Raw genomic sequence first — 68,651 nt, 5'->3', positions numbered from 1 at the left:
TTATTTCTTCCAATCCCTCTTTGAGGGCAAAGCAGTTACTCCTTTTTATTTTTTAAGTTTTTTTTTTTTTTAGGTGTTTAATAGTTTTTACAGAAGTATCTGTATATTCTCTAAATTAAAACGATGGTTTTACAGGTAACTGTTTAGATTGAATTAATTCCCAACCTATTATAACAACAGAAACACGAGTGGAAGGACATTATTAACACCTTACGTTGTGATGAAATTGCTTGTATCTGGGACTCTAGTCCAGACACACTGCCTCCTAAGATAGTTTTAAGAAAGAAAAAGCCTAATTCCTTTTGAAATGGGGGACTCTGTTCGAGCCCAAGCTGGGGTTCACAGGCCCAGCCACCACACGGGGATTTGACCAGCTGTGACTATATTTGCATGAGCACTGCAGGAAAGACCCAGTTCAACAAGACCAGCTGGACCCAGTCATGAAGCCTCCACATTGGGGGAGGGAGGGTTATCCTCAGTAATCCCTGTTGCTTAGATTGTCTTCTGCTCCAGACCTCCCTGCGTGTGATGGAGGTGGGGAGCAGTGAGTCAAAATCCTCCTAAAAGGCTCTTTTGCTAAAACCCTAGAAAGCCCTGAGTATGCACAGAAGGGGGGGGGAGAGTTTCTTGATTTCACAACACCCCAGCACGCAGGATCCCACTGCCCTGGGCCTGCCAGAGGCCAGTGGATGCTCGGCGGCACCAGCTCTGTTCAAGAGAACCTGAGAGAGATTCCTGGTGCTTCCAGAACAGGCGTGCAGCCCTTCCGGGGGCTGAAATCTGACCAGAGCAGGTGGGGCATGGAACGGAATGGGGATTCTTCCTCACGGAAGCTCATGGGCCTGTCCAAGCTGGAGGGGTCTGGGCCATCTCCAGTTTCTCTGAACATATTAAACTTCCATCTCTAAGAGGGGACGAGAGAGCTAGAGACTAGAGGCTAGCTCTCTCTGATGTTCCACAGACTGCAGCCTCTAATTTATCCCCTTGGCATCTGGAATTATTCTATTTGGCAGGAGAGCCGTTTCACTTAGTCTCCCTGCCATGGTCGGTTTACGAAACACCGGAATCCGTATTTTGTTGCCCTTTCTCCGTTGCTCTGTAACCAAGGCCGCCTCCTGACACATACTGAGGAGCTGTTTTTGAACAAATTCTTTGGCTCCTGCACACAAAATGGTATTTACCCATTTGCAAATTCCACCGTTGGTGTTTAAACAGTAATGCTTGACCTCGGCCGCTGGCCGTTTTCACTCTGGTGGGTCTGTAAGGACATCAGATAGTCTCACATGCTGCAACGTCTCCGCTGTGGCCCAGGAGCACGTCTTGAAGATTAGGCTGCTTGGCAAATAGGATGCCTCCGGAAAGCTCTCCAGGAGCTTAACTACATAAACCTGCCGGCCCAGGTGTGTCCGAGCCAGATATTTGAGGGTGGCCTGGGAGCTCTCTGACTGGAATGCGATGCCTGGTGGGACCAAGATGGAGGGGACTTCGAGTGGTGGACTTTATTAACAGCCCATGTGACCAGCACAGCATGAGAAGCTGCCTGACCCAAGGTCCTCGTGTAGGACCCACAAAGACCTCACGTTGGTCCCCCTTAAGTCATTTTGTCAGGACATGGAGAACAAAACACAGGAGCCCTGAGGTAGGGATTTTGACCCTTGGGCTTTGATGAGGGTCCTCGGAGATAGCCGAGAAGTCTCATGGAGGAGGAGATACAGCAGAGGAATCTCAACCAGGGATGGACAGCGTGTGTGTGGAGACAGAAAACCAGAAGCAGCAGGAATCCCAAGACTGCAGCCTCGCTCCATGGGTCAACAGAGGTGGTAAAATGGTCATAAAAGTGCTTTCTTTGTGAGATGTGTGTGAGCAAAGGGACGCATCTAGACAATGTGGCTCTTTTCAGCCTTGGCTGAGTCATTCATTCCTAGAAGCTTTTTAGTAGCCCCAGCCTTCACAACTGACCACACATTTTTAGAGCCCGCACTTTATCGGTGCCAGATAAGAGAGGGCAGAGAGAGGCATGGGGGAGATGGTGGGAGTAAACAGGCACCTGAGATCTGCTGTGATCCTGCATCCTCAGAACAGGGACGGAAGCTCAGGCCTGGGTTTATGTTTGTCAAGTAATCCAGAAATCCTTCCTCTTCCTCCCTCACCAGCCCCTCCCCCATCCCAATCTTTTACTTGGGACCTAGAGCCTCAGCCAGCTCCTTACTGTGTCCCCAAACTGTCAGGCATTGCTGGGCTGGGCATGTTCCCGGAGTGAGCAGGCATGTGTAATTTCTCTGGGGCTTTGGGGGTGGGGTGCCGTCAAAGCCAGCAGGAATGCAGGAACACCTCAGTTTTAAGTGGAATCCATATGGCATGACCCAACCAAGACTCGATTTCCATATGGGACGGGGTAGAATAAACAGTGCCATGAAAAAGATACTGGACTTCAGGTCGAGACCCCCATCTCTTCTCCTAGGCTTTCTGTTCCAGGGCCAATAAAAATTCCCACCCCACCAGAAGCCCTTCTAGGAAGTGTATCTGGGGGCCTTCAAGACTCCAGGAATCAACTTGCTTCCTGTCTAGATTCAGTTGTTCAGCCACCCAGAATGTTGCATTATTTGGGGTAGACAAGAGTTGTGAGAAGATACAACATTTCAGGCAACCCACCTCGGTGGAATAATTTCTGTGTGCCTGTCGGCTGGGAGGACTCTTGTGGAGGGTGAACATAGTACCAGATAGACAGCTGGAAAGAAGTTGGCCCCGAGTGTGCCCTGAGTGTGCTCACACTTTTGGGTGCTACAGCTTGTCCTTGTCCATTTTATTCTCCATAGGATTACATCCTTGCTTGCCTAGCTAGCTAGCGTACCCTCGGGTAAGTGAAATCCTTTGGGATGGGAACCTGGGCTCCCAACTCCAAGTCGGGGTTGCTCCCCTGTCCTCACATCCTCCCCTCTACCCGGATTTCCTTGAGGCTCTCCTGCTGCTGTACCCTCAAGCTGGGCAGATGTGTTTGGCTGTTGGTTGCTGACCCACGGATTCAGCTATGTCACCCTCTCCTGTGAAGCGGTCTTTACTGGAGTCGCCTCCACATGGGGCATACTTCTTCAGAGCCCATTCACTGTGTGCTGCTGGAGCAGCAGAGCCTGGGTGGAGAGTCTGAGAGTGCCATGAGATCTGGACAAGGTCAGTCCCACTGCCATACTCCTGGAGCCTGGCACGTAGTAGGTGCTCAACTATTTCTTGAGCAGATGATTTACAACAAATCCAAACACCCGGAACAAAAAGGCCCTGAGAAGAAGTGGTTTGTTTCATAATGTCCAGAGGCTGGAAAAACCACTTGACCTGGTTTTGTACAAAGCTTGCATTGAGTAGGCAGCTTTGCTCTAAAGTTCCTTCTAGTCTTGGTTCTACGATTCAGGAAAAGAATGCAGCACGTACCTCTCATGTGCCCTTCCTGATAGGATACTGGAGGGTCAAGAGGCAATTTCTTAAAACTGAATGTCTGGTGGTTCTGTTTAATGACTAGCCCATGTCTATAAGATGGAATTCCAAGTTGGCCATATTTTTTCTCTAACCTTTGTTACAAGGGACGCAATTTCACAGATCTACTCCCCCCTTCCCATTCTCAGGCTTGCAGCCACGCCGATGGGCACCAAGGGCTTGCTTGTGCCAGGTGCCGTGCCGGGGGCCCAGCTGTGAACATGGCACACTCAGGCTTACATCTGGCCGTGGAGACAGAGGACAATCACGATAGAACCCTGGGCTTCAGTGACAGTATATTTGCTTTAGACTCCTGACTGGTTCCCTCCAGTCTCATGAAAAAGAGATTAAGGAAAGAGGCAGGATTAGTATCAGGACAGCTGCTCATTTAAAAAAAAAAAAAAAAAGTCATGGCAAATTTTTGGCCAAGTTGATTGTTTTTTAGTGGCCTGGTGAGTTTTTCAAACTATGCAAAGCTGCCTCCAGCTGATTGCTTGGCCCCTAACTTTCATGTTTGTTTCTGTTGCACTGTGGAACTCTTTTTTCCAGCTCACGTGTGTTTCGGGGTCAGGTGTCTCCCTTTGGAGCCCTTGCAGCAACCCAGAGGCGGTGCACACTGCAAATACACATTTGCACACTGCTTGTCCCAACACACTCACTTCCTGCCTGCCTTTCTGTCCTAGAGGACTGGGCTGGGCAGCTTCGAAGGAGACCTCAGGGCTCCCTTACTGTCCCCATAAGACCCCGGGCCAGGGGCCAAGCCCAGGCCTCCAGCATTGACCCTTAGCCTACTGGGTTTGAATGCAACTTCCCCAGGTCTCCACAGCTAAAGGATCAAGTCGACCTTTCCTCTTCTCTATGACAGACAGCCCTGCTTCCTACCAGCTTTTCCAGGTTTTTGTAGGCCCCTCTGTGGACTCGGGACAAGGGGTGTGTTTTGACCCAGGGAGAAAGCAATGTGCTGTTTCATGGCTCCCCCTGCTTGTCTTTGCTCTTGCTCCAACTCCTTCCTCTCTCTGGTTGTACCAATGGAGCTCCTGTCCTGCTCCCATCTCTTCCTCAACCCCCTTTCTTCCCTTCCATGTCATCTTCATATTTATTTATTTAGTCCTAAAAAATTAAAAATTTTTTTTTTATTTTTTTAAAGATTTTTATTTATTTAACACACACACACAGAGATCACCAGTAGGCAGAGAGGCAGTCAGAGAGAGAGAGGGAAGCAGGCTCCCTGCTGAGCAGAGAGCCTGATGCAGGGCTCAGTCCCAGGACCTGAGCTGAAGGCAGAGGCTTAGTCCTCTGAGCCACCCAGGCGCCCCTATTTAGTCATTTTGAAGTTAAATGATACTTGTTTTAAGTGACTCAGTCTCCACAAAGCATAAGTGACTAAGATGACCTTGAATTCACAAACTTTGGGAGAAGCATGACCCCTAATGTTCAGATACTGGAAGTCTGAGCCTCCAACCTGAGGACAATAGGAAGTCCCCAGGTACTTTGTGGGGGGCTCTGATGAGTGCTTGGATATTCCATGCACCATGGCCACCTGTCAGTCTGGCCACCCATCTCACCCTGAAGCATTGCCTCAAGGTTCTAGGTCAGTACCATCTGGCTTCTTCCCAACCTAGCCTTGGGGTGGGGGGGGGGTCCCTGAAGCCGGCTGAAGCACAGCTCTGCCCAGATGGTAACAGTCAACAAATCTTCTCTGAAGACTCGGGATCATAGAAGCATGACAGAGTAAATAGCAATTGCTACCAGAAGCATCTATTTTGGAAGGCCTACCAGTCTCAGTCTGATTTCTGTTCCCTGGTGAGGGCCAGTTTGGCCTCCAATATGGATTTCAGTGTATCTTCATTAACTCACAATCCAGGTCCAATTCCACCTTATCCCTGGAGATATAAGAGCCACCTCTACCCTACATCCCTCCTGTCGATAACATCCCTCTGTTTTTGATAGCAAACAAAATTGTCATGGGGAATACCAACTGTCTCATTCATAAGATTCAGTTTAGTTTCCCTGGCCTGGAAAAGACAATCACAATATTCAACAGAACATAGTGCATTTGGGGCTTCAGAACTCTTCAGCAGAACAGAAGGCTTTTATCTCACCCTCTTTATGTTCCTGCTTCCAGAGTGTGGGGAAGTTATACATTTTGATGTCTATGAGTGAGTAGCTCTTGGACAGAACACATACAATAGCAGCCTCTCCACTCCCATGACCATCACCTTCACCACCATTACTACCACTACCAGCATCACCACCGCAACCATCACCATCACTACCACTACCACTACCACCACCACCGTGACCATTACCATCACAATCATCACCACCATGACCATCACCTTCACCACCACCACCATCCCATCATCACCACCACCATCATGACCATCACCTTTGCCATCACCGCAACCATCACCATCATGACCATTATCATTATTACCATCACCATCATGACCATTACCATCACCACCATCACCACAATGACCATCACCTTCACCACTACCACTATTGTCATCAACAGCACCACTATCACCACTATGACCATTACCATCACTAATACTATCACCACTATGACCATCACCACCATGACCATCACCTTTACCACCATCACCACAGTTACCACCTTCACCATCATCCCCACCACCATCACTAACCAGGGAAGGCACAGTCTCAAAGACCTATTTTATAAATCAGAGAGAGACAAATAGTGTAGGATATCACTTATATGTGGAATCTAAAAAAGCTGAACTCTGAGAAATAGAAGTAGGGTGGTCACCAGGGGTCCAGGGGTGGGAAGTGGAGAGATGTTGATCAAAGGGTACAAATTGCCAGTTATAAGGTAATGAGTTCTAGGGATCTAATGTACAGCATGGTGATTATAACTAATGGTATTGTATTATTACTTAAAGTTACTAAGAGAGAAGATTTAAAATTTTCTCAGTACAATAAAAAAGTAAGTACGTGACAGAGGGAGGTGTTAACTAATGCTATGGTAGTAATAATTTTGCAATACATAAATGTATCAAATCAATACACTGTGTACCTTAAATATCAATTATATCTCAAGAAAGTGGGGGGGAGGGGAAGACCATGAGAAGTATCTGAATTTGAGTTATTTCACTGACACTGGACACCTCAAGAACATCCCCTATATCTACATGGATCAAATTCTCCAAGGTGGTCCCTTGAGAAGAGAAGGAAGAATTGACCAAGATAGAAGTGCTGAGGGGCGCCTGGGTGGCTCAGTGAGTTAAAGCCTCTGCTTTCGGCTCAGGTCATGATCCCAGGGTCCTGGGATCGAGCCCCGCATCAGGCTCTCTGCTCCGGGAGAAGCCTGCTTCCTCCTCTCTCTGCCTGCCTCTCTGCTTACCTGTGATTTCTCTCTGTCAAATAAATAAATAAAATCTTAAAAAAAAAAAAAGATAGAAGTGCTGATGTTCTAGATGGCAGAAACAATCAGAGTTCTTCAGTTGAGGTTCGCAAATAGAATTCAGGAGTCCATGAACTTGAACAGCAAAATTATATTTTTATTTTCACTGACCTCTCAGTGAGTTTTGGCACATTGGGGTTCATAGTACCTGTGACTTTGTCACCAGTAGGAAGCACAGACATTTTCATGCCACATGATGGTCATAGACATCTTGAGGTATTATGTATGGTCCTTGCCTTTTTGAAATGGTAGTAGGCATTAGACTTGCTGCTACATCTTGCTGCTACATCTATTAATGCATTACATTACATTATGTAGTGCATTAATAAAATCCACAGTCTAATTAAAAAAGATGTTTTTTAAAGATTTTATTTATTTGACAGATCACAAGTAGAGAGACAGGCAGAGAGAAAGAGGGAGGGGGAAGAATGCTCTCTGCTGAACAGAGAGCCTGATGCAAGCCTCGATCCCAGGACCCTGAGATCATGACCTGAGCCGAAGGCAGAGGCTTAACCCACTGAGCCACCCAGGAGGCCCCAAAAGATCTGTTTTTTAAAAATACTTTATTTAGTTTTAAAATAATTATTTTCCTTTTTTCATCCTATACATTTTATTTAAAAGATGTTAAGAACCCCTGACATAAGTTCAGAGTTTGCTTTTATTGAGCATCTAATGTAAATAGTAGAAATCTGTCTCCCTCCTTGTCTACTCCAGCAAGTAACCATTATTTACAGCTGGCATATAACCATGAAGACTCTTTTTCAAAGCAGATACAATTAATATATGCATATACATAATATATGCATATCATAATTCATAAGCTATTTTTAATGCAATCACTATACATATTCTGCTTTTTTCACTTGACATCTCTCCTTGTTGTGGTGCATAAATTTCCCCCATCCTTTTGGATCACTTTGAGGTGCCAGCGTTCTTTATCCATTCCTGATGGATACGAAGGTTGATTCCAGGTTTTCCACTATTCCGGAAACCTAGTATTGGTGCAGTTGGTCTTGATGTCTTTCCTGAGGGAACCCCCTCCCCTCATCTTCTCATGTCTATGTCCTTGAGTGTCTCAGTCACTTTTGAGGACCTGTTCCTGAGGAAATTGGGGTGAGTGGGCTATCATGTATGGAAGCCCCATATTTGAACTTCTTTTCCAGTAGGCTTTCAAGATACTTACTTGCCTATGGGCGGAAGAGTTCTGGCCTCTGAAATGCTCGAACAGGATGATCAGAGATCCTGGTGTTCAAGTGATCTCAAAGCAGGATAACTGTGAAGCAGAGCAGGGGTAGTGACCACTTTATCCTTCTTTTAATGTCCTCTAGGTCCCTGCATAGTGTCTCATTCAGGATTCCTTGCACAGTTGCATAGGCTGAGAATGGCACAAATGATGTGAGTAGGGACACAGTTTCACATAGACTCTCATGAGAATGAAACTCCCTGAGTAGCATAACATGACAATGCTGGCCTTATTGGTAGAAATGGCTAAATTAATGTTTCTTTAAAAAAAAATTGCTGTTTTTACAAAGATGGGATTTTACAAAATACATTTCTTTTTTCCCCCAAGATTTTATTTTTAAGTAATCTCTACACCCAAGGTGGGGTTTGAATTTATAACCCTGAGATCGAGTCCATGCTCTACCAACCAAGCCAGCCATGTGTCCTGCGAAAGCATTTCTTCAGCTTTTCTCACTTAACAATACCTCATGGATGTCCTTGAAGTCAACAGGTAGAGATTTAACTCACTGTTCTCAATAGCTGAATGACACTTCGTTGTAATCAGTGCCTCCTGATTTGATTTGCTTGTTTGATTTCCACAAAATCTTAGAGCTCTAGGGTTCCTTTCTCCCCAGTCTGCCCTCAGATTTGGCTTGGTGGAGTAATGCCTTATGTGTGTATGAAACAGACAGATTTTCAGGGTGTTCTTGCACCTTACTTAATGCTTCAACCACCCTAAGATGAAGAAGACCCAGGTTAAGAGAAGGTCCTAGGCTCACACAAGCAGAGAAATTATATCTGACTCCCAGAACTGTTTTCCTCACCAGACAGCATGGCCACTCCACATAGGCATCTATCAGCCCTTCCTGATCACTTTGAGGTGTTCCAGTTGGGAAGGGTGGTGGCTGAGTGACCCACATTGAGGCTGGGGCATAGGTAGAGGGTGAAGGTGGGTCACCTTGAAAAATGAGAACCAGAAGACAAACCTGTTCCCTAAGAGCAATGGACAGCCATAGCAGGGTTTGAGGCAAAGCAACAGCTCAATCTATAAGCAGAGGCCAAAACCAGTTTGGCTTTCCTCTCTCACTGACCTGGCTCATCAATAACTCAATGCTGAACCTTGAAGATGGAGCAGATGAGGGAAAGTAGGATATGAGGCTTGCCTTTGAGGAACTCATAAATAATTTTAAAAAGTACATATGAGAACTTTCATACCAAATCAGAACTGTCACCTTCAAAGTCATTGATGTGAAAGGCTGTGTCCTTATTAACAAGAAAGCTGGGCTTGCTCAGAGACTTTGAGCTCCATTTTCAGCAACTCATTCTCTGAATTGGGTCATGGGCTATCCCAACAAACAGTTGCTTTAGAACCATAGAATGAATGATTGAGTAGATTTGTTCGAGATCATTTTATAGAGATCCTTTAATCTCATGCAATTATTCTGAAATGAGACAGAGGGTCAGAGAGGCCCATTGATTTGGTCAAGTATCTGACTTCAGTACATTCAAGTTTTCCAGGTCTGCTGCTGACATTTGCCATGGACCAGGTAAGTGGGGGCCCGGTGGCTTGAGTGCTGAAGAGTTCATGGTAGACTGGATGAGGTAGGTGGAATTCCTTGGAGAGAGCTTTCTGGAAGAGGTAAAGATTTTAGAGCCAGGCTTAAAGAGAGAGAATGATATGAATGGGTGTGGAGGACAAGGTGGGGGCATCCCAGGTATATTCAAAAGTGGATTGCTGTTTACAACTCCTTTCCTTTTTTCCTTCCTTCTCTCTCTCTCTTTCTTTCTTTTCTTTGATTTGTTTACTTATTTTAGAGTGAGCATAAGCAGGGGGAGAGGGAGAGAGAGAATCTCAAGCAGACTCTCTGCTGAGCAGGGACACACCCCCGCCCCCAACTCAGGGCTTGATCTCACAATCCCAAGATCATGACCTGAGCCAAAATCAAGAGTTGGATGCTTAATGTATGAACCACTCAGGTGCCCCTTTACAATTTCTTTCCTAAACAAAAAACAAGAAACAAATTGGTGAGCCATAGTTTTTCCTAAAATTTTTTTTTTTTTAAATTAAAAATAAAATTTTTCCCTCCTCCCCACAGAACACACTAGGCAGATGGTGTTTGCATCTATGTCCTCCTCAGGATGTTCTTGGTTTTGTGTGGACACCAAGAGAGGTCAGACTTGGGTTTTGTGCAACTTCCTGAGCTCATCTCTTAGCCCAACCTGTTCCCATCTATTTATTCTATTTTTGTGCACAGGGCTTTGAAGGACAACTCATATCTCCTCCAATTCCTGGCATCCCACCCCAGGCACCTGCAACTCTGGAAGCTTTTTCCCCATGTGAGGGAGTGGAACCTAACCTGAGCTATCACCCAGGCAACCTCTAGGTTATTGAGCCATCCAGGAATAAAGGGGCCCCTTTCTGAGGGATGTTCTTCTATTTTGCATTTTATACAGGGCAAAGGAGCTCTTACTGGAAAAAGCAGTTTGTGTGTAGTAAAACTAAGAAACGAAACAGGTCGCAGAATATAAGGCAAAGTAATTCTCTCCCACACTTCCCTGCCTGCCCCATACTCTTCTTCCCCTTCCTGGAAGCCACCACCATTACGGGTTGGTGTGCATCTGTTTGGAAATTTTCTCTGTATTTTCTTAAAGCCCGGGGTCAGATCATGTCACATCTCTGGGTGTTAAGCCAGAGTCCCTCAAATATCCGATGCTCTTCAATGCCCTCTCTCTTCTGGAATGCCTCCCTCCTGCTCTCTTTGGCACCCACTGCTTCAGCCTCCCTGGCTCCTGGCTCTTCCTCTATCCTACCACCAGGCTTGCTTCTGGGGCCTTTGCACTCGCTGTCTCTTCTGGGAGGACAGCTCTTCCTCATCCAGGTGTGAAGCCTCTCTCCCTCACCATCCCCAAACCTTGGCTTTTCTCAGCTTTCCTCTGAGAACCTGACTTACGGTGACATCTCTGTCCCTGGACCCCTCATCTCTTCATTGTCTACATGACTTTCCACCCTGTCCACCTTTTCTTCTCCCCGTTGATTTAAAAAGCTAAAATATAATATAGTAAGGCTGTGAATTCCACAAACGTTATATATGTGAAAAGAGGATTTCCTCTATTTTGTTCACTGTGTAGAAAAGCTTCTTGCATGTGGAGGAGGCTCAGTAAAGCTTTGTTGCGCAAATGCGCCACTGCGTACCCAAACGCGCATGCGCAGGCACACATGTTCCGCCCCCTGGTTTTCACGTGGCAACCTTGGAACTTGTTTCTCTTCTAACACACAGAGCCACCACCTTCATTTACACGGCTGCAGAGTTTACTGTTGTGTGAATGTTCATAGTGCATGCAACCAACATTTAACCAATTTAATATCTCGGTGAATGTCTAGGTGGGCTCAGTTCTCTGGCTCTGACAAAGGTGAGGAGTGTGGGCAAAGACCTCCAGGATGAGTTCCTGCAAGTGCGGTTGCTGGGTGTGTGCATTTTTACTTGGACAGATATTCGGAAAAGGTCGCACCTGTCTATGCTTCCCTCCACAGTCCAGGAGAATGCTGGTTTCCGCACATCTTAGGCAACACTGCGCATTATCAAAGTTCTGATCTTTGTCACCCTAATTAGTAACAACAAAAAAAAAGTTTTTGACAGTGTAGTAACAAATTTTATAGATTATAATCTGCCTTTTTAAATATGCGATTTCTCTTTCCATCTGTATGTGAAGTTCTTGTTTATATATTTTGCTTATTAAAAAACGAGTTGTTGGGGCACCTGGATGGCTCAGTGGGTTAAGCCGCTGTCTTCGGCTCAGGTCATGATCTCAGGGTCCTGGGATTGAGTCCCGCATCGGGCTCTCTGCTCGGCAGGGAGCCTGCTTCCCTCTCTCTCTCTGCCTGCCTCTCCATCTACTTGTGATTTCTCTCTGTCAAATAAATACATTAAAAAAAAAAAAACTTGAGTTGTTGGCCTTTGGCTTGGTTCAGGAGTCCTGTTTTCATATTAAGCTCTTGATATATCTGTCCTTTAACCATAAGCTATTTTCCAAATATTTCTTCCATCTTTTCATTTGTATTCTGACGTCATTTTAGTGTTTTTGGTATGAACGAAACTTTAAATATTTATACAATCTATCTCATCGATATTTGTACTTACGGCTTCTGAGTTTGTCTTAAGAGAAAGACTATCTCCTCTTCCAAGATGACATAAAAAATGATCTTGTGTTCTTTTCTGGTATTTTCGTGACTTTTCTCTTTTTTAAGCACACAGTATGAGGACATTTTTTATAAGGACATGAAAGAAGACCATTTGTGGAATAATCCATTTTCCCCTCAATGATTGGACGTTTGCCCTTTTTTTACACATTAAATTAACCTGTTTTCCAGTGTCTTTTGGGATTGTTCATTTTGGCTCATTGATCTGTCTGCCTGTCTATGCGCCAGAATCAAATTATTTTCACTAATGCAGCTTTCAAATCCGTCTTTCCTTCTAATAAGAGTAAGCTCTGAGGACCTTTCTGTAATTTTTTCCCGATGGTCACTGAGCCTTTGGGTAAGTCTGAAAGTGATTTTTAGATTGTGAAACTGCCCTCTTTTCTCTTGGGTGACCAGAATGGTGCGTGGAATGTGGGCTTCTTGATCCTGTCAGCTGACAGCCTATCTTCCTTCTCAAAGGTTAAATCTCATAACAAGGTGATTGTAAGATAAAAGCTGTATTCCTTCACCTCCCTTGAAGCCATAACCCTGCTTGCAACCAAACTTGTTGAAGTCAGGCCATGGCTTAGGTGATCCTTAACAGGTGTGATAGGGAGGGTCAAAATGTAAATTTACCAGTTCATGGAGCCAGCTGAAGTTATGCCCTTTTCACCTAGGAAAAAAAAAATAATATCAAAAATAGGAGAAGAATGCAAATCAGAAAAAAAAAATAATTCCACCCTCGTTACTCTTGGAATATAGCGGTGGCAAATAATTTCATCAAAAACTAAGACAAAAAAACAAAAAACAAAACAGAGAAAGGAACCTCCCCCACAAGCCCCCCAATGCCCTCCCCCCCCAAAAAAACCCTGAAGCATGAAGCATGGGCTGCTGTGGGGCTGACATTCACCAGAACTAGTATAGAAATGGCTGACTTTCCTCGGCTCCTTCCTGACCTGCCCGAGGGCTGCCTGAAGTCCCTGGACACCGATTCAGTGGGAGCTTGGTATGAAGTTAATGTTTGGAGTGGGTGAGGTGTAGGACGCACAAACAGATATTTAGACATTTTTTTCCTTTTGCTTTCTTCTCATAGAATATTCCTGGCTTCCACAGGAACAGGCCTCCATTGTGCACCCCTGCCCTGGGCAACTTGGCAAGGGTGCTGTCTGCAGCCTTCAGGAGAGACCGTCTTTGAGAGTGTGTGAGGACCTTGGGAGAGAGCAGAACTCAGCTCCTCGGAGAAGCAGCCACAAGACATCCTCAGACTCACCCTCACCCAGCCCCACTCTGAGCAGTCACGAGTCAGCAGCTGGCTGCCTTCTGCCCCCCTCCCCCAAGCATCTAGTGCCACAGAACCATCCAAACCTCATGATCAGGGAATAAAGGTGCCCAGAGCTGACACTAATAAGTCAAGATGAGCCCACCTCATTTACACACACATTCAGCGCCGGGCACTCTTACCTCTCTTTTTCAAAGACCACGTTGAGATGTGTTTGAAATGGACAAAGGCAGGTGAGGAGTGACTGGGCTGTGAATACTGCTGCGGGGCGGGGGCAGGATAAGGAAGTTGCCTGTGTTCAGCCCGGGGAAACCTCAGAGCCCTCCCCAGCAACTCAGTGTCAAGCTCAACCAATAGGTGTTGGGTTGGGGGAGTGGCAAGAGGGGTCCGATGCACCTGGAAGTGGCCAGGCCTGTGGGACCTCCTCCTGGGTGCTGATGCTGAAATGCCCCAGGGCTCCAACTGACCACCTACTTGATTCTCGGGGGTCTCCCCATTCTCGAACCTTCACTCTCAGGCTGAATTATACCTGATTTTTCAGCTTGCAGGGGGATGATGATGGGATTTCTCAGGCTTCATAAGCACGTAAGCCAATCCCTATAATAAATGTCCTATTGTACATCTCTCTATATATCCTACTGGTTCTGCTCCTCTCAAGAACACTGATTATTTCTCTTGGGGAGATCGATCATGTAAGTCCTGGTCTGAGTCTGAAAGCCAGAGAACCAAGGGCGCCAATCGGTCTCAGCTCAAGCAGAGGGTGAGAACTCCCCCTCCCTTCACTGTTGTGTTCAATTCAGGCCCCCAGTACATTGAGGAGGTCCACCTGCATTGGTGATGATGGACCTTCCCTCCGTCCACCCATTCAAATAGTAATCTCTTCTGGAGACACACTCAGAAATCACATGTTGTAAGCTCTTCAGGCTTCCTTTTGCCTAGTGAAATTGACACAAGAAAGGAACCATCACACCCATCCTCAGGAGGTCTGGGAAGTTGGGTTGCTGGTGTCAAGAGAGGACTGGGTCGCCTTGCTTTCCCCAGTGGAGCAGTAGACACTACCCAATATTCTTAGCTCTACCTACACACCTGCTCACCAAGGAGAGGCTCCTGCCAGCTGTCTGATGGGCATCTGCTTCCTGTGCTGTTGAAGAGATTACAGGAGATCACGTGTGCTGCAGTGGTGGTCATTATGGTTGTGTTTGTCTCTCGAGTGCTTCCTGTGGGCCAGGTACTGCTGTGAGTCAACTTTGTGTGTATTCATTCAGTCCTCCCAAAACCCGTCAGGAAGGTCTTTTCCTTACTCGAGTGTTTTTTAGAGATAGATTACAGTGAGGTGAGCTTAAAAAGGCACTGGCTCATAGAAAAAAAAAAATCTCAGGAAACGTGGTGGCTAGAGCAAGCAGAGCTAATAAGAGAAAACTGTGTACATCTCTTTCCAGCTCCTCTCAAATGGATGTTAGCAGCTGAAAATTAACCATGGTGGGAGTATCCACACCCCAGAAATAAGCAAACACTATAAATCAGGGTGGTTTTTTTTCCTTCCTTTTTTTTCATTAAGAAACCCACTTTACGGGACGCCTGGGTGGCTCAGTGGGTTAAGCCGCTGCCTTTGGCTCAGGTCAGGATCTCAGGGTCCTGGGATTGAGCCCTGCATCAAGTCTCCTTGCTTGGTGGGGATCCTGCCTCTCTGCCTGCTTGTGTGCTTTCTCTCTCTCTCTTTCTGACTAATAAATAAATAAAAACTTAAAAAAAAAAAAAAGAAACCCACTTTACCTCCATGGCCACTAATACTATATTTCTATTTGTATAGAAATCATGTTAGAATTGGTTCTTACTAAAGTTAATATGCTCCAAGAAGGCACCCTCCCACCTTTCTTTCTTTCTTTTTTTAAAGATTTTATTTATTTATTTGACAGACAGAGATCTACAAGTAGGCAAAGAGGCAGGGAGAGAGAGAGAGAGGATGAAGCAGGCTCCCCGCTGAGCAGAGAGCCCGATTCAGGGCTTGATCCCAGGACCCTGAGATCATGATCCAAGCTGAAGGCAGAGGCTTTAACCCACTGAGCCACCCAGGTACCCCGACCCTCCCAAATTTCTTAAATGGAGGCTAGATCTTCATCAGACAATCCCACCAGGGAAGAGCTCCACTTCTGCGGGCTTCCACCGTGGGAGCAGGAGAAAGCTGTACCAGGCGCCTATGATCAGGAGCAAATGGTTTGGAGAAACTCCAGGTACAGGTTGGAAAGCCACAGATGGTTTGTCATCGTCATGTATCTTTTCTGAATAAGCCCCGGAAAGAAAAGATGTTGTCTAGAAGATCCCTGGAGGGGAGCTGTAGAAAGAGGGAGTCTTTCCTGGAGAGGCTGGAGGAGAGGCAGCTGGCTGGGCAGAGCAGGTTGAACATGGGATAATGGGGTAACCTGCAGCTCCAGCCCTGTGTCCACCTCTCTGCAGGAACTTGGGGAAGTCACTTGGAATCTCTGCTCTTTTCCATAAAACAAGGGGATTGATCTAGAAAAAGCTCCAGAAGCCATCTAGTCTATCACTGGCACACACAATGGCCTTGTTCACAGAATTCCCTGAAGATTATACATCGCTGCACAAATGCAATGGTCACGGTTTTCATTTCTACTGATTTAAGCCCAGACAAACCAAGACGTGTATTTTTTTTTTTTAAGATTTATTTATTTATTTATTTATTTGACAGGCAGAGATTACAAGTAGGCTGAGAGGCAGACAGAGAGAGAGGGGGAAGTGGGCTCCCCGCTGAGCAGAGAGCCCGACTCTGGGCTCGATCCCAGGACCCTGGGATCATGACCTGAGCTGAAGGCAGAGGCTTTAACCCACTGAGCCAACCAGGCGCCCCCAAGACGTGTTCTAAGAAAGGCAGCTGACTCCATGTTTAATGGCAGGGCTAAGGAACAGAGGAAGAAGAAACGCATCTTGTGTTTACATCTTGTTTATCAAGCAATCAAATGTTTCGGGAGGACTCATGGTTATGGGCTCTGAGCCTCCAACCCTTGCAAATACTTTGCAACGATGCGTTGTCATTTCCCGGTCCCTGGGTAATTGTGAGATTTAGTGGGGAGGGCCGGGTTCACATTGTATTCACGTCTTCATTTGACAAACGCGTGCTGAAACCTACTATGTGCTTCATAGGTTATCGGAGACGATGGAACAAAATTCTTCTCTGCTGGGGGTCCGTGCGGGGAGGACGGCAGGGAGGGATGCCAAGAGAGGAAGGGGTCGGAAGAGAGGGCAGGGCACTGAAAGACACAGAGGGTCTGACTGGGGACCGGAGGTGGGACTAATGAGGATAATTTGGCTTTACCGGGAGCAGCTCAGTAGGGACCCAACCGCTGTGCTCTCATGACCTGGAGTATTCGATGCACTCGGAAGAGTGACCGGGGATTCTGGGGCCACGGCAGACATAAAACGATGTGAGATGAGAATGCTGCAAGCAGGGTGAACAGCGGGTCTAATTGGGGTGAGCCGAGCTACCAGGCGAAGCCCCTCCACGGCTGCGGTTACCATGGGCCCCAGGGCAGAGGAGGGGCACAGCCTGGGGAGGGCCCCCGGGTGCCGGGCTGTGCTGCTTGTCCTGAAGGGCACATGCCATGCCCTGAGTTGCTGCGTGCATTCAGAGTGACCGCGGGCAGCTGGCTGCTCCATTCCAACACCCGAGATGCAACCTGAGAGCCTGGAATCCCTGAGCTTGGGGCCCCGGGCAGGCAGAACAAGCCAGACACACGGGGGACATTCTTCAGCCTTCATACTCCGTGAAGCTGGAAGCAGGCTCTGCAAACTGGGGCCTCTGCATGAGTGCCCTAGGGTGGTTCAAACCCCTCCGCAGGTGGTAGTAAGCATCCTGTCTTGAGAGTAAACACACACACACACACACACACACACACACACACAAAAGAACAACCCACGATTCCGTGCATGTATCCTAGAAGGGCTTCGAGCATCAGACCAGCCGTGGGGTTAATGAACATGAAGGTTTCTTCTAATGCTGAAATTCTATCCTTTTGTGGAAGTGCATTTGTGTTGGGCGGAGATATTTATAAACCAAGGCTCAATAAAGCAAGTCCTGCAAGGCAATGCACACGAACTTGCTCCAGAAAGCCTCCCAGGGCTTCTAGACTGGGCCCTGCCTCCACTTGGTGCTCCCTGGGCTAGAAGAGTGCACCTTCCAGCTAGTACCTTGTGCATAAAGCTCCATCCCTCCAACGACACCGGAAGCCCCCTAAGGGCAAGGACCGCCCCTTTCTCCCCTTTCAACCTCAATACTTTGCACGTTGCTGAGTACAGGAGGCACCCCGCGAAAGGCTGGGGAACCGAATTAACGTGGGCTGTAGAGCAGGCCAGGTCCTGGTGTCTCTCCTTCGAGCCACTCTGCTTAGAGCACCCTATCCCCAGATGTAAGAACTTAGTGACCCAGGACCAGGGTGTCAGGAAAATGCCCCCCACCCCCGCCACCGCCATGCTCTTCCTTCCTTAGGAGGCACAGCCTTTGAAGCAGGAGCTTGCAACTTCGCAGAAGGTGAGCAGCCCTGCCACGTCAGAGTCAGATCTTCTTTTCCCGGAAGGGGGTGTCCCTTGGCGGCAGCCAGATCAGTGCGCTTAGTTTTGAAAAGCTGATTTGGTGCAGTAGGAACCACAAGAAGCATCCGAGGCCAAGGTTGATCTGCCTTCGAATATTTCTTGTTTTTGACGGCTGGAGTATCTCCCCTGGAGACAGCGGTCCTTTCAAATTAGTCCGCTCCCTGTGATGTGGAAGAGGATCTTTCTCATCAGGAATGAATTACAGCCCTCCACGCTGACGTCATGTAGCAGATGCGATCCTGAGATGAAATCACAAGTAAGCCGAATAGTTATATATTGAATGATTTTATATGCATGGAGATCTCATTAGGTAAATAACTGATGCATATATATATGTATATTTATATATATATGTAGAATAATGTATAGTTTATATATAAAGGCATAACATATAATTAATATATATTATCTAAAATATAATAATATCTATTTATATTGCATATAATATATGGTTTTTACTTTTTTTTTTTTTGCTATGATATGCTGTGGGGGAGCAGGGTGTATCAGGCAGGTGAGGGTGGGGCATCTGCTAGGAGCCAGGGGGGAGGCTGGGGTGCAGCATGGGAGGGGCACTGGAACCCCTTTGTCTATCTCTCTCCCTGGTCCCTGGAGAAGGCCACAGGACTGCACAGGAAGCCTTAGCACACCCTGGGACCTCCATGGGAAAAACACTTGTCTTAAGAAGCCCTACGATTAGGAATCCCCTAAGACACAATTGAAGACATTTTCAAATGTAAATTCTTACTCTTGTGAGCTGTGTTCTCCCCGGTACTGCATGCAGGAAATTTGGGTTTTGATGCAAACCTTTTGCTACACCTGGTGACCAGCTGGCCCCTCCTCCAACTTCCATCAGTTGTCGGGTTGTCCATCCCCATCCTGGCCTTTACTCCAGGGACTCTGCCCCTCCTGGATGTACACTCCGCTCACCCGTCTCTCCAGTTGCAGATCCTCCCAGGCATCTAGGGTGAAGATGCCGGGCTGTGGGGAGTGAACTCATCCCCACAAGGACCCTGAGTTCCCTGAGAGATGAGGCCAAGGCCCAGGTCTACCCCAGAGCAGCGAAGGGGATAGGAGTAGGGAGCTTCCTGTCCATTCCACTGGAGCCCTCCCAACCCCCCAGGGATGAAGCTGGAGTCAGGGGCATCAAAACAAAGAATAGCTTCAGCTTTAACGGGATCTGAGCCCACCTGGGAGAGTCTCCTCTCTTCTCAATCCCTACAGAATTTCCCAGAGAAATGGAAGCATCTGATAAAACCCCATGTCCTGGCTGAAAATGGGGAAGGGCTAAGTCACCAAGCCAGAATTCAGAGGAATCTGTGCAATACCTCATGAGGACAGGGAGGCCTGGACTTGGGGATGAGCACCTGTGAAGGAAAAGGGGAGGGACTCCCCTGTGTGACCTCCAAGGTAGAAGCTGCAGCAAGAGGTCAAGGGTTTGCCAGTGGGTGTTGGAGGTTGAATTGTGTCTCTCCCACCCCTAAATTTATGCATTGAAGTCCTAAGCCCTGGTACCTCAGAATGTGACCTTATTTGGAAATAGAGTCATTGAAGAGGTAAGCAAGTTAAAATCAGGTCCCTAGGGTGGGGCCTAATCCAGTGTGACTTATGTCTTTATAAAAAGGGGGAAATTTGGACACAGAGACACTCACTGAGGAAGAAACCATGGGGAGGCCATGGCCTCCCCATGGTTTCTTCCTTGGGGCCATCTCCAGGCTAAGGAGAGGGGCATGAGCCGCTCCTAGCCTCATAGCTCTCTGCAGAAACCAACTGCCGTGACACTTTGACCTTGGACTTCTAGCCTCCCAAACTGTGAGACAGAAGATCTCTGTTGTTGGAGCCCCCCAGTCTGTGGGACTTGGTTCCAGCTGGCCTCCATGCAGCCACTTGGAAAGGGTGATGCCATGGCTCATGCCGGGGGTGGTGGCACCATGGGGGCAGGGCCACTCAGCAAAGGCAGAACCTGGCTGTTCCTGATGCTTCCCAGGGGATCTCCCCCGACCTTCTTTCCCCATCTAGCAAAACAAAATGATTCCTGATCTGACAACTAATAGATGCCAAAGAGACACAAACTTTGAGGAGTAATGCAAATGTGCTGAAGGTTTTCTTGGGTGGGAGGAGGGAAGCCAAATGTGTGTCACATTTTTGGCGTTCTTATAACTCACGCTGTCTACCCTCTTGGCCTCTCCTCTCCCTCCTCCCACTTTTTTTTTTTTTTTTAGAAGAATTCCAGCTGCACTGGATCTTCCCTGCTTTCCCCTCCCTCCCCTCTTCAAACTCTTCCACTTCCTTCCTCATTCTGGGCCTTTCCACCCTTTCCTTCCTGTTGTGCTCTTTCTTATGTAGATCAATTTCAATTCCTAAGTCTCTTCTGGGCTCCCGCCCAAGCAGAACAACAAAGGCAGGGCCAGAAAGACTCTATCCTCATTTTCCAAGGAAGTTGCAAAGATACCATATAATTGCAAGGATATCATTTGCTATGTGGATTATTAAAAGGATTGATAATAGACTAATTGCTGAAAAGACTCATTTTGCGTTGGAAGCCCATCCTGATCAGGGAATAGAAACACCTAAGCTTCACGTGGTGAATAGAAATAACACACAGAAATTTGTTGATTAGTGGGTCTGGTGTGGGTAATAGAGTTCCTATTGTCAAGATCAGTTAGTGTAGTGGGTAAGATTGGTCTAGGCATTGATGATGCTAATGGTTGTCAAGGCTCTTTGATAACTAAATATAGTGATATAATGTACAGGTACACATATATAATTTTAATCCCAGTCACACAGGAAAAACAACAAAATTTACTTTTCCCTAAAATGTGCGGATTGTCTATGATCTCAGCCAGAACTCAGAACACCCCTCCAAACTATACACACACATAAACCTCTTTCAGTGGTTATCACACCGACTTACCATCTCCTCTCATGCTAGTGTTTCCTTGAAAACCCACTTGTATTTTTTCATTTCACATGCAATATGTGTTTACTGTAGAAAAAATACCAGAAGAAGCTACAAGAAAAGAAAATAAATGCTGTCAGGTAATGCGGTGGCCAGTTTTGTATACCTGCTTTCAGATTTATTGTGTTGAAATATATACATGAATATCTGTCTATCTACCTATTTATCCATCTCTAAATATATACTTACAAAGGTGGGGTTAAACACACACTGTTTGTGTGTTTACAGAAACCGATTAAGACCAATTTTGCTGAGTACAGCTCTCCCTCTTTCCATCTCAGTACTTGGGAGCTTTTATTTGAATGCTCTTCAACGGTCACTTGGTCATGGAAGAAGACCAGGGGAGAAACTCCCTGAGGAGGGGGAGGAGGGTTGGAAGAAGGGACGAGAAGTCAGGGGCCTTGTCACACTTCGATACACAGGTGCTCATGAAATACTTGTTGATGGATTGAATAAGACACCAAGGACAGACTGAACAAAAAACCCAAAGACGGATTTCTCAAAGAGAACAGTTAACTCATTGTGGGACTTACTACAATGACTTTATTAGAGGGATTTTGGATCATGGGAGGGTCGTCCTTAACGGAATCAAAACATCATATTCTCCAGCCATTCTGCTGACTTGGGCTTTGTAGGCTCACTTTGAAAGTACTCCATGTAACAGTCAGCTGTCCAAACTCCGTAATGGGGGAGCCCATGATTCCAAAGGGCCTCTTGGGGGTGGATGTTCGGGTGAAGCCTTCAGGCCTGTTTTATGGACACAGGATATTCAGTAAATCTGGACAAACTTGAGGAACCACCCACACTTTAGAGGACTTTTTAAACCAAACTTTCTGGGATTTATGCATCACCGCACAAAAATTTCCCATGACTTAGATGACCAAGAGGGAATACAATACTGTTTTTCATAAACAGTTGAATCTCTTGGCTCATGGTAAAGTGGCCAAGGAGACATCGTAAACGGAGCAGAATCTTATAGATGTCCACATGTTTTTGTCCCGGTCAGATGCAGAACCACTGATACTGCTTTTTGGCACAGGTTCTGGGTGACGGCCATGGTGGAGGTCAAGACCAGAGGGGATGAAGAACTTTGGGTCTAAATACATGCGCTTGTGGCTGAAATTTATGGCCGAGCTGTCTGGCATTCTTAATACACAGTCTGGGCAGTCTAGGGGCTCTGGCCAGCCTAATGTGAATTTAAGGGGAAAGAAGTCATTATTTTCTGGATTGACCCCATTACCAAAATTGGACCCTTGTTATCTTGTGCTCTCTTATGATGGGATAAGAGAGACACTCCCAGCCTGGCAGCTCCCTCCTCCCTGCTGACTGGTGTCTCCTGGTGACTCAGCAGCAGATCTCTGGGTGGTCTATTTCTTGGGGTACAGATAGACTCCCTGCCCTTCTCTTTTCGTTGTTGTTGTTGTTAAAGATTTTATTTAATTATTTATTTGAGAGAGAGAGAGAGAGAGAGAACGTGAGGTGGGGAAGGGACAGAGGGAGAAGCAGTCTCTCTGCTGTGCAAGGTGCCCACTTGGGGCTCAATTCTAGGACCCCGGGATCATGACCTGAGCCGAAGGCAGACTCTTACCTGACTGAGCCCCCCAGGTGCCCCTCAGTGGGCTCTTTTACATATTTCCTGTGAACGAGGAAACTCGGGGCTGCTTTGACTATAACTGTTGGGTGGGCCCCATGAAGTCAAGCCTCCTGAGTTTATTTAAGAAAAACCTTGCAACTTGAGTGAGGTGATATTGAGAAATACCTCCCCAAATGCCAATCCCTTCTCACATGGTAAAGTAGATTCAATTTACTCTACCAGGAATAATCTTTGACTTCCCAGTGCCTTTGGAGCTCTAGGCACTGATACTTCCACCTAGACGTTTGGCTCTCTGACACCCACAATGATGAGCATTTTTGATCAAGGCTACCTCCGTACTAATAGGTTGGGGGTCCACCTGTGGGTGGCATAAAGGACTCATCTGGGTATGGAGCATGTGTGAGGGGAGACCTGGGCACTGGAACAACAGGGTGGTCCATGCCTTCTCCCAACAGGTGTGCCAGGGACACACCCTTCTTCTGCTTCTCTTAAGGTCAATCACCCGGAAGCTGGGACCCCGGGTCTTGCTAACAAGCTCTATGGCTTATTGGTTCTACCTTCTTGAACAGAGTAAATCAGGAAGGAAAGTCATTGATCTTTAGATCTTTAGGCCAAAGTCCCTGACTTTGAAAAAATTGTGGGAAAATACACTTAACTAAATTTACCATCTTCACCACTTTTAAGTATACCATGCAGCAACATTTAGTACACTCCCATGGTTGTGCTGTCCTCATCACCACACGTCCACGGAACTCTTTCCATCCTTGCATAGCTTTGTGCATTTACCACCAAAAGCAAGATACAGATCAGTTGCATCATTATAAGGATGCTTTGTGTCAACAAGGTTCAGCTCTAGAGTTCATGTTCCAATTCCAAAGGGTGAGAAGCAATCACGTAACTCAGGTCTCATCTGGAGATGTCCTGCTGCAGGTTTCCAACAGAGAGACCTGCCTCCAGGTGATGGTGCCTCACTTGAATTTAAGCCATGGCCTCCAGGGCCATGAATTAGGGGAGGGTGTGCAGAGGGGGGCCCCAGTTGCTCTAGTGCTTTCAACCAGCCCTTCCATTTCACATCCTTGTCCTGGTCACCAGCCACCAAGCTTACGCCATCAATCCCCATACCGCTAGTCAAATCCCATACAGTGTCACTGGAATTAAATCCCAGGAAGTGGCTTTTCAGAGCAAATGCTTCTACTAGAACATTGCTGTCCAGTAGGAATACAATGTGAGCCACATGTCTCATTTAAAAAAATTATTTTTAATAATACATATCTAATATATGCAAGATGGAATAATTGCAACATGGAATCAATATAAACATTTTTGATGAGATATTTGATATCTTTTTTTTTTTTTTTCATCTGAAGCCCTTGCTATCTGGTATGTATTTTGCACTTAGAGGGCTTCTCAGTTTGGACCAGCCACATTTCAAGGACTCACTGGCCATGTGTGTGTATTAACTCTAGAAGCAAATTCTGCAACTACCCTCTGAGACAAGTAATAACTCTAGAAGCAAACTCTGCAACCACACTCTGAGACCACCAATTGTCAGAGGAGCTTGTGAATTCCATTGACCTGAGCATTGGCCTTGATGGCTGTCAGGTAAGCCATGCCTTGGGCCAGCTGGTCGTGGAGAGTATACCAGGCTTGCTCTGAGAGTTCTGTTCCTTTGGGAATCTGTTATTTATCATCAGCCCTGGTTGGTCTATCTGTTCAGTGGCCCTAACAAGAGAACTCATCTAGAGGGGCAGAGAAGCTCTTAGTCCTGAGATGCACATTGACGCCTTTGGACAAGGTGAAGGCCAAGCCAGTTGGCCACTGCTTTTTAAAGGAATTGAAATGGAATTCCAGACTGTTGGAAATGAGTGGAGCTCTGACATTGGCTACAGTTTCAGATAGAACTCTGGAAGCTTTGCGAGTTGGTATAGTTCCCTGCACCCAAAAAGTGAGGGAATGCCACGTTAGTCATCTGGGCTGACCTAACATGGGCTCTAGTATGAGAGGCAGTCCCTTTCTCTCCCCAGGCCCTTCTGTTCCAACATTCTTCCCAGAAGTTGGCATTGCCACCCACTTCCAGCCACCTCAGGAGATAACTGGAATGCCAGCAGCCCACAGGAGTCCTTTGTCAGCTAAAAGCACACTGGAAATGGGTGCCTGGATGAAAAGTCCTCTGTGTGTTGTAGGCTGGGACAATGTCGACCACGGCCTACACATTCATTATGAGGATATTTCTCTATATGTTTAATGCTCCCGAGAGAAGTGCAGACTTTCTGCAAAATGTATGGCGTAGTGGGCTTGCACATTGATTGCTTTTCTTGGAAAGGCTGCTATTCAGAGTCTGACCCCCCGCCCCTTCCCTGCCCTCCTCCCTGCCAAGCCCAAGCAGACGCACAGCGTGCTTCGAGATTGTGGCATGAGAGGTGTGGACTGAGGGAGTTTGTGCATTTTGCACACATCGGCTGTTACACGACGGAGGTGAATTTCATCTGTTTCTTTTCACTTTTTAAATGTGGCAACTTGAAAGGCTGAAACAACGTCTCTGGCTTGCGTTATGTTTCTGTGGGTCAACGCTTCTCAGGTGGGCGCCAGACAGGACAACCCCCTGGGCTGGGAGTCATGGTGTGTCTGATTTCCAGTGTCATCTGCGGGCAATGATGGACTGAAAGACTGAGCAGATCCCTTCTCTGGGCCTCGGTTTCTTCATCTGCAAAATGGGAGCGTTGAACTAGATCATACTCTAGCCACCTACAACTTTCAACCTCTCTGCTACCCAAATAACACAAGGTAGACAGGAAAGGAGGGATGGTGGGCACAGGCAGGCTCCATTCATGCCAAGAGGTGGCAGGGCTCATGCTTGAATCATTCTGATATAGGGTTAAAGGGCAGAGTATTGGTGAATGGACGGGACCCTGGGAGCACCCATTTCTTTATTCATCAGGCACCTCCCCGCCGAATTCTCTAGGGACTGTTCTCTCTCTGGAAACCCGAGCTCCCAAAGTTTCATCACATCCCCACCCAGAAGGTGTGAGGGGCTCAAGGAACCCCACTTACAGCCAGCTCGCAAGTGCAGGGCCCCGCTGCTCAGAAATCAATTTCAGGGCAAAGGAGCAAAGGCATTAACTGTCTCTTCCAGGAACACTTTTGCAGAAATCTTTTAAGAGCTGGAGGGAGTGACTGCATCTGGGCTCTTTGCATTGTTTATGCATGCAAACATTAAAATAAATATTTAAGGCCAATGAATAGAAGGGCCTCAGTTACTCACTGGGCTCCTCTTTGCATCAGAGAAACCTGCATCTGATCTGCCTGGGTTTTTGCCTTTCTCTCAGATTCCTCTTCCACTAGCTGGTCAGCATTCCCTGCCCTGCTTCCGACTTGCTTTAGGAAACCTGAACAGTTCTTTTTTCTCTACTGGAGAAAAAGTCCAGCAGGGAAATCCAGCATTCCCTGGCTTTCCTGCCTGCCCTGCATTCCACCGTCCTATCTTCCTTCTCCTGGCTCTCGCAGGCGACTCACCTTTCCCCTGCTCAAGCCCTGGCTTCCTGGGTGCTCTCTTCTTGTGTTCTCTGCTTATGTGAGGAACGATTCCTCTACAATAATTAATAAAGCAATACCTACTCTTTCCTGTGGGCTTACTCCACAGACCCGTTCATCTCAGTTGATCCTCTCTGTGACCACACCTGGTGGGGACAGTCGCTGAGGCGACTGGCAGGTCAGGGGTGCCTGAGTCCAGCCAGTCTATCCTGGAACCCCCACAAATAACTCCTCCCCTGACTTCCTTCTTTGTAAGCCTCGATTTCTGTCTCCTTTGCATGCTGGTAGCACTTTTGGTTTTCCTCTATTATGGCACTTCTGGGGGTTTGCTCAGGTGACCTTAAGAAAGTACCACCGAGTTGGGGGCTAGAAGAACAGAGATTTATTGTCTCCCATTTCTGGAGGCTGCATGTCCCAGAAGGGGTTGGTTTCTCCCAAGGCCTCTCTCCTTGAATTGTAGATGGTGGTCTTCACCCTGTGTCCTCCTGGGGTCTTCCTTCTGTGCCCTCTGTGTGTGTCAGTAACCTAATCTCTTCTTAGAAGGATCCCAGTCATACTCGTGGCCTGCCCTCGGGATCTTATTGACTTAATTACTTTAAAAAACCTTATCCTGAAATGGACTCACCTTTTTAGGTGCTGGGGGGTTAAGACTTCAATATGTGAATTCCGTGAGACACAATTCAGCCCATAGCAGCACCGATCACGGTCAGCTTGATACTGTAGTGACGTAGGTGAGTGCCCGTTGTCCCTCCTGGCTAACGGAGACGGTGTCCTTGTCAGCCCTGTGTCCTTCTCCATGCTAAACCCAGCTCAGCACTTTTAGAGGAACGTTCCCATTTCTGGGCAAGTCCAGACCTTAAAGTGGTCATCCTTGTGCCGGAGAACACGTGCCATCTTTTTGCTCACCCTGATATTTCCTTTTTGTGTCATGAAATGTAAGAGCACAGTCTCTGGCTCTGCCTCAGACAAAGAAAGATCTCAGGAGGCCTGAGGAGTTGGGGGCTTTGAGTGAGGTCTGGCATCAGGGAGAGGGCTGGGGGCTGAGCTCCAGGTGGCGGGTGACATCATGTACCAGGTCTCAGAAGCCAAGGGGTCATGATGCCTGGGATATGCTCATGCACACATACAGGGCAGTATGTGGGGCTGAGGAGCGACATCTGAAGTCATCATATCTAGCTTTGGGATGCCACGACATCAGCCTGAGGAGCTGGGTTTTCTTGGTGCTTTATTGCACATGAAGTCCAATTACAGGGTTAAGATGAAGAGCTGGGCAGCAAAATGTCTATGCTTGACCCCTTCCTCAGGTTCATGGTATTTCCAGGAAGGGGCATCTTCTGTTCTTATTGTTTTTTTTTTTTTTTAAGAGTTTATTTATTTGACAGAGAGAGAGAGAGATCACAAGTAGGTGGAGAGGCAGGCAGAAAGAGAGAGAGGAGGAAGCAGGCTCCCCACTGAGCAGAGAGCCCGATACTGGGCTTGATCCCAGGACCCTGGGATCATGACCTGAGCTGAAGGCAGAGGCTTTAACCCACTGAGCCACCCAGGTGCGCCTTATTGTTGCTTTTTTAAGTAAGAAAGATACAGCCAATTCTGTTGAACTGCCCCCAGGTGTCCCTATCTTGGTAAATGTTACCATGCAGATGCCCAGTCTGGAAACATGACCATGACCCAGACGTCTCCATCAGCCTCATCCCCTGAGTCTCCATCAGCCTTACCCCCATCTCTAAATCCCAGTGATTCCACTTCCTGAGGACCTCAGGAGTCTTGTTCCTCTGCACTACCTCGTGGAGGACACCACTCTGTTGCCAAGACCCTACTGGGCTCTGGGCTTCTTGCCATACTGTGTAGACCCCCGCCCTCACCCCACCATGGACCCCAATTTGTTTTGCCCTTGGCCATCAGAGACATCTTTCCAAAATGTGAGTCACTGCCCCAGCTTGGAACTTGCTCGTGGCTCTTGGTTGTGCTTTGGGTTAAGTGTCGCCCCGTGTAAGGTCCTGATCCCTCTGACCTGTACCCAAACCCGCCAGCTGTTGGCCACATGGGATGTAGTGAGAGCTCTGAGCTCAGCTCGACCCCTTCCTGCTTCCTGCACCTAACTTGTTATTTGGCTCAGATGCCGCCTTGCATGGAAACCATCCTTAATGCCTAGTCTGGGATCCTGCATGACTCTCTTCCCACTCCTGGTGGAACACTCGCCACGAGGAAGGCACCACACATGCCTGTTGTGTCTTCCATGGGTTCTAAGCTCTCTCAGCACAGGGCAATATCTACTTGCCAACCTTGTACCCCCAGGTCCCAACACAGGGTTTGCATAGAGAAGGGACTCAATCCATAATGTATTATTTGGGTGAACAGGTAGTACATTCCTTGCTGTAACCACAGTTACCTTTTTTTCTGCTTAAATAAGTCCAAGCTTCTAGGACCTCATTAAAGTTAGAGTGTTCAGTTCTGGTTATTTGAATTAAGGCCTAAACTCTCCACCCATATATGTAACTCCACCAACACAGGTAGGAAGGAAGAAATAACCTGCCAACTTGGGTTGGCTCTTCCTTCTCTCTCTCTGGGGCCCCTGACCGGTTAGAAACCTGTGTAGGACATGAGCGTGTGGGATGGAGGGAGCCCAGAGCAAGGGTGGAGCTTGGCAGCTCCTCTGTTGTTCAGAAATAACTCCTGTACTGGGGTGTCATCTGTCAGGGTGATCCAGAGGTGTGGGGGATTCTTTTTTTATTGTGCCTGGGGCATCTTCTATTTTTCCCTCTGGGAAATGAGAAGAAGCAGACTGAGGGCTCTAAGCAGAGTTCTTCAGACCCCCTTGGGACACCTATGACACATGACAGAGGACGTAGCTCAAACGAACCTGTAGCTTGCCCAACAGGCCAATGATGAAGGAGCCTTGTGTCCTCCCCAGGGCTTCAGCTGGCATGACCAGCCAGAATAAGATGCTCTAGGAAGCTCAGTGATTCACAGGGCACAGGGTCAGCTCACGTGTAATCAGTCCCACCCTCCAAAGTCAACAAAGCCTGCTCAGGTCATCAGCTAAACACCATTTCTGTGTCTTCCCGGAGAATCACGTTGCTAGGTAGGCAACGACAGTGACCAGAGGTCTGTCATGTACCAGGAGAGAACACTCAGCCAGAAAGAAGTTAGCAACAAAATGTAAATAGTCACACAAGACATCTGGTTAAAGAAGGCTGTTTGCACCCATGTTCATGAAACTCCATCAGCGTTACAGGAGAGGGCTTGGGAAAGAAAAGCAGAAGACCATAAGGGTAGAGAAAAGGAGGAAGGAGTCAGTCGTAGCTGTACGTTGGAAGATGGCACATGGACAAGTAGGAACTGACTGAGCAGCTATGGGAAGCTCACTGCTAACCCTGTGCCAGGAAAGATGAGAAGCAGCCCAGAAGCTTCCAAAGGCTCAGGAATGGCAGCACCGTGTGCCTTTAAAAGTGGAGGTCAGAGAGGTCATCGTTGGAAGAGCTGTCAAAGAAGTTAGGTCTCCCCCTCCTCCCCGGCCCCTCCCTTCTCCCTGGCCTGTCCCCACCCCCATAATTTCCTGCTTTCACCTTGCACCACATGCTGATAGAAAACCAGGGAGATGGTTAAACGGAAGGTCTCTGGACCGGGGGACACAGGGCATAGTGAACCAATACTCAAATGGCTGTTTTGGAACGTGTCCTAAAGGCAGTGAGCTGGGCACGGCAGGAGGTGGTGGCCCTGAATTAATGAGGCGGGAGGCAGTTTTACGATGGGAGGGATGACTAATGACAAAGCACAGAGGCCAGAAAGGGTTGGTTGTTAAGGAGATGGGTTTGGCGGAAGCCCTCGGGGGCTGGTACAGGGTGGACAGGGCTGGGAAGGGAGGTGCGGTGAGCTCTGAGGGACGCGATGATGCCAACCTGGGGGCTCACATTCGGGAAGAAAGGGTCGTCAACTAGAATGTGAAATGTTGGAAAAGGGATTTCAGGAGGACTTTGCTGCAAATGAATGTCTAGCTTGAAGTCTGGAGAACCCGGTCCAGGGAGTCCAGGAAAAAGCTTTTGACGATAACCAAGGGGTAGGCAGGTATGGGGATAGGACAGAGTGTGACAGGGGTGGGAGGAAAACGCAGACTCTTCCCCCAGTCAAGACAAATGCTGTCTGTTCCTGCAATTGTTCCTTTGCCTCTCTGGGTCCCTGCCCCTCTTCCTAAATACAGTTTTTGGCAGGTAAGAACACTAGATTTATGAGAACAAAGTCCCAGTTCTTGGACTCGTCTGAAGGAATCCAAGCCAGAAAAATGAACTTGACTTTAGATAGAAAAAAAAAAAAAAAAATGTTCTCTGAAGAGATTTCTTGGTATATGATCGACCATTCATCACCCACAGGGCCCTGGATGTGTTCCCTTAGACACCATGCAGGAAAGGGGGTGAAATCATGCCCACTAGCTGTCACTCCTGAAGCCTCCCCTTTCCTCCCTAGGGTCTCTCTACTACCTTCCGTTTCCCACCCTACGTGCAGGGTCCAAATCACCTGAACTCTTGCAGCCCATGCAAGGTAAGGATGAAACACCTTAAAGATAGGAACCTGTTGATTTTAATAATTACGACTAAACCTCAGTGGGTCGATGGGCCAATCTTGACCTACAGAGGAAGAGGGACTCCGAGTGGCCTACCATCGCAGGGCTGGTACCATCACCACAGTGTGTGAGCAAATAATGCTATTGACTCCTTTTGGGTCCTTCTCTAGTCAGATCCCAAGGCATGTACAGTCATGTAGCAAATATGCTTCTTTTTTTTTGGCCTGGAGTCTAAGGAGTGAAACCAAACATCCTTCAGTCTGATAACATTGGATGTTTCCTGTGTTTGGGTGTGTTGTTTGATTAACCATAGATCTATCTTTTTATTTTCTTCTTCTTCTACTGACTGTGTGTGTGTGTGTGTGCAAAATATACACAAGAAAAAATTTACCATTTTAGCCATTTTTAAGTGTACAATTCATTGCCATTAACTGCATTCACATTGTTGTGCAACCTGCTTCTCTTGGAACACTAAGCATGATCTGCCACCTGCATTCTTCAGGAAAAGACTGCCGTCTCCTCCCCCTCTCGTCCTGATTGCAGTCTTGGAATCAGTAGGGCCTTAGAGATGGTGTTGTTCTAACCTCCAACTGGATGCAATCCTCTCTGTAAGCTCCTGACTTCTGCTCAGGCCTGTCCCCAAGCACCACTCAGTGAGCTAGATCATTTCCCTCATGGGACACACTATGCCACCAAGCCCACTGGCTTCTATACTCTTGCCCACTGGATCTTGCTCAGCCTGCTGGAGCACATTCCAGAAGGCTCTTACCTGTGCTGCAGGAAAGTTCGTCAAATATCCAAAAGGTCATGCTGTAGCAGAAACCCAACTGGCTCTGTAATTAAACAGATCTGAGTTCAAATCCAAAAATCTATCGATGTGCCCCAGGGCAGATCTGTTCTTTGAGCCTCTGTTTCCTCTTCTGTAAAGTGGGGATCCTATGCTCAAGTTGCAATGAAGCTGAGAAATAATGCATAACAAACACCCCACATCATCTGTGAAACTCAAGAGACTCTGGAAATCATTTTTGTTTAAAGACAGAAAAGACTTCTCTGTCTGCACATCACTGGCACCCCTCACTTTTCTTCATGTGACAAGGTTTCTATCCATCTATAACGGATCCCCTTCATTGTCAATAGATGTATATTCAATCGAAGAGTCAATAGTATCTATTCACATCTGTGCAAACCACAAGTTTGCACTTATGCCTGATGAAAATGATCCAGAGAGTTGGCAAATTGAAGGCAATAATCATTCACCCATCCAATGTTTATAACACTGTGTATTTGCACAGAAGAGCTAGAGGCTTTGGGCATTGTTTATATAACAGTCTGTGATTATTTATCTAACAGCTTATGATTATGTAATGGCTTATGAGCCTGAGATGGAATCCAGACATGTCTGTGGAAGAGGAAAGGGTTGGACTCTGGCGGGTGTATTTCCACAAGAGGCTGAGGGCATCGTGGGAGGTGCCCACCCTAAGCTGCGAAGAGCCAGGTATGATAAACCTCTTTCCAATCATGGCAGGGGAAGAGTGATTCTGTGTGGGTGTCGCTCAAATCCATCCACAATTCAGCATATAGACATACATCTGGATCCAAGAAAAGAGGATTTGAAAGTAAAAATTGGAACTGTGTTACTCCGAATGCTCATAGGCAGCTCATGGGTCAGAATGAGGAGGTTGGCCAAGAGCCAGGGACTGCATGCAGGTTATTGTGGTAAATGTTGCCCCATCTGTACCCACTGGTAGTGAGGATAGGAGACATTCAAGAGAATTCAACACAGAATAGTGCCTAATGAATGACCAAAATTCAGCAGGGGATTTAAGAAAGAAACCTCACAACATAAGTGGTCATAAGAGGGTAGGAAGCGTCATGTGCTCGGAGGAAGGACCAGAAAAAGTACTCTAGCCATTCAGGAAATGGAAAGATGACTGATAGAGGAGGTGTGGGTGGGAGCAAAAGTTGGGTAGAGAAGTAGCCCTGAACAATGGGGTAGCTGACAGTTGTATCTGTCCTCTAGTAGTTCTCATCTTCCACAGTAACACAACTCCCAATTTTTAATTGGGACTATGGCCACTCACAAATAAAGACATTTCCCAGATGACCTTGCAGCTAGATGTGAACCACATGACTGAGTTCAAAGAAGGTCAGTGAACTGTTATGTGGCAGTTTCCAGGAATAGTTCCTAAAAGATAGCTGATATACATCCTTTACCCTCTTTTTCTTTGCTCCTTCCTGTGCCCTGATTCATAGAATATGGATATGATGAAGAAACTCTGGGTCCTACATCGGACCATGTGGATGACAGAGCAATGAACAGGAAAGAGCCTGGGTCTCTAAACTTCTATATGAAGGAGGGAAAAAATCAGATCTTGTTTAAGCCTCTTATTTTTGGTCTCTGTTGTTCTTAACAACAATCCTGACAGATACAGATGGGCAAAATTTAGGCACATGGAAGTGGGATTCAGGGAATGAATATTCCAGGCAGAGTGATGGCAAAAAGACAATATGAGGGGCATGTGAGGAAGAATGGGAAGAACCGCGAGGATCTCCTGGGCAGTTAAGGGCAGTGAAGGGGAGGAAAAGGAAGTAAGGTTAAAAAAACATCACTGGGTCTGGGTAATACAAGACTTTGAACGATGAATGAAGGAGTCTGGACTTTATTCTGAGCCACTGAATATTTTTGGGTGAAGAAGTGTCCTGATAGGAATAGAACTTTGGGAAAATGAATCAGAGAGCAGTGAAGGCAGTGACACCAACTGTAGGACTATTGTAGTATCTGGGAGAAAGAATGGGTCTTAATAATGGCAAGGACAGAGGGAATAGAAAGGAGAGGTAGGATCCTTGGATGTTGTTCCCCAAATGTTCTCCAGGAGATTCTTTCTGAGAGGGGTTTTATTTGGGGAGACTAAGAAAACATATGGAACCTTGAGCACAGGAAGAAGTGAAGGGGATGTCACTTGGGAGAGGCTAGGGCACAGAATGGGGCATTGGGGACATCTGAAGATTAACTACTGTATTCACCTACTGTATAAACAACAGGATGTGATTATGAGATAACTTATGTATGATCAGCCTTTGCATTTAAGGTCCATGAGACATAAATACATACTCCCTACTTCAAAAAATTGGAGATAGCGCTAACCATAATCACCTAACCTTCACTAGGGGAGGGAAGTTATCTGCTGCTTGTTGTCAAGAAGTAGCAGAGTGAGAAGATAAAATTGGTAGAGCCAATCTTCTCCTGGTAGATCCTTCCTACGGAAGGATGAAAACAGGGGTCATCCCACCTTGGGAAAAGTGATGTTTATCCAACTGACAAGTGTCTGATGTGCCAACAAATATGAGGTTATAATGGGAGACCTTCCTCTGGGTATTCATATTTTCTTCCAAGGAACTTCTGTTCTAATCTCAAGGAAGCTTGGGATCTATTGGAAAAGAGTGTTTTGGGAACATGAACTCAGAGCAATGAGAATTAGTTTTAGAGAGTGCCCAGCATAGACTGCAGGCTATGCTATTCCGCAGTCTACATTGGTATAGGGCTTGGATGCTTGGACTTTAGGACATTTTCCGTGTGCATTTCCTCCCTGCCTCCTGCCACAGTACAGGGATGGAGAAACACAGACACACTTTCTAGACTGTTCAGACCTCCCATTTTTGATGGCAACGTTACTTGGCCAAGGCATAGTTCTTAGTTCATAGGATGAGTCACATCACTTCTCTGGGCTATAGATTCCTCCTCCATAAAATAGAAGGACTGATCACATCATGATGAAGTCAGTTCCAGCCCCAACACTCCAGAATGCTGTGAACACATCTTACTACCCTGGGAGCATCAGGGTAAAGAGTATGATGCCCAGTCCTAAATCCAAGGGAGGGCCCAAGGGAAATCAAAGACTGAGTCAGGAACTGGAGTCACAGAGTTAAGTCACTCCTTCTTGTTGGAGCTCCAGGACACTGCAGCCAAAGGATACCCTTGGCAACTGTTGCTATGACAGTTTTCTTGGAATCATGACAGTGTTTTACCCATAACTCAGTGCTTCTCTCTGGGTAATCAGACCAGTCTGCTGAATTTGGAGAGTCCCATTGGTTCCTGATCAGGCTTCTTTACGGTTATTATGCTTGAACTGGAACTTTCCAGAGATGGATGGATAGAAGAGGCTGAAAGATGCCTAAAATGTTGTATGCCTGGACCCCCTATCATGTCATCATGTAATGTCCAAGTTGTATTAGTATGAAAATGTGTCCTTTCTGTTTTTGATGCCCAAGAGAGACTCATCATGTCCCCACATTCTCTTTTCTTCCCCAGGGAGTACAACAATGTCCTCTCAGTAGGAGGACCTGTGAGAGAAGACTGTGAAGAGACTGGTCTAACTGAAGCATGGGTCTGGCTCAGGTAACTCTTTTGTGGCCCATTCCCCAATCCATAATTCCTAAGGCCCATGGTTGCCCATATGGCACATATTCCCCCACCCCCAGTTTGTCTCTGGCCAACCCTGCTGGCCTTCCTCCAGCTCCTCAGTGTGATACATATCTCACATCTTTTTCTCTTGTGCAGGTTTTCAAGCCAGCTATGGCCTTCTCTGGTATTCAAAGAGTGCTGGCCACCATGTGTCAGGCCATCTGCCAGTAAAGAAGTGAAGAGCCAGTCCTCCTGCTTCCCAGGTGCTTAGGTGATGGAGCCAGGGCATCATCTACTATGTGTTCTCTGAAAATGAGAGCTACTAGAAATGAAGGATTAGGAGGGCCTGGGCAATAAGACCAAAGTCAAAGCAGGTGGAGATCCATGTGGGTTAGGGCAAAATTGGGAGGGTCTGTGTAGATAAAACACCTGCATCTGCCCTGTGTTCAACCTCTGCTCAGTGGTGCCTGTGCCTGGGGAGCACCCTACCTCTACCCATCACCTCTTCTCTTAGATGAAGAAATATCAAAGAGAAGGGGAAATAATGGGGTGTTTCCCATCTCCAATTTATCAGCCATGCATGCTGTCACAAAGTCAGAACTTTCACACCCCACACTTAGTGGGCGCCAAGTCCCATTGTCTCCAAGACCTTAACATTTATCAAATCTACCTTTCTCCCAAAGCCCACCCACTCCCCTCTCTCATTTGAAGTATCGCAGTGGCAGCCTACTCTGGCCATATCCCTGTTCCTCCTCTGCACCCCTTCCAGACTGACCTGTCTAAAGTAAGGCTGATTATGGGCATGACTTTACTGCACAAATCCCTTCCATTTATTTCCACTGTCTACAGGTGATGGTACAAACTGGGAGACAGTGCTTTCAGGGTCCTGCTTAGCCTGCCCTTACCCATCAGTGCAGGCTTTTGTCTAATCACCTGCCATGGTATGATCTACCTCATTTATCACGGGCTCCAGTCTTCCTAGGATATTTCTCACTTGACTCATATTTGCACAAAAATATTTGCCCTCTCTCCTCTTCTTGTGCATGAGTACTGTTTGTCCTTCAAGGGTCTGCCCAGTCACTACTGTCTCCTGACGCCTCTCCCAATTGTCTTAGAGAAACTTAGGTGGTCCTTGATCAAGGCCACCACTGTCTTCGGCATATATCTCCACCAGAACAGCTGCCAAACTACATTTCATTTGTTTACACCTAATGGAGAAACCCAACCTGTAATCACATTTTTATCTTCACCGTCCCAGCACCTTACATAGTGCTCAGCATTTATTGGGTGTCCATAAAATCTTATATAAAATTAATCGATGTACAGAAAAAAAGGTGAGTAGTAAATAAAGAGGTGGCGAGGTTGGCCGTGCCTCTGGTCAAAGGGTAGATGGAAGGTTCAATGAGTTGGGTAGAAATCTGAGAGAGAGAGAGAAAAACATACTAAAACAGTAATGTTTGGATGTTTTAAATAAAGGTTCGCTTGGATATGCAAGGAGTAATGGTAAAATAAGGACTTTTTCTTTTTTTTGCCTCCATTCCTGGAGTTTTGGGGTCTGCGAGGTCAGAAATGTAACACTGCACTTTTCCTAAACAAAGCCTCAGTTTGTCGTCTGTGAGTGAGGGGGAAGATCCCGGGTGCGGGGGAGGTGGGCCAACAATGGCTTTTTTACACCATATTTCTGGCCCCTGGCTGGTTTGGTTAGCCAGCAAGGGAAGCCCTGGGGCCGGACATCATGAGTCATCTATAGAGGAGGAAGAGTTACCCCGAGGGGTGAATAGGATAGGGCATTCCAACAGCAGACAGTTTTTTGAAATTTACCTTGGAAATTTGTGCTTTCAAATATTGAAAAATATTCAACAGGTACCTGCCGTGTGCTAGACAGGAAGGTACTAGGCATCTAAAGACTATGAAAATTCAGTCTAGTGGAGAAATGTGAACCTAGAGAGACAACTCCCAAAGCATTAGGGAAACAAAGAGCAAGAAGTAATTGCATTAGTTAAGACGACAGAAACCTCAAAATATTAGTGGTTCACATAAAATAGTTTATTTCTCTTACACATAAAAAATGTCCAGAAGTGGGCAATCCTGGGCTTGTAGGATGGCTCACCCGCACTAGGAGCCCAGACTTTTGTCTTCTGCTCCACCATCCTTGGCTGTGGCTTCCTTGTTATCTTGTCCTTGATGACTAAGAGTTTCAGCCAAGACCCCTGCATTCCAGGTGACGGAAGGGAGGAAAGATAAGCCCCTCTCATCTCAGGCAGCTCTTTGAGCAGCCTTCTTGCCAGGAGAGCATTCCTGCTCAAGTATTAGTCTCTTGGCCACACCTACCACCTTTACAGGTCGCTAGAAATAGTCTTTTTTTAGGGGGACAGTCAGCAATGTTCCCAACTAAAAGTTGGCATTCTTTTACGAAGGAGGGAATGGAAAATGGATGTTTATGTGGTCAACCAGCAATATTTGACAAACTAACCCCACTTGAGGTACTCTGGAGTCTATTTTTGTCATAAAATTAATGTTACTTATGATTCTACACACCTCTCCTGTAAGGGAAGGAGTACATCAGCTGTAAGGTATCAAGACTTGGGGACAAGGGCTATGGTAGGGGATGGAGATGTACAGTTAGGAATTTGCAGACTGGCTTTGGTGCTTGAATTCTGATGCATATCCTTGTCCCCTCTGAGATGGAGAGAAACACGCAAGAACATTCCAGATACCCCCACTCCCAAGGCAGAACTCCCTAGGAAAACTGGATGGGTGAGTGTATTCTTGGCCAGGAGTGCTCATTGACTCTTGCCCTCTGGATTCTAGGGTGGTGAGTGCAGAGCCGATAAGACTGCACTGACTCATCCAGCCTGGGATGCAGAGGATTAGGAAAGGTGAGAGTCTGGCAATGAATTCCCCCCACCCTTTATGAAGTGATCCTATTCCCTCGTCAAACCTGACCCGGTGACTCTCTCAGACTCTGACCGATCAGAATGTCAATCCCTCCTCTCATGGGGATAATCTAATTCTAGGCTGGAGGTTTCAATAGTTCATTGATCTTGGGCTAATGTGAAGTGTGGGGACAAAGGGAAAATAGTTTCCCCTGTTCCTAGCATCTGAGTAAGAGGGTAGATGGCATGAGGTATGGTAGAAATAGCCACATCTTGTGCAGATGATTAGACTGCCCTGAACTTGAGTTCCCTACTACTTGATGGATGGTCGTAGCTTCTGCTCTCCCTACCTTGAGTTTGTTAGGATGATCTCACTATTATTTCTTATTTTTTTAATTGTTGTTGTTCAAATTTCCAAGAAAGAGAATCCAACAGGAAGATATAGGAATATGAAGAAAATTCACATGGTGACTATTGAACAAATAAACACAAACAGCTGCAAAATGTGGACTCCCCAAGAATTAGGGCAGGAGATTCTAGAAAGAATAAGGTAAGGTGAGGTGGATTGCAGTGTTACCAGCTTTAGGGAGGCATAATGGACACGGAATGAACAATTTGACTTTTTACATATATAAACAAATACACACATGTATCCATGAGATAAGCACTACAATCGAGCTAATGAATGTACTCATTACTTACCAAAGTTTCCTTGTTCCTTTTTTGTCATCCTTCCTTTTCGCTTCCACGTGCCCCTACCCTCGCTCCTGTTTTTTTGTTATTATACGTTTATTTGTGTATGCTGGAATTTTAAAAAAAGATTTTATTTCTTTATTTGACAGACAGAGATCACAAGGAGGCAGAGAGGCAGGCAGAGAGAGAGGAAGGGAAGCAGGCTCCCTGCTGAGCAGAGAGCCTGATGCGGGGCTTGATCCCAGGACCCTGAGATCATGACCTGAGCCGAAGGCAGAGGCTTAACCCACTGAGCCACCCAGGCACCACTGGATTTTTTTTTTTTTTTTTTTTTTTAAAGCCGAGGGAACTATACAGTATAGTCTATAGTCTTGTTTCTGTCTGGCATAATTACTTTCAGATTCATCCGTGTTGTTTCATGTGGCAATGGTTTGTTCCTTTTTATTGCTGAATAGTATCCCATTGCATTGATATACTATGATTTTTTTATCCATTCACTTGTTGATGAACATCTGGGTCGTTTTCCATTTGGGGTTTTTAGAAATAAAGCTGTTATAAAAATTTAAGTACAGGTTTTTATGTAGACATATGCTTCCATCGCTCCAGGATAAATACCTAGAAATAGAATGGTTGGATCATATGGTTAAGTATATATTTAAATTTGTTAAGCAAGTTAACCTTTTAATTTTGAGAAAACTGTAGATTCAAATGCAGTTGTAAGAAGTAATGTCTTGGGGCGCCTGGGTGGCTCAGTGGGTTAAGCCTCTGTCTTCGGCTCAGGTCATGATCTCAGAGGCCTGGGATCGAGCCCCGCATCCGGCTCTCTGCTCAGAGGGGAGCCTGCGTCCCTTCCTCTCTCTCTGCCTGCCTCTCTGCCTCCTTGTGATCTCTCTCTGTGTCAAATAAATAAATAAAATCTTAAAAAAAAAGAAGTAATATCTTTACTCAATTTCCTTCAATGGTGACATTTTGCAAAACTGTAGCACAAAAAAAGTGAAACAAAACAAAACAAAACCAAACGACCACCACCACCACCACCATAACAAAATTCTAGCACATATCACAACTAGGATATTCACCTGCTGTAATTCACTGATCTTGTTCAGTTGTGCTTGTGTTCATTTGCGTATGTGTGCATATAGTTCTGTGCAACCTTACCCCATGTGTGTGTTCATGCATCCACCAGTCAGGATACAAACTAGTTCCACCCCAACAAAGATCCCTGTGGTCCCATTTATTTCTACCTACCTCCTTTCTTCTCCATCCCATCCCTGTCCTCATTTCCTGGCAACCACTAATCTGTTCTCTATCTCTGTAATTTTGTTACTCCAAGGATGTTGTATAACTGGAATTATACATGTAGATTTTAAGATTGACTTTTTTCAATCAGTACAATTTCCTTGAGATTCACCCAAGATGTGCATTACTTTTTATTGCTGCATAGTATTCCGTGGTATGGTTATATGCTGTTTATTAAACTGTTCATATTTTGAGGGACATTTTTGTTGTTTCCAGTTTTAGCCTGATATGAATTAAGCTATTACAAACATTTTGATAAAGACTTTTGTATATACCCAAGAGGGCAATGATTGGGTTGTCCTGCAGTTGTATGTCTAGTTTTATAAGAAAGTGCCACATTGTTTCCAAGAAGAGCTGTACCATTTTCTATCCTCCTAGCAATGTGTAAGTAACCCATTTTCTCCACATTATTACCAGCTTTGGGGGAATTATTTTTTATTTTTGCTCTTCTGATCTATGTGTGGTAGTATTTCATTGTTTTAATTTGCATTTTTCTGATGGTTGCTGCTTTTGAGCATCTTTCTTTTGCTATTTGCTATTTGTGTGTCCCCTTCAGTGAAAAAAAGTCTGTTCATGTCTTTTTCCCATTTTCTAAATGGATTGTCTTCTTAATTTTGAATTTTGAAAGATTTTTAAAAATCATATATTCTTGATAGCAGTCCTTTGTCAGATGCTTGGTTTGTGAAATTTTTCCCAGTCTCTAGCTTGTCTTTTTAAAGATTTATTTATTTATTTATCTATCTGATACAGAGAGAGAGATCACAAGTAGGCAGAGAGGAAGGCAGAGGGAGAGGGGGAAGCAGGTTCCCTGCTGAGCAGAGAGCCTGATGCAGGGCTCGATCTCAGGACCCCGAGACCATGACCCTGGATGAAGATAGATCCACCCAGGTGCCCCTAGCTTGTCTTTTTTTTTTTTCTTTAAAAATTTTATTTATTTATTTGACGGAGAGAGAGAGAGAGAGAGAAAGAGAGAGAGAGCAAGCGGCAGAGGGAGAGGGAGCAGGGAGCCTGATATGGGAATTGATCCCAGGACTCTGGGATCATGACTTGAGCAGAAGGCAGACACTTAACTGACTGAGCCACCCAGGCATCCCTCTAGCTTGTCTTTTTATCCTCTTAATAAGTATTTAATTTTGTAAGAAACAGCCAAACTGGGTGTGGTGCATAAATAATGAATCTTAGAATCTTGGAACACTGAAAAAAAAAAAAAAAGAAAAAAGAAATAGCCAAACTATTTTCCAAAGTAGTGGGACAATTTAGCATTCCTACTGACAATGTATGAGAGGTCCAGTTCCTCTATATCCTCACCAACACTTGGTATAGTCAGTCTTTTGAATTGCAGATATTGTATTGAACAGGTAGTGACATCGCAGCATAGTTTTTCCTCATGGCTAATGATGTCCAACGTCTTCTCATTAATTTATTCACCATGCATCTTCTTTGGTTAAGTGTTTGCCTGGGTATTTTGCCCATTTTTATTGGGTTGTTTGTTGTGAGAGTCCTTTATATATCTTGGTATGAATCATTTGTTGGATATATTTTACACATACCATCTCCTAGTCTGTGACTAGGCAGGCTGTGTCTAAAAAATTTTTTCCCTATAAAAACTGGATTTCATCTTATATCTCAAGAGAAAAATGAAATATTATATTCATTTGACTGGAATTAAGACAGGGGAGATTAAAATGTCCTATTAATAAGGCAAATAGTGGAAGGTATTTCATTCCATGTTACTGGAATGACGGGGAAAGGAAGCAAGGACAAGCCAAAGATGGATGAATGTTTTTGAAATAGTCCCTAATTTTAGTTAATTAGTTATTTAGTATTTAACGAATTTGTTATTTTTTATGCTTTTTGCATTTTGTTATTGAATAATTGTTGTTACTCTGATTTAGCTTTAATTATGAGTGAGATCTGGAGTGCCTGAGTGGCTCAGTTGGTAAAGCAACCGCCTTCCGCTCAAGTCATGATCCTGGAGTCCCAGGATCGAGTCCCACATTGGGCTCCTTGCTTGACAGGGAGGCTTCTCCCATTGACCTCTCTCCTCTTGTGCTCTCTCTCTCGCTCTCAAATAATAGAGAAATAAAATCTTCAAAACAAATTATGAATGATTTTCTTTTTTTTGGTGGATTGGTTATTTGTGAGGTTTTTTTTTTTTTTTTTTTTGGTCCAAAATGCCTATTCATCTCATTCACATTTTTTCTGTGGGATTTGTTTGTCTTTTGCCATTGTGGATGCTGATTCATAAGACCTGTTTATTAATATTTGTATATATGTTTCCATAAGACTTGTGAATATTTTTGGGGTGTCAGTTTGATGTTTTGTGTTTTTTTTTGTGTGGTTTTTCATGTAGGAAAATTGAACTTTTTTTAAAGATTTTATTTATTTATTTGACAGACAGAGATCACAGGTAGGCAGAGAGGCAGGCAGAGAGAGAGACAGAGGGAAAAGGAAGCAGGCTTCCTGCTGAGCAGAGATCCAGATGGGGGGCTCGACCGCAGGACCCTGTGATCATGACCTGGGTCCGAAGGCAGAGGCTTTAACCCACTGAGCTACCCAGGCACCCCAAATTAAACATTTTATAAGCAGGATTGTAAAGGTGAGAAATGGAGGTAAAAGTCCAGATGCTTCACAGGAACAGCACCTTTCCTTTGGTATTGGTGGCTGGCTGGGATGAGATGAGGCTCTGGATACCAGGGGAAAGGATTGAGAACCATCTGGACTTGTTCGGAACAGATTTATGGAAAGAAAGCAGACTTGCTGGTTACAGAGCCCTGGGTTCTAATCCCCATGCTGCTAACACCCAGCAACCTAACGTTGGACAAGGCAACCATTGCCTCAGAGTCAGATTTAGTCCAGAGGATTTCTAATGTTTATTCCAGTTTCAATATTCTCTGCAACTGGGATGTACTGCCATCACATTGACATGAATCTGCTGCTGGGTATCCTCAGACAGAATCAGCATATCCACAACATGTGGGTCAACCTCAAAGCTCAGGAACTATCACGCCATTTGCAACTTTCTCTCTAGTCAGCTTTTCTGCTCATTTCCCTTTAATGGCCTTGGCTCAAAATATGCAGCTTGTGGGGAAGGGACAGGAAATTGCACAAACCCTCAGATGATCCTGGGTGTCTGGGGTTGGCAGAGTGGCAGAAAGGCAAGAACATGGCTTTTAGAGTCTGATGGGCTTGGCTCTGATCCTAGATCTGTCCCTCACCAGCTGCATGACTTTGGATGGGCTCCTGAAACTCACTGAGTGTCTGTCTCCTCCTCTGCAGAATCTATCTGCCTTTCTCCTGGACTGTTGTGACCATCAACACTAAACAAATAAATACTTTTACTCATTATAATAATATAATCCAGTGAGTATAAATATGCAATGCTTAATCAAAGCCTTGCATCTAGGAAGTGCTACAGAAGTATTTGTTGATTAAAGGAATATGCAATGTGGGAGAAAGGAACACTCCTGTGTATTGTTTGTGGGGTTTTGGTTTTAAATACTACAACACTTTTGGAGGCCAACCTAGCACTATTTTTCAAGAGCTTTAAAATTTGCAAGTCTTTTAAGCTGGCAATTCTAGTTTTAAGATTTTTTCCCCCTAAGAAAATAACAAGGGGGCACCTGGGTGGCTCAGTTGGTTGAGCGTCCAACTCTTGGTTTCAGATCATGATCTTAGGGTTATGGAATGGAGACCCTGCTCAGGATGGAGTCTGCTTGGGATTCTCTCCCTCTCTTTGCCGCCCCCCCCCCCCAAAATAAAGAAGTAAATCCAAATTAAAAAGAAAAGAAAGGAACCAGGCAAAGAATATATAAGGACATTTGATACCATAGTGTTTATAATAGTGAAAAAACTGACAACATTCTGAATGCACACTAATGGGGGATTGTGCAATCAAAGTATGGTTCACCCTCAGTGGATACGTGTAGCTACAGCACATGCTGGAAGAACATTTGGTTTAGAGAATAGGCCTTGATGTCTGTGATGAATTGAAGACTGGCCAGACGCTTGCTGGGTATGTGGACTTTGGCAAGTTTACTCAAAGTTCTCAAAACATTAATTTTTCCATTTGTAAAGTAATTATAATGGTGCTGATCTCCTTGGGCCAGAGAAAAATTGACAAATAGGACAGTTGCTGGTAGGCCACCAGGGCCCCAAAATGGCAAGAATGAGCAATTGACACAAAAAGATGCATGAAGTAAAATAATGCAAGCCAAAAAACCCATATGATCACATTGTTGTGAAAAATACACCTATACGTAGAATGTATGGAAAAGTTTTGGAAAGATATATGCAGACATGTTGATGGCGGTTATCTCAGCGAGGGTGTTGTGGATGGGTTTTGATTTCTTTTTGTTCGTGTGCATTTTCTGTTCGCTACTGTGTAATAGGATCATTCCTGCAGTAAAAATACATTCAGATTATGGGTATGTGTATGGTGTAATATCTAGAGTATTTGGGAAAGGATTTTTGTACTGTTTGGTACAGTTTGATGATCTTTCCTTTTTTTTTAAATTTTCAGATTTTTAATAAATTAATTCCATCAGTGAGAAGCATAGAGAACTCATGCCATTGGCAATCAGATTCTTTCTTTTCTGGGAACCATAAATATTAGGGTAGGAAGACAGATGTACTACTCTAGCAGAGCTCCCTCCATGTGGAATTATTAGTTTGATGATTTTTCAAAAAGAGAGATGACCCGATGGGCAGATTTAATTAGTCTAATCAAGATTTATCAGAAAATATGGGTGCCTGAGTGGTATAGTGGGTTAAGTCTCTACCTTAGGCTGAAGTCATGATCTCAGGGTCTTGGGATCGAGCCCCGCATCAGGCTCTCTGCTTGGCAGGGAGCCTGCATCCCCTCCTCTCTCTCTGCCTGCCTCTCTGCCTACTTGTGATCTCTGTCAAATAAATAAATACAATCTTTAAAAAAAAAGGTTTATCAGAAAAGAGTGAGCTCTGTCCCTTTTGGATGAGCTTGCATTATATTCCCATCAAGGGATTTTGTATACTGACTCCTTGGGTGTGTCTAGGAATGCAGGGTTGGAGTCATGACCTATAGTTCCCTTTGGGACATCACCAATGGTAAAAACAGTAACCAACATTTATTAAACCCTGACTGTTTACAGGCATGGTGCTAAGCACTTCCCATGAACTGTCCAATCGCAACAAGCCTGTATTATGAAGCTCTTTTTTTATCATTATTACATGGCTTAGGACATAGAACCATGGATTATCTTACCATAGGCTAAAATGTTTTTAACTCAGTGTTTTAACATAGGTTTAAAAAAATGCCCAAAGTTTCGTGGCCACTAAGCGCTATGACCAGGAGCTACAATATTCAAATATACTATCTCCCAGATAGAGAATTCGGACCAATGAGATACCTTGACAATACCCAAGGACACTTTTCAGCGACCAGCCTCCTGAGTCGATGAGATCATGAGTAAGTTTCTTTGTCAATAAAATGGCGACATTAAAGGTGCCCATTGTGAGGAATCCATGAGCAAGTGCATTACTCAGATGGAATAATATTTGTGTACTGTATATTTTGGCACTGTTTCCCACTGAGCTCTGTAGCAGAATCCTTCCCAGCAAGGGTCCAAGGGACCACCCCAATAAACCAGCACTGAAATGTCAGGTTCCCCGATTTGCTATCTCCATGCTTTCTTTTCCCAGATGTCATGATGACAACATTTCAAACAATGAAGATGCAAACTCTGGTTGTATGTGGTCCTTCTTTTGCTTTCCTGTGATGGAGCTGACCACTACCATCACCCTTGTGTGATCCTTCAAGCAGGCTTGCCCTTTCCTTTCTTCAGAGACAGCTCAGATGTTAATAAGGATAATGATAATGACCATCTTCAATATTTTGGTAATTTCAATAACCCCCTTTGCTGGAGTTAGGTACACTTAGTCGTTAGTGCTTGAAAGTGTCTATTAATTATGTTATTTATCATTTTTCTTATTTTATCTTCCTCAAGTATTATCTTGTCATACATTTTGGAGTGACAAGCTTTTTCTTGTGACGAGATACAGCATTATTAACCATAGTCCCCATGTACCCCACACAGGGACAGTTTTTTCCTGCATACATTTTAGTTTGCACATTCAACCTTAAAACAAGTTTATTCCTCTCTAACAAGACAGAATTGTGATGTGGTTGAGCTGCCACCTGACAGCAGCTCTCTGACTCCACAATCCAGACTGTAGGGCAGGCGTGTTATTTAGGATTTATCTAGAGATTAAGCAGCCATGTAAGACACAGTGAATCATATCTTCTGGCTCTGGGTCACACGGGTGTTGCCACATGCTATGTAAACATTAGCCTTATTCCAGTCTCCTAGGGGAAGACTGTTAAGCTTCATAACAAGAAAACGATGTTAAAATCCAGTAGAAATAAATTATTGCAAAAGCGAAAAGGCAATATGCTCGGAAACATCTAGAAACTCTCAGATATCTGGATTTATTATCCTAATGAATACTAGCAGTGTTTTCAAGGTTTCATCCAATTTTTTTTTTCTTCTCAGATGGAAAATTGGTGGAATTGCTTCTACCCCAGAATATGGTCCTCTCAGTTTGGGGGTGAATCTCCTTTTTTCCACTTCCCTCCATGAAGGTGGGACAGTGGGGCAAAGGGTGAGAAGGATTAGCAAGTAGTTATCAACCACTTCTTACATGCTAGGCACTGGTTCTGAATCTGAGAACTTTAATATGTTTTAACTCATTGGTAGTCAGTGTTTTTATTAGTCGGATGTCACAGATGACAAAGCTAAGACATAAAGGAGAATTTGCCCACATCATGGCAGAGCCAGGATTTAAACATAAGGGATCAGACTCTAAAACCTGCACATTATTCTGTTCCTTATTTGCAACCCTATTGCTCTAAACTGTAATTTCTCCTCATTACTTGTGGACCCCCCATTTGTGAACGGATGTCTGCCAGCTCAAATGTATGCATGTATGTATGTATTTAAAGATTTTATTTATTTATTTGACAGAGAGAGAGATCACAAGTAGGCAGAGAGGCAGGCAGAGAGAGGAGGAAGTAGGCTACCTGCCAAGCAGAAAGCCTGATGCAGGGCTTGATCCCAGGACCCCAAGATGATGACCTGAGCTGAGGGCAGAGGCTTAACCCACTGAGCCACCCTCAAATATATTTATAACACTTCCATCAATACTCATCGCTGTCCCAGTCCTTCTCAGACATGCAGTTGCACAAAGTGGCAAAAACACCTGCGGTGTCTAAAGGGAGCCAAGGTCACATCCGCCTTCTCGCTGTGGATCTCTGTAGTGCAAGCTGGTGTCCTCTCCGTGGTATAGTTAGTGCCGCATTTTCCACATTTTTGTTGTTGCTGCTGTTGGTGGTGATTTTGCTGTTTGAGGTGGCTTCTAGGAGCAACACTAAAATGCTGTTTGGTGTTCCCGAGTGCAAGAAAGCTGTAATGTATCTTCTGGAGGACGTAGGTGTGTGGGTGAGCTCTGTGGGGGCATAGGTTACAGCATTGCTGGCCGAGAATTCAACATGAGCAAATCAACTATATCTATGTCTATCTATCTATAATTTTTTAAAAAGATTTTATTTATTTGACAGACAGAGATCACAAGCAGGCAGAGAGGCAGTCAGAGAGAGAGAGGAAGCAGGCTCCCTGCTGAGCAGAGAGCCCGATGTGGGGCTCGATACCAGGACCCTGGGATCATGACCTGAGCCGAAGGCAGAGGCTTTAACCCACTGCGCCCAGGCGCCCTCGACAAAATATATTAAATAAACTGGCTTTAAACGGGAACACACATAAAACAGGGCTATGTCTTGATCGTCTGATGAAAATGTTATGATCAGAGACTTGCAAGAACCCAGTCTTGTATTTCCCCAAGGAGCAGTGGTTCAGTATTTACTGATTCAGGGTTCTCAGTGACTTTATAGACGACAACTACCGTGAATAATGAGAACCAACTGTATTTATATTGATTGTCCATGTATCTATCAAACTCAATGAAACTTCAACAATATTAAGATGTTTCATTGTGGTGAAAGCTCTCCAGGAGGGTGGGAAAACAATTCTTCAATTGAAATTGTCTCCCTTGCAGAGTTGGGTATCATGGGAGGCTATCATAAACCCCTGGGACACAATGGCCAGTGAAAGACAGCTATTATGAAGATGACAACATTTTGAATCATTTCAGGTAGGCTGGGACAGGCCAGCGAAGTGATTTCTAGTGCAGGCATTAAACCCACATGCCGTTCCCACCCTTCCAACAATAAAAAATCCAGACTTCATAAAAATTAAATTATATGTCAAAGTCCAGTGGAAATGAATCATTAGAGGAGGAACATTCAAAAAATGTCCTGTACAAGGCAGGAAGGTGAATTCACCACCTAGTTAGGGCCCAAGTATGTCTTATGATTTTATTTTGCAAAAGGTTTGCTCCTGCTGTTTCAAGTTTGACAGCTCAGAGTTGGTTCACTACGATTGAAATTACTGTGTATCATTCAAAGATTTAGACTTTCTCATCTTTGTGGTGGTTGGCTAGAGTCTGACCTTGAGACCCACCAGGGTTAATTTTCACAAAGAAATAAACCTGCAGAATTATGTATTTTTACAGTGATAAATAAAACTCAGACATGAATTAGTTTTTTCTTCTTTGTGAAGATGAAGAAATTAAGGCCCTGTCACCCACTGGGCCCCACCAGCAGGTGCACGAGGAAATCTCAGGTCTAGATCCCATGACTTCCATTCAGGATTCTCAATAGCCTACTGTCTCCCTAGAGCTGATGGAACAAATCCTACCTTCTTGGGAAAAAAGAAAGCTAGGGTGTCCTAGCTAGGGTAGATGTGAAAACAGTAGGCTGTCCCCCATTCATCTTCTCTACTCTCTCCAGAGGTGGTCAGCATTTAAGACATCTGAGCTTGGTGAATGCCTGAGTGGCCAAACAATGCACCATTAATCTAGCTAGCCACCTTCTGAATGCTTGAGATAAGTACCAAATGAGACTAAAAATGTATGCCTCAGTGCAAATCCTTCCAAGCTGGAAGAATCTTTCAAAGCATATCTCCCTGATCCGGGATAGGTTCTTACTCTGTGGCCCTTGACGTAATTGAAATACGTCCATTTACTGATTACTACGTACCAGGTACCATGCTATGTATGCCACATTTCCCATCATTTAGTGCTACAGAAGTTCTATGATTGCAACACGATCAGCAGCCCGCCGTACAGTTGAGGAAAGTAAAGCACAGGGATGCGTTCATCTTGTAGCTGATGGGTAATTAAAGAGGGCAAATTTGGAGACAGGTGACACGCTGCTGTGCCAGTATTTCCTGTCAGCAGCATGGTGTTCTAGATCTGGTATCCAGGAATGTAGGTAGATGAATCTGGCCTTGTAGTTAAACCTCATCTAGCTACTTAACCTCTTGGATCTTCAGGATTCTCTTGGGGATAATAATACCTACCCCGAGAGCAAGCTGTGCCAGGTATGTCTGTTATTAGAACCGTGTGTAACACAGTTTTAGGATTACCTAGTGGTGAATCAAAATGGTCCAACACTTATTTCTATGTGTGCATGAGGGAACTGGAGGTGGCCATGGGGCGGAGAAGATGTCTTTGGGTGGCTGCATGTATATGCTCTTAATGAAATAACCCTCCCAGCTTTCTAGAGATGGAGTGCTCATAAGTCCTTGATCATAAAGTCAACTCTTCTGAAAGTGGCACCTTTTCTTGAGAGGGTGTTTGCTTTCCTCCTCCTTGGATAGACCACGCTCCATGAATTCCCTGAATAGTTTCACTAGAAAAGCCAAGATCTGGGACATCTACAATCGACTCTCTGGACTGTGCCTGCGTCCCCTCCCACTGGCTGGAATTTTTTATGGGGAGTTGGGACAAAGGCCATTTTGTGGCGACTCCCTCTGACCCCTGCCCAGAACTGGCTCTCCCGGAATGTACTAATTGCTGCTGAACAAAAGGACGCCTGTGTCCCTCTCTACTCCGCGGCAGTGCATTGATTCTTTATGGTGTTGGTATCAAAACAGCCAGTGTTTCCACTCCGAGGGCTTTTCGCATCGGCAGAACACAGCACCTTGGTATCCTGCGCTCCCAGGGAAGTGAGTGTGAGGCTGTTGTGGGCAAGAAACGACAGGCTCCGTTTACCTCCCAGCCCGTGGAGGAAAACACCTTTGGCTGGTCACAAGGGCCTCTTTTGTCTCTATGGGTATGGGTAGCTGTGACAGACTCTGTGGCCCAACCCTGGTGTGGAAAACCAGTCAAACGTACTATTCAAACGTATTAAAACCACTCAAACATATCGAATCCGCCAGATGGATGTGGACCTACGAAAGAAACATGGGCCTCCCCAGAGAGGCTTTTAAAAAGAAGAACAAATGAAGGGCATGGAAACGGGGTAGACTGAACTCCTTCGTGAAAGTTTCTTGAAACTGTAAATCTGTAACAACACACAAAAAAGAAGATGGCGTTCCATTAGTCAGTAAGGGTGGAGGGCTGTTCTTGAAGATGGAGGGCAAGACGAAACAGCAGAAAAGCCACCCAGAGGATATTCTGGTGAAAGGCCACAGATGTACCGAAGGGTGGGAGTCCTGTGCCAGTCTTCTATAAAAACTCAGGCACAGATAGGACTCCTGGGCTCTCTTTGGGGACATAGCTTGAGAGCTGCCTTTGGAAGGCAAGGCAGCCCCTTCCCCCAACTCCTACTTCCAGAAGCAATGACTCTGGCATCCTGACTTAGATAGTGAGAGTGAGCACTGGGTGCTAAGAGAGAAGGAGGTGCCCCCAGAGGCTATTGAACCTGAAAAAGAGGGGCACCTGGGTTAAAGCCTCTGCCTTTGGCTCAGGTTATGATCCCAGGGTCCTGGGATCTGCTGCATGGGGCTCTCTGCTCAGTGGAGAACCTGCTTCCCTTCCTCTCTCTGCCTGCCTCTCTGCCTGCTTGTGATCTCTGTCAAATAAATAAATAAAATCTTAAAAAAAAAAAAAAAAAAGAAACTGAAAAAGAATGGAGACCTGCCCACAGCAGAAAACCCTACCTTATAATCACCAAGAGCGAAGTGCAGTGAAAGTAAGCCTCATCCACAGACAGACGTGGAGGGAATCCTCAGTATGAAAAGAAGCGTAAGAACGACCATTCCAGACAGACGAACTTCAGAAGGAGAACCACTGAGCATGACAGGGTGTATGTGGGGGGAATCATCCTCCAAGGAAATTGTGAAAACAGAAAAATACTTGAAGATAAAGATAAATTGATTAATCAATGTCTGATGATGGGTTAATTGGATGGTCAGTAGAAGAATAGCTGAAATAAAAAAAGACCCAAGTAGAAATTCTATAAATTTGAAAGATGATTTTTAAAACTTTTATACATAGAATAAATATGTGAAAAATAGATCCATGATTCAAACGGTTGAACCAAGAAATTCTCCTGATTTAAAAGAATTTGGGGGACACCAGGGTGGCTCAGTTGGTTAAGCATCTGACTCCTGGTTTCAGCTCAGGTCTTCTTCTCAGGGTGGTGAAATTGAGCCTTGTATCAGGCTCTGTAGTCAGCACAGAGCATGCTTGAAATTCTCTCCCTCCTTCTCCTTTCCTCCCTCTCATGCACGTGCTCTTGCTCTCTGAAATAAAATAAATAAAATCTTAAAAAAATAAAAAAATAATTAATTTTTAAAAATATGATAAAAACATATTCAGTGGGGTTGGGAAATGTTTCCTGGGGTCAGAGCACCTTAGTTCCGGTCCAGGTTCTTCCAGCAGTATGACTTTGGCCAACTCACTGAAACTCCCTGGGCTTCATTTTGGTTTCCTTTTTTGTGAAGAAATGAGACCGAACTGTATAATTTTTGAGTTTCCTTAGATTTCTAATATTCTTTGCAGAGCAAGAAGAGGAGGTCAGTGATGAACTTTTTCCAGAAGAAAAGTACAAGTATATATACTTTTCACTTCCTGTGGAACAAAATCTTGGTTCCAGAATAAGATAGAAAGAAAAATAGAGCCACTTGACATTTCTTCTAGTCCTAAATTCTACTATTTCTTTATTTGTGTAACTGTCGAAGTTAAATTTGGGGTGGTCTATATGTGTGGCTACTGTGAAACCGAAGTAAGCCAAGTAAAAATGCACTAATTGTCTCCTTTCTTGAGGTCTTGTGTTGGCCTGAGCCCCTTCTGGTGGACCTAGGAGAGCCTGGGGCATCTCTAACAAACATACCACTCATTAAATATTAGCTTATATTTTAGTTTATATTTAAACCCAAGAACACATTCTTAAATCTCACAGTTATTTTTTTTTTAAGATTTTATTTATTTATTTGACAGAGATCACAAGTAGGCAGAGTGGCAGGCAGAGAGAGAGAGAGAGGAGGAAGCAGGCTCCTGCTGAGCAGACAGCCCGATGCGGGACTCGATCCCAGGACCCCGAGATCATGACCTGAGCCGAAGGCAGCGGCTTAACCCACTGAGCCACCCAGGCGCCCTCACAGTTATTTTTAATTAAACAAATATCTGAGTGGAAAACAGGTAAAGCCTCCCCTTTGACCCAGTAGCCTCAAGCTCTGGGTTGTGTGATATTTCATAACATACCCTAGTCCCTCTTGACTGATGTCATCACTTGAAGTCCCATGTAAAGAGTCCACAATAATCCATATCGGCTGTTCTGGTTTCCAGGCAGAGGATGATGGCGTGCTTTCTCTTGCCACACCCGATGTCATGCCTGATGGATCTCACCAAGACTTAAGAGCCAAGCATCCCCAGACAGCTAACACTAAGTAAAAACCAGGTTTCTTATGAAGAAGCAAACTGGTAAGTATCCGAGAAGGGTAGAATCAAATTCTAACACCATCATATAGTAAATGCTTAACTCTGTACAGACTAATTTAGCTCTAAAATCTTGGTTTTTTTTCTCCCCTTTAAAATGGGGTTAATAATACTGCCCCCTTTGTACAGGATTTTTGAATTTCAATGACATAATAGAGGTGAAGTACACCATCCTGTGTGGGACATAGGACCACTCAACATATACTTGCTATTTTGTAGTAATTTTGTCTTAAGCAAATTCAAGTTTCTTAAGGGACTCAGTAAAATTTTATAGATGGAAAATTTTTCAGTCAGTGTGCAAACAAAGTAATTCTCTCATCCATTGCCAAATCCAAGGTTGTAAAAATTTACTACTATGCTTTCTTCTAAGAGGTTTATGGTTTTGCTTTTGTATTTAGGTCGTTGGACCATTTTGGTTAATTTTTGTATACGAAATGAGGTAGGTGTCCAACTTCATTCTTTTGCCTGTGGATACCCAGTGGACCCAGGACAGTTTGTGGAAGAGACTGTTTTCTTTCCCATCAAATGATCTTGGCACACCTGTTGAAAATCCACTGCCCATAGATATCTGAGATTTTTTCTGGACTCCCAGTTCTATTTCATAGAGTGTATTTTTCCTTATGCCTGTATGACACTGTCTTGATTACTGTTGCTATGCAGTAGGTTTTGAAATCGAGGAGTGTGAGTCTTCTAAAGTTCTGCATTTTTACTTTTTTTTTTTTTTTTTTTGGCTATTTTGGGCTCCTGGGGATTCCACATAAATTTGAGGACCGGCTTTTGCATTTCTGCAAAAAAGGCCATTGGAATTTTGAAAGGGATTGCATTGACTCTGTAAATCACTTTGGATAGTCTGCCATCTTAACAATAACCAGTCCAGGAATGTGTTTGCTTTCTATTCATTTAGGTCTTGTTTCATTTCTTTCAGTAATACTTAGCGGCTTTCAACTCACAGCTCTTCCACCTCCTTCGTTAAATTATGCCTACGTATTTTATATTTTTGGGTGCTGTTGTAAATGGAATTGTTTTATTCATTATCTTTTCAGGTTGTTCGTTGTCGGTGTATGAAATCACAAACGATTTTTGGGTGTTGATCTTGTGTCCTACAACTTTGCTGACTTCATTTGTTGCTCTAGAAGTTTTTCTTTGGGTTCTTTGGGATTTTCTGAATATAGGGTCATGTCACTTGTGAATAGAAGTAGTTTTACTTCTTCTTCTCCTATCTGGACACATTTTATCGCCTACCTGCTCTGATTAGAACTTCTAGTACAATGTTGTGTAGCAGGAGTGAAAGTGGGTATCCTTGTCTTGTACTCTATATTAAGAGGAAAACATGCAGTCTATCACTATTGAGTGTGATGTTAGTTACAGTAAATGCTCTTTATCCTGTTGAGAAAGTTACTTTCCACTACCAGTTTTCTCAGTGGGATTTTTTTTTTTTTTTAACCAGGGCAGGGTGTTAGATTTTGTCAAATATTTTTATGCATCAATGGAGATGATCATGTGTCCCCCCCCTTTGTTCTATTAATGTAGTGATTTACATCAGTTGCTTCTTAAATATTGAATCACACTTGAATTTCAGGGATGAATTTCTTGATCATGCTGTATAGTATTTTTGTCACATTTGGATTGCTAGCATTTTGTTGAGGAATTTTGCATCTATATTCATAAGGGATATTGGTGTGTGGCTTCCTTTTCTTGTGTTGTGCCCATGCAGCATACTCTTATAGTTTACCAAAAATCCAAGCTGCTTCAGACACTAGAAACAAAATTTTTGTCCAATTGGTATATTATTATGCAAAACCCCAGGAAGGATGACAACCAAGATCTGGTTTCTTGATCCCTGTTGTTTCTCAGTGATGATTCTCAAGAAAGATACTGGTTTGTGCAATGAACATCAAGCATTCAACCCTCCTCTCATCTATTGAGTTATGTTCAGAAGAGTTGTACCATGTTGTCAAGTGCTTCTCAAACTTTAGTGCACATACAGCTCACCTAGATGTGCCATAAAACTTAGGATTCTGTCCATTTGTCCTAAAGGCATACTCTTAGGCTCTGCATTTCTTATAACCTCTCAGGGGATACTGTGGCTGGTGGTCTACAGACCACACTTGGAGCAGTAAGTCTGCAGCCATGGGTTAGGTGGGGGTGAACTCATGCTTGCTTTGATTACTAATTACCTGTAAACAAAATCCTCCCATCATGAAGGCAGCCATGCTAAAGCAAAAATTCTTCAGAGGGTGCTCCAGGACTATGCCTGTGTAAGAAGAGCAAGGATTTTGTAATGTGGTATACTTGTGATATTCACATGAACTAAGCCATTGGCCTGTGCAGTACAATTTGTTTCTTCTATCCCATTGACGGCAAACACGATCAGGCCATAGCAGCACTGTGCAGCTGACGAAGCTTTCCTACAGCATGTCTAGCTTCTGCTTCTGGTGGTCTATTTTGGAAAATCAAGGCCCCTCCCTGATCTCATGGGGCTCAATGCCTCCTGCTGCTACTTCCTGCTCATGTCTCAACATTGGGTTGAATCTGTTACAAGTCACTCCAATGTCCACTTTTTGGTAGGAGCTAATCAGGTCGACTCATGGTGACACTGGTAAGGGGCAGGCTCATATGCAAGTCCTGAGAACCCTGAGCATGAGTAGGGGAGGGATTTGTGCTTAGCAGCTGTCCTGGCATGTTTCCCTCCACATCCTTTCTCTGTTCTCTCCCTTCTAGTTCCTGCCCAAGCACAGGCGGGGGCCACCATGCCTCCCTCCTCTTCCAGAGTAATCTTTTCTTCCATCCCAGTTGTAGTTTGTGTTTATCAGGAGCTTCACTTACTGTAACTAGTTTTGGATAACACTTCTGTCACTTCCTTTATCCCAAGGTTATGTCCTGAAAAGGGTACCACAACCTTTCATATTATTTCTATGTTTTGTAGAAAAATATCGACTAAAAAGTAGAATGCCAGAATGTGTTTTCTTCTTGAACAGATCATTACAAGCCTATCCCTGGGTGACAGGACAGTGATGAGCAACTTTGGGTTTGAATGCTAAAATGTGGGCAGGAATTCCTTGGGAGGAAGGGATAGGAGAAGACAAATCAACACCATCTAGGCACATTAGAGCCACAGTCTTCAAAATATGGAGCTCATGTAAACTTAAACATTTTTTGGAAAAATTTTGTACTCTCTTGCACTTTTTAAACTTGATGTGCAAAAAAACCCCTATAAGTTTAAGTAGTTGCAAAGAAATAATTTTTATGTACTGTCAGTATTGATAAAGTTGTTATATCATTGTTTTTAATATATCCAGTTAAATACATAATGAATGATATCCACCCCATCACCCATTTAAAAATAATCAAAAAAAGATTATTTTTTCTTTTTAAAGATTTAATTTGAGAACAAGCTTTTCTTAATGGTTAGAAATTTTACATCAATTCTTTGAGCTCATTTTCCTATTCCACTTCCTCCACAAAAATGCATTTTAATGTAATGTGTATTTAGGCTTGGAAAATCTCCCATTGACCGCCCTCTTGTGTTTCTCTCCCAAAATTTGTTTATAAATGAAACAAAAAATATAAACAAAATAGAAATATGTATATAAGTGAAATTTAATGATTTAAAAATCTTTATAACTCCATTAAATAAGGCTCCAAATAGAAAAATATCAAACTTTTAATTACTGGTTTACTATTCACCTAAAAACCAGAAATTTATCCCATTATGAGACTCTCAAAGCAACATTTTACTGGAAATGCACACTTACATGAGATGGATGGGACATGATTTACTTATTTTACTATTAGCACACATAGCACAGGTAAACTGAGCTGAATTTCACTGTTATTTCTGTGCTAATGTCTCATTTTTAATGGATGCTGACTGATATTGAGAAATTTTGTTCACACAAATTAGATGGGGCTATAAGGACAATGCTTATATCAATGTTACTCAATTTAAAATATAACTCTTTCTGAGTGATATGTCCCAATTAACAAGGTCATCAATCATCAAAAATTATTTGATGGATAGACAACTGTTTAGTTCTTCCTTCAATTTTGTAGGAAATGAACTAAAAATCACTAGATTGGCAAAATTATTCATTATCTAATTATTACAGTGATATCTTTTCTGAACCACTGCCAAGTCTTTGGGATTTACCTTCATTTGGTACCCTGGATTGTTTCACACCTGAGGCCAATACACTATTAAAAGTAAGAAGGGTCTTAGTGAAAGGGTGAGGGAATGAGGAGGACCCCTTGACCCTGCTCCCCTCAAGGCAATCAGTTGTAGGAATTAGTTGTAGGAAGCCGAAGACTGGAAATTGATGCTTAGTGCTGACATGCCCCCTTGGAAAGTATACCAATGTCTCCAGTAGGCTTGTTTACTAGTCTGGAAGTCTCCACTGGGCTGGAGAAAGCTGCTGTGTTGCACCTCAGCTGGTGACCCAGACCCAGCAGACACTCCTGTCCTTCTCAATTCTCTGCGTTTTCTGAGAATGACCCTCACACTCACTGTGACCCCGTCCTCTGCAGTCTCTTCTTGGCTCTCTTAGATAACCTCCCCAAAAGAGTGCAGCACCCAATGAGTTATTTAAACTTCCTGGAAGTGTGCTTCAGTTATATAGTTCCATTGTTATTTCTAAGTTGTGTGCTTGGAAGTGCACAAGAACTCTAGGGATAGAGAACCAGGGGAAGAAAGATCAGCTCTAGCACTCATAAGAAACCCTGATCTAAATTAGGCCTTGGGCCAATATGCCTTAAGCTGAGAGGACAGAGAAAACATTTTTTAAAGAAAGTCTAGTTATTTAAAAATAGTTGTCACCTTTCAAGAAGCCTTGGTCATTTTCTGTAAGAACTGATGACTTCATCCAATCTTGTGGCTAAGTTGCAGCCACATGTAATTAAATTCTGTCTTGCCATGTTTCTGCTGCAAGATAATGCGATGCTTCTTTTCCTGCTAAGCTGCTGTGGGAGTGGGAGGCCAGGAGAAAATAGCCACCACGTGTGGCTGTGGAGGTTCAGGAACCTTCCACCGTTACACTTCCCTTGTTCTGCAGGAACAGTGATGTACTCCTCTGAGGAAAAGGGGAGCTCTTATTTCACCTGTGTTCCCATTTAATTTGCACAACCATCTGTGAAGGTGGTGTTACGCTCCCCACTTAATAGATAAGGAAACCAGGTCTCAGAGAGGTTATGACTTGGTCATTGTCATTCACTAGTGGAGGGCAAAACCAAGACTGCTGGTTGGGTCTGTCTTATTACTGGGGCTATGCTCTTACTAAGAGGGATGGGGGCACCTTAGGTAAAAAACATCTCCCTAGCTGTGGTCACTGCCTTGGATGGGGGTGTGGGAAGCCATCATGGTAGATGACTGTGGTCTTCAGAAATGCCTAGCAGATGTGTGTCTAGAGCAGTGTTTCCCAACCATTTCTGCACCACAGCCTGTAGAGAAGAGGAAAGCAGGCATTTGGGTTACACAGAAGCATTCCAAGCTAGAGGCAAAAGGCCAAACATCCTCCCAGCTGCTGAAGGCAGCACATTTCTGACCCATCTAGAGCATGGCTGTCCGATCCACAGTGCACAAGTGCAACTCAGACGCTGTCCTTGAGGACCAGCCACCATGGCAGTGGGGTCTCTGTGGAGCTGCATTCCTTCATGGGATAAGCAATAGATGATCCCTTTTTGAATTCATGGTCACAGCCTTGTGTTCTCAGAGCACTGGCGATTTTGAATGGTAGGGTGGAAGAAAACAGGAGGACACATGTTTCTTGGGCCACTGTAATACCTCTTGTCCCTGGGGGAGGACAGGTGGCCCGAGACCACTCACAGATCATAGAGTTGCTCACTGTCTTTCTCCTTTCCTTTTAACTGATTGGCAATTCAATCAATTGAAAGAAAAGGAGAGTGCTGTTTTGAATAAAGTGAGAAGAAATAATACAGTGTGGAGTTGATGATTCTCACTTTAGACTCAAATGATTCCTAAGGGAGTAGAGAATACATAGGTATATGTATGTATATGTGTAGGTATGTGCGCACACACACATACGATAGAGAGACAGAGATAGAGAGGTAAGAGAGAATATACAGGTGTATATTCTCAGCAGATGTGTGTAAGCAGGCTCCAGGTATTTATCCAAATGAGAATATATCAGAGTATCTTGAGGCATGATGAAATTTGTTTTTTGGTTCTAACTATTATCTTGAAAATTCTTTTGTAGGGAAACCTTAAAGCAGTGAGGGATGGATCCTTTGTAGCCAGGGTCCGATCAAGCAGAGGGAAGATGGAACTACCTAGGTAGGCTTTGTTCAGAGATAATATGTCCATCCCTGCTCAGTTTCCCTGGATGAACTACTTGCAGAAGACTAGAAATAAAACTCCAGGAAGAATGCTCACACCAGGCCTCTTGGGCGTAGGAAAGACATCCAAAGACACTGGTGATGGGTCTCCCAAATCTGGCGGCGGGGCGGGGGGGGGGGGGGAACAGAAGAGACTAAAAATTCCTCCTGTGGTGAGAATGCAAGCTGGTGCAGCCACTCTGGAAAACAGCATGGAGTTTCCTCAAAAAGTTGAAAATAGAGCTACCCTACGACCCAGCAATCGCACTACTGGATATTTACCCTAAAGATAAAAATGTAGTCATCCGAAGGGGCACATGCACCCAAATGTTTATAGCAGCAATGTCCACAATAGCCAAACTATGGAAAGAAGCCAGATATCCATCAACAAATGAGTAGATAAATAAGATGTGGTATATATACACAATGGAATACTATGCAGCTATCAAAAGAAATGAAATCTTGCCATTTGCAATGACATGGATGGAACTAGAGGGTATTATGTTGAGCAAAGTAAGTCAATCAGAGAAAGACAATTATCATATGATTTCCCTGATATGAGGAATTTGAGAGGCAAGGTGGGGGACTTAGGGGGTAGGGAAGGAAGAAATGAAACAAGATGGGATCAGGAAGGAGACAAGCCATAAGAGACTCTTAATCTCACAAAACAAACTGAAGGTTGCTGGGGGAGGTTGTATGAAGAGGATGGTTGGGTTATGGACATTGGGGAGGGTATGTGCTCTGGTGAGTGCTGTGAAATGCACAAGCCTGACGATTCACAGATCTGTACCCTGGGGCGAATAATACATTACATGTTAATAAAAATAATAAAAAAATTCCTCTTGGATACTTAAGAAAAAATCAAACTTACTTTGAATTAGAAATATAAGTAAATATTTTTAAAAATCCCATTCACAAGCAGGAAAAACAATAACTTATTTACCATGTAGGTTTAGAAATACCTCTGTCAAACAAAGGAAATCAAAAGACAGAATGTGTTCTTTGCCTTTAAAAATCCCCTGATTATACTGTACACCTGAAACTAATAAAACACTATATGTTAGTTGTACTTCAATTTAAAAAGATCAAAGATTAAAATAAGGGTCATTTAAACAAAACTTTCTTATTGCTCAAATCCAGGCAAACTCCTTTGCAGTAAAGTTTGTATGGATTCTCAGACTTCACCCTAGATTTACTGAATCAGATCCTCTTGGGATGAGACCCTGAAATCTGCATTTTAAAAGCTCTCTGGGCAATTCTGATGTGTCATGCTCAGTACTTGGGAATGTTCTAGCCAAGGAAAGATGTCTGTGCATTGTGACTCAGATGAGCTAATTATCGGCTTATGAAGAGCATTGGTATTTTTATGAGCACTCTAGAGAAGTGTGGAGTGGGGGAGGAGAGATGATGTTGATTCCAGGCAAGCTTGAATTCTGTTGGTTTGCATTTGGTTGCATCTGTGAAATTCTGGCCTAACATTCTGACATGAAAGGCTGTAGTGTAAGTACCACTCAACTCCATGTCCTACCTGGCCTCCATGTCCCAGAGAACACACCTCAGTTTCCATTTTAGTCTGATCCCTTCATCACTGAACTAAAGGCATCCAAAGGCTCAAGAGCCGCCTCTAAACCAAAGCTCCACATTCATGGTTTATATGGTTCCCTCCACACTCCTGGTTGGTAGACTTTTGACTCTTTCTTTCCCCTCTCTGTCTCCTCCCGAGCTTGGGAACTTCATCTTGGCTGCTGCAAGGGACAGAAAGAGTTATGCATGTCTGAAAGGGGTACAAAATGCTTTTCTACCTCAAGCATGAGTGCTGGTCTGCCTCCTTTCAGCTTTTCAATATCTCAAACAGATTTCCTTCCATCTTTGCTATTCAACTTATTTGCATACTAATTTGGCTTGTTTCTATTCAAATCATCATGGCCTTCTAGATAATTCTCAGGAAATTTTCCCTGAAGAATTTGGCAGTGAGTGGCCAGAAAATTGGGGCCATCCATGAGATGATTCCTAGCCTGTGTTTTAGGCTCTTTGGAAAACAGAGATACCCAATTAACTTGAATAATGAGGGCTATGGGAAGGAGAATGTACAAATAAGAAATCTCATGGAAATGGGAAAATATTTTCAAACTGGAGAGTCACTGAGGATGCAATAGGACCTCAATGACAAGGTCTTATTGCTCCCTGGCAGTCCAAATCTATGATTCTAGAATTTTGCACCATCAGATATGCTGACTCAGCTACTCTCTATTTGACACAAAATCAAACATTCCAAGAAAGAGGATCTAGTTAGGTTGGCCTTTGTGCTAGGTCACCTCAGTCTGCTGGCCAGACTACAGATTGGCTACCTTTGAGCTAAGTGCCCACCTGTGGTCTAATCAGCTATAGCTGGGGAGTGCTGGATGGGGGTGAATAGGATATCACAGGAAGCGTGGCCACCATTATAGGATGGGTTTCCAAGAAACCAACCCTGAGGATTAGTGTGAAAATCATTGATCAGAAAGTGTTCTCCTGGAAAAACTAGTAGGGAAATGAGGAAGTGGGATCTGGATATCTAGATGGGAAGTCAGGGGAAGCAGGAGTATCAAGTATTGGTATCAAGCCAAATCCCAGGAGGGTAGGTTTGGTTTAACCCCAGAGGGGGAGCTCTGGAGACAGGGTGGGTCACTTCTCAGAGTTGTCCCAATGAGGGCAAGGTAACTGGGGTATTTATAACCCTGAACTCATTTATCTTTGGGCAAGGGTTGGCTCAAGGCACAAATTCCTAGACATTTCCAGCTTTTCTTAAGTTGGCAAAGTAGATGCTGTTAGCCAAAGGCAGTCCTTCTTCAAGGAGACGTAGAGTCCACTGTTACAGGGGAAAGCACACTAACAGGCTGTGCTTAAGAAATGGTCAAAGCAGGAGTGCCGGGGTGACTCAGTCGGTTAAGCATCCACTTCCCACTCGGTCATGATCTCAGGGTCCTGGGATCGAGTCTCACATTGGGCTCTCTGCTCAGGGGGGGAGTCTGCTTCTCCCTCTGCCCCTCCCCACTGCTCATGCTTTCTTTCATGTGCTCTCTTTCTCAAATAAAGAAATAAAATCTAAAAAAAAAAAAATGGTCGAAGCGTGTGAGGGAATGTGGACTGTAGCACTAATAGCGTCTGCTATAGCCAGCTCCGTTTTTATTTCCACAACCTTTCCTCAGTTTAAAGAGCTACATGATATTCCATGTTACCTATACACTAACCTTTTAGTAATCTCTGGCTGGAAGTCCTCTTTAGGGGACTCTCACCACACTGGATCCTGCCCCATGGGGCTTTCCCATGTCCTAGACAGTAATTTCTTTAAAGATGGGAACAGGGACCCACTTACAGCCATACAAACATTAAACCACTTGCTCTCTAGGAAAAAGGTATTCATATATACACACACAACTTTATTATATGTTTTAATGATATAAAGGATAGCACACAATTTGTAAATAATAATAAGCCATACAATACTCTGTGTTGTAAGTTCCACATAGCCAATTGATTTTCACAGAGTGCTTTTATTGATTTTTGCTAAACTCTTCTATCTCTGGCCAACCTTTAGTCGCAGTTGATGAACAAGGGGAGTTCCAGCCTGAATGCTTTCTGATACATCCTTTTATGTTAACAGGTAAGACAAAAATGAAGATGTGTGTTGGAACTTCACTCAACAGCATGAATGACTTCCAAAATGATTCTTGTGACTAAGGTTGGAGACACATTATTTCTGTCCTCATAGGACTCATAGTCTCATGGGAGAGAAGACATAGAAAGACCTATGACAATGGGATAATGACTCTGATGGAAACAGAAGGAAAGGGAGCCCCATGGGAGCCTATCGCTTCCCACTTGATCAGGAGGGCATAGCAAAAATGTAATGCTGGGCATGTCATTTAACCTCTAGGATCACAGTTCTTCACCTGCTAAACAAGGGAGCTAGAAGATGGTATTTAAACTTGGCTGAGTCTATGTACCTTTGGATCTCTGGATGTACTCCCAACAAGACGTGCCCTGCAATATTATGCTATGAGAAAGTCTATTCAGTTAAAAAAGCTGATGGTGATACACACCCTACAAATAGCTTAGTAACAAAAGCAAAACATAACAGTGACAGCTGATATCACCTTACTAGGATTGTAAATGATAAAATTCTCAACGGATGCATCATACGCTCAATCAAGTTTCCCAGTCAGTCCTCTGTGAAGCACTCTTCTGTAAATATGAGTGTTGCATTCTGTACGTTAAGTCAACATGGATCCTATTTCCAGTTATAGGTTAACATTGCTGTTTCCAAAAGTACTGACAATCAGCACGGCACTCAAGGAAAATACAGCCATTGACATGGATGTCACGAATTTGAATGAAACGATGCGCATCTGTTTCTGAGTAATTTCTGAGAACCAATGATAAAGAATACATTTTAAGGGGCGCCTGGGTGGCTCAGTGGGTTAAGCCGCTGCCTTCGGCTCAGGTCATGATCTCAGGGTCCTGGGACCGAGTCCCACATCGGGCTCTCTGCTCAGCAGGGAGCCTGCTTCCCTCTCTCTCTCTCTGCTTGCCTCTCTGCCTACTTGTGATCTCTCTCTCTCTGTCAAATAAATAAATAAATAAAAATCTTAAAAAAAAAGAATACATTTTAAGAATTTACGTTATTCTCGAATTTTAGACTGCAATTTAGAGCTTACATTATTCTATAATTTAGAGTCTCACATTTTTACAATGCAATATTTCCAGTTTCCCCATATAAATTGCCATAAAACAGAATTATGGAATAAAAAGGCCTTTGGGCAGATTAGAGAGAGCGGACTATAAAGGCAATGTTTTCTATTTTATTTTCCTAAACCTTTTCCCTCTACTCCCCCTACACTCATACTCCCATATCCCTATTTTACCTCTCCTGTTCTGTCCTTCTTTCATCAGTTTTCGAGAGCTACCCTTTGACTCCTCTTTCCCATTCCCCACACTCCTAGCAGGATACTTAGATGGTGAGCTTCTAAGGAGCTTCTAAGGATACTTAGATTCTCCCTTCTAGGTGGTATCAAAATTATTTTGCCAGCCTTATTAAAGGTGTGATCCTAGAAAAGCTGACTTTAATGCCTCCCAGCAGGGAACCTGTGCCCCGGGTAATCCTTCAAAGCTACTTCTTTGTGGTTGGTCTTGTGTTTCTGATACATGACTTACTTTAAGCTTATTTCTTTATCATATAGAGGCAAAGAGCATAGAAATTAAAGCCAGACAGACACGGATTCAGAGTATGGCTCTCCCTCTTGTTGTCTGTGTGGCCTTGGGCAAGCCACCCAACATCTCCAAACCTATGTTGCTTCATCTAGAAAACAGAAATAAAAATAATCTATGCCTTACTGCTAGTAAGAGAAATGAATGAGTTTATGAATGTAAAGCCCTACCTAGCATAAGATAAGGTATATGGCACAGAGTGAGAGGTCATTAAATATTAACTATGATTATTACTGCAGCCCAGTAGTGGGGTGTATGTGTGTGTGTGTACAAGGCACACTGTCTAGGAAGTGAGGCCAAAACATTAGTAAATGAATATAGCATCAAGTGGATTCTACCATACTTGCCACACAAACTAACAAGATAGAGAAGAAAAGATTAGTTCTGATGAGCAAAATATGTAATGTTTTGGAGGTAGCATTTCTCCTTAGCATCAAACAATGAGTAGCACGTATATAGGCAAAGATGGGAAGAAGGGAGCTCTGGATTGAGGGGACAGTCTGAGCACATCATCAATGCAGAAAAATTACGGGGTGTTCTTGGAGGCCCACTTGGAGAAGGGGAAGCTGGGGCAGAGGTGTGCTCACCTATGTTTGGGGTCGTGGAGGGAAGAGGGAGGGTTGGAGAGCTCCCCCATATTCCTTCTTTCCCAACTTGGTGCTGTTTTAGGGCAGGGACCTTGTGTTATTTGTTCCCTGCTATTCAGTGCCTGGCATTACTAAGTAATGGTTGAATGAATGAAGGAGAGATTTCTAGCCTCTGCTTTTATCACAGCCGGAAATGGGGAAGCAGAGGGACAAAGAGGCATCAATGTTTTACTTTAAACATTGGGTCCCTGTTTCACATAAAGAGATTTTGCTGAAGATTATGGAACATAATTTGGACAGTCAATTCCAAGAATGTCACCCTGGAAGGTGGTAGCAACAGGCTGTCCTGCACAGAGCATGTCAAACCAGGCTGGGACACTGGGTCAGAGATGTAGACATGGGAGCTAACAACACAGATACAGAATTTGACTCCTTGGACTCTGCACAAGAAAAATCTGTGCAGAGGTCATGATCATATCCTAGTTATTAGGGACTTGACAGCGTAAGGAAAAGAGGTAGAGGTCAATGACTTGATGATGCAGGAAAGCTTCATGCCTTAATTCAGTAACAACAATGGTTGGAGTATGTGGGGAGATGGAGGGGAAGTTCTTTAGGGAGTAAGAGAAGTGAAAGATGCTGGAGAGTTAAAGGATATATTTGAGTTATCTGAATGGCGGGATGCAATGTGGTTCTGAGTGAGCATTAATGGGAAAATCCCCTTTGTCTAAGGATGAAGACATAAGTGAGAGAAGAGATGGGAGGTAGTTAGGTGTGGAGGAGAGACAGGATAGTGAGGCGTGGAGGGGGAGAAGGGGTGGTCAGGTGTGGAGGGGGGATGGGATGGTCAGGTATGAAGGGGGAAACAAGGTAGTCAGCTACAGAGGATGATGACTTGGTCTTCATATAGCTGGAGGCTAAGTGTTCCACTCACCATGAGTCTTGGGCATTTAGGGTTGAAATGGGAGTCTTAGAAGGGTTGGTCCTTTGTGAACTTAGAAGATGCTAGAGCTCAGCAAGGAGATTTCTGGGGAGTATCATCAAAGCTTAGACTTGGATGCTGAAAGGTTAGGCTTAGAATGTGAATGGCATTGCTGTGTTGTGAGCAGCACACTTCTAGTCTGGGAGGAGGCATGGAGGAAGCAGGCTGTGTGCATGAGTCCACCCTGCGAATGGAGCTGGAGGGAGGGGGGTGGGGGCCAAAGATGACAGGGCTACGCTGGTTTCTCATGAGGAAGACAAAGTGGGAAGGGGCTGACAGCATCCTGAATAAGGACTGATGGAAGCCCCACAGAGATTGGAGCCGGAGGTTTGGTGAAATAGGGCAGGGCAATGAAAATATAGCACATACAAATTATAATAAAAGAAGCAAACTCTGTTTTGTGGCTTCTTTACTTCCAAACACTTGATGATCTTCTATCCCATCAGTCATCACAGATTTGCTCCTTTATTTAACAAATATAGATCATACCCCTGGCTTGCAGCAGATACAGAGATGGAGAGAAACAGACTCGTCCCTGAACTCATGAAGCTACTGACAACTGTGAGGTTGATTAGCAGAGTGCACACTGCTTTGCTATATTCTCTTTATAAAGAGGGACAAATAAGCATCATAGGAGCTCTCCATTGTAAAATAAAGCTGACGGGGGTGGGGGACAACTAACCTCTTCATTCTGTCAAAGACTTGATGATCATGTAAAAAATTTAAGGGGAGGGCATCTGGATTATTTTTTTAAATCATGAAATTCTTTCTGTGGAGACCAGAGCTGACCAATGTAACCAGAAATTTTGATAAGAAAGTTTTAAAATTTCACTGGCTCTATGGGTCATTCGAAGGACCAAATTGTGCTATAATTTCATCTATTTATTTGTAGATAGGAAATTGAATGAATTTGATATTCAGTAAGCAGTGATATTGGGCATTTTGACATGTGCAAAGCACAAAGACACACAAGTATGTCATCTCTAACAGGCAGTTAAATTTGTTCTAGGACTGTTGAAGACCTTTTGGCTGGTAGCATTTTCAGGTAGGGCTCCCTCCCACCCCAGTCAAAGCATAGCTGACATACAGTGTTATGTTAGTTTTAGGTGTATAACATGGCAAATGGACAATTCTATATATTATGCAATGCTCACCATGTGAAGCGTAGATACCATCTGTCATCTTTACCAAGTTACTACTATACAAAGCATATATATTGTCTATGCTGTACTTTACACTCCTGTGACTCATTTATTTTGGATCTGGAAGATTGTACCTCTGAATCCCCTTCACATATTTTACCCATTTCCTTACCCCCTCTCCTCTGGTAACCACCAGTCTGTTCTCTGCATTTATGAGTCTGTTTGTTTTTGTTGGTTTGGAAATAAGTCAGACGGAGAAAGACAAATGCCATATGATTTCACTTACATGTGAAATCTAAAAACCAAAACAAATGAACCAGTACCATTTTAGACCCATGGTAGCGTTTACCAAGTCTACAGCCTACTGCCCCATCCAGAATTCTGAGAATTAATACAAAATATACACTGTGCTTGAGAAGAAGGAATTTTAAAAAAGGTATCTGAAGGTAAAATGTTTGCGAGGCCAGAAATAGAGAGTTGCTGGTAAGGAGCATAGGAGAACAGAAGGACTGGGTTGGGGAGCCCTGGTACCCTGGTGGGGTCTGTGAGCCTAAACTTGGCCTGTTTAGTCCTGTGGCCAGGCTAAAGAGCAGCTTCTGATCATCGGATATTGTCTGCGGTTTTCCAGCGTGGGGAAAATATTCTGGGCTTGTCTCCATTGCTGAGGTGCCATGTTGCTTAAAATAAACTCTTGTGGTGGCACCCCATCCCTGCTTTTCTAGTTCAGGTTCCTATGAGTTAAGTTAATGTGAGTTAGCCTCTAATAAACTTGGAAAGGAGATGGCAACACTTTTCTGCATTGACAAAGCTGAGGTCCCTAACCTTTAGTCACATCACAAAGGTCTACTAGGGGCCAATCTGATGGTGCTTTATCCTGCTATCACCCTTTGGTGGAGTGTCACACAGGGGTTCCCAGACCACCCAAGACTGATCAACTGAGGGCTGTATTTTCTTTAGCGCTAAGAGTAACTCCATGGTCTCCCTGTTCACCCATTAAGACTGTTGTCTTGTGGAAAGAGTACCTTGAAGCCAGACAGATCTAAATTTTAGTAGTGGTTCTGCCACTTTCTGTTTGGGTGACCTTGCCTATGCCAGTTAACTTCTCCAAACTTGCATTTTTTCCCGTGTAAATCATAAATTCCTACCACACGGTTGTGAGGAAATTGCAAGGGTGAACAGTGATGTATGGGAGACAGGTGACCCAGTCCCCGGATGAACTAGTGGAGGCCTCTGTTTACGGAAATATTTGCCAAAGTGAGAGAGTGAGGGAAACCCCAAATCTTTTCTTTAGAGTGAGGAAGGAGGGGAGGGTCACTAGACAATGCCACCATGGGAGAAGTCCAGCTGGGCAGAAGACAGGTGTAGATGTGGAGGCTTGCCTGCTGTCCTGCACCTACAATGGGCCACCAAGCCCTCTGCCACTGAAGTTCCCATTCAGGTGCCCCAGGAGAGGCGGGGTATCACCGTGGC

General features: G+C 44.4%; 1 long non-coding RNA gene across 1 annotated transcript; it reads left to right on the top strand.

Moving 5' to 3' along the window:
• Positions 1-18,205: 18,205 nt before the first annotated feature.
• On the top strand, positions 18,206-63,865 carry LOC309851059. The gene is made up of 3 exons (XR_014304609.1): positions 18,206-18,430; positions 52,750-52,884; positions 62,870-63,865. It is a non-coding gene; the product is annotated as an uncharacterized lncRNA (long non-coding RNA).
• The last annotated feature ends 4,786 nt before the right edge of the window (positions 63,866-68,651 follow it).

Source organism: Mustela nivalis (genome assembly GCF_964662115.1).
Source record: "Mustela nivalis genome assembly, chromosome: 17".
Classification (NCBI taxonomy): domain Eukaryota; kingdom Metazoa; phylum Chordata; class Mammalia; order Carnivora; family Mustelidae; genus Mustela; species Mustela nivalis.
The sequence above is the reverse complement of the archived record's forward strand: the minus strand, read 5'-3'. Positions and strand labels throughout refer to the sequence as shown.